This window comes from Canis lupus, chromosome 3 (genome assembly GCF_048164855.1).
Source record: "Canis lupus baileyi chromosome 3, mCanLup2.hap1, whole genome shotgun sequence".
Classification (NCBI taxonomy): Eukaryota; Metazoa; Chordata; class Mammalia; order Carnivora; family Canidae; genus Canis; species Canis lupus.
This window is the reverse complement of record NC_132840.1, coordinates 57,312,947-57,370,698: the sequence shown is the minus strand read 5'-3', so window position 1 is coordinate 57,370,698 and position 57,752 is coordinate 57,312,947. Positions and strand designations below refer to the sequence as shown.

The following is a 57,752-nucleotide window of genomic DNA, read 5'->3' as shown; positions in this document are numbered from 1 at the left end:
GAGTCCACTAGTGCAGTTAATAATATTGGTAGATTTTTCTGTGATAAACCATTTGAATTGGTTAAAAAAAAATGGTCTCAGCAGCACGTAATAGAAAACCAGCAATGCGGGATCCCCGGGTGGTGCAGCGGTTTAGCGCCTGCCTTTGGCCCAGGGCGCGATCCTGGAGACCTGGGATCAAATCCCACGTCGGGCTCCCGGTGCATGGAGCCTGCTTCTCCCTCTGCCTGTGTCTCTGCCTCTCTCTCTCTCTCTGTGACTATCATAAATAAATAAAAATTAAAAAAAAAAAGAAAACCAGCAATGCGTTCTTAAAATCTTTTTTTAATTAATTAATTAATTAATTGAGAGAGAGGCAGAGACACAGGAGGAGGGAGAAGCAGTCTCCATGCCGGGAGTCTGACGTGGGACTTGATCCCGGGACTCCAGGATCGCGCCCTGGGCCAAAGGCAGGCACCAAAGTGCTGAGCCACCCAGGGATCCCCTGCTTTCTTAAAATCTAAGGGCATTATTATTTTTTTTTAATTTATTTATTTAAGTAATCGCTATACTCAATGCGGGGCTCAAACTCACAACCCCAAGGTCAAGAGTGGCAGACACGCTGCTCCACGGATTCAACCAGCCAGTTAACTCCCCAGCCAGCAGTCTGGAGATGGGCCCCTCTCAGGTTGGCCTAGCAGCTTGATAGCGTCATTCAGTAGCAAGGAGCTCATCCTTCTAGCATACCATCTTTGTCCTCTGTCACGGTCACCTCATGGTCACAACATGGCTGCCACCCTCAAATGCATAAATCTGGTGGTGGAAGGGAAGGGGTGAGAGCAGAAGCACAAAACTGCTTTACCATACGTGACTCTCCTTTTACCAGCCGAGGACAACCTTTCCCAGCAGCCCTGTCCCCTGGCTGACTTCTAGTGACATTGGTCAGAGGTGGGTCATGGTGCTTCTGACTGCAAGAGAGGGTTGCCTTCTGAGCGTCTGGAGAAGATAGGCTTCAGTGACTAATCGTGGCCCATCCATTGGGGCTGGGCACAGGCGGCTGCTCTCAGCAAGATGGAGCTCTGTCCAGAGGAAAGAAGAGCAAATCATCCTGGCATTTGTGGGACGGACTTGACTTAATCAGGTTGGATGGTGTCCTTTTCAATAAACCTTTGGATGTGGTTGGCCCATGTTTTATGTAGGATTTTCACATTTATGTTCCTAAGTGAATGAGGCTGGTGTTTTAATTTTCTTGTGGTGTCTTTAGCTGAAGTCAGAACTTCTAAAATGAGATGGCTTGCCTTCTTTTTCTTTTTTATTTATTTGAGAGACAGAGTGCATGAGCAGGGGGAGCGGCAGAGGGAGAGGGAGAAGCAGACTCCCTGCTGAGCAGGGAGCGCAATTCGAGAGGCTCCATCCCAGGACCCCGGGACCATGACCTGAGCTGAAGGCAGACGCTTAACCAACTGAGCCGCCCGGAGTACTTTGCCTTCTTTATCTATTTTGGGGAAGAACTTGTGTAAAATCAGATGATCCATTCCTTGAAAGTTTGATAGATCTCACCTATAAAGTCACTAGGGCGTCCCGGGGTGTTTGTTACCTGGCCATCACTAGCTGATCTTTGTAGCTGCTTCTTTCTGCTTTTACTGATACCGCTTGCTGCTTTTACATATGAAGTGGCACTTATTTTTAGTGATGAACAAATCAAACGAATAAAAAAACCCAGCCTTGGGCTAAAATGAAGAGAATTTCCTGTTTCAGATTCTTGCCCAACAAATCCTCTCCCCGTGTTGATAGGTTGTGGGCTGAAAAAGTCACAAATACTCTGCTCTTAGAACCCACAGAGAAAATCCATTTATTTTTTTTTTAAGATTTTATTTATTTATTCATTCATGAGAGACACAGAGAGAGAGGCAGAGACACAGGTAGAGGGAGAAGCAGGCTTGATGCAGGGAGCCTGATATGGGACTCAATCCTGGGACCCAGGGATCATACCCTGAGCCGAAGGCAGACGCTCAACAGCTGGGCCACCCAGGCATCCCGAGAAAATCAATTTAACTTCGATCATCTCTTCCCTTTAAAAATCAGTTTTACATACGATTACATAGAAAGGGTCAAATGAGGGGGCAGCTGGCTGGCTCAGGCAGTGGAGCAAGTCACTCTTGATCTTGTGGTTATGAGTTCAAGCCCGTGTTGGGTATGGAGATTATTTAAAAATAAAACCCGGGATCCCTGGGTGGCGCAGTGGTTTAGCGCCTGCCTTTGGCCCAGGGCGCGATCCTGGAGACCCGGGATCGAGTTCCATGTTGGGCTCCCGGTGCATGGAGCCTGCTTCTCCCTCTGCCTATGTCTCTGCCTCTTTCTCTCTCTCTCTCTCTCTCTCTCTGTGTGTGTGACTATCATAAAAAAAAAAAAAACCTTAGGGGTGTGTGGGTGGCTCAGTCAGTTAAGTGTCTGACTCTTGATTTCAGTTCAGATCATGATCTGGGGGTCATGGGATCAAGGCCTGCATTGGACTTGGCACCTAGCATGAAGCCTGCTTAAGATTCTCACTCCTTCTCCTATCTCTCTCTCTTAAAAAAAAAAAAAAAAAAAAAAAAACTTATAAAAAGAAAGGATCAAATGATCAGAAAAATAATTTTTTTAAAGATTTTATTTGGGATCCCTGGGTGGCGCAGCGGTTTGGCGCCTGCCTTTGGCCCAGGGCGCGATCCTGGAGACCCGGGATCGAATCCCACATCGGGCTCCCGGTGCATGGAGCCTGCTTCTCTCTCTGCCTGTGTCTCTGCCTCTCTCTCTCTCTGTCTGTGACTTAAATAAATAAATAATAAATAAAATATTAAAAAAAATAAAGATTTTATTTATTTATTCATGAGAGACACACAGAGACACAGGCAGAGGGAGAAGCAGGCTCCCTCTGGGGAGCTCGAGGTGGGACTCGATCCCAGGGTCCCAGGGTCACACCTTAAGCCGAAGGCAGACGCTCAACCACTGAGCCACCCAGGCACCCGTGATCAGAAAAACAAACATCTTCTGTAAAAATTGGTGACATTTAATCAAAATGTGACCTGTCATATAATGTAATTACTATGAGGACGGCTTTCCAGGGCGTGACAGCGTTGTCAGCCCTGACAGGCGTGACTGTATCTGCCTTTGCATTGCTTTGGCTCAAAAGACTAGAAATCAGGGACAGTAAACTGCACACCTGCATGTTGCCATCATCAACGCGGGATGGGGTGTCGGCGGGGGAGGCATTCATGACGAATAGTTCTCTTCTGACGAAGAATATCCAAGGAAAGGTGTTTTTCATGAACTCATCATGGGACTAAGGGGACTTTGGGAAGGAAAATGCGGAGGGGCAGGAGGGTCACGGCAGTTTCACAGAGCATGACCCGTGTTAAAAAGTGTGTCTCCGTGATTATGAGGAAGAGAGGTCAAGGATGCTAACGTGGAAGGAAAGTGGGAATTGTGTTTTGTATTTTATGAATGTCATACTTTAGGAAAATGGACCTGACCATGGAAACATGACCCAGCACATCTGAAAGCAAAGTCTCCTTGGGATTATTTGAAAGGGCCTCTTGAGTGTTAGAACTCCAGGGTCTGGGCTCTGGGTGTGCTCATCAGTGGCACATTGAAACAGAGGGCTTATTTTTATTATTATTATTTTTTAAAGTTTTAGAAATTGAGTAATAGGGCAGCCCTGGTGGCGCAGCGGTTTAGCGCCGCCTGCAGCGCAGGGTGTGATCCTGGAGACCCTGGATCGAGTCCCACATCAGGCTCTCTGTTTGATGCCTGCTTCTCTGCCTCTCTCTCTCTGTCTCTATGAATAAATACAAAAAATCTAAAAAAAAAAAAAAAAAGAATTGAGTAATAATTTATACACAGAGAATTACTCCCAACTTAGGTGTGCTGCCCCATGAGTTCTGACAAACATATCTCCGGTGGAATCACCAAGATGATGGAGATTGAGAACCTTTTTGGGGAGCCTGGGAGCTCCATTGGTGAAACATCAGACTTTGGCTCAGGGCATGACCCCGGGGTTCCTGGGATGGAGTCCCACATCAGGCTCCCTGCAGGGAGCCTGCTTCTCCCTCTGCCTGCGTCTCTGCCTCTCTCTGTGTCTCTCATGAATAAATAAATAAAATCTTAAAAAAAAAAAAAGTTGAGTTCCACTTACTTGCACTATGAAGGGTACATATACTGTGTGTTAACAGGATGAGGCTCACCAGGCGAGGCGAGCTGCCTCTAACCTGTCTCCTTTGAGGATGGCTCCCTCTCAGGGCTGTTGAGGAACTGGAGTTCCCAGTCCTGGTGTCTCTCTGGCTCTGAATCCTCTTCTCCTGGGTTTCCAGAATCATCGGTGGAATCTGTGCGGTAGCACAGAGGCCTTCTCTCTCCGGACCCAGCCCCCAGCGTCCCTGGGATGCGCTGTGTGCTGGGGTGATGCTGGGACCTGCCTCCCTGCGTCTCCTCTGTTCTCAAAGGAGAAGGAGGTTCCAGAGCTCCTTTAAGCAGGTGGCCAGACTGGACTTCCATCTGTCTGTCCTGCATGGGGAAGTCCCAAGGACTTCAGTTTCCTTTTGCAGGCAGGTGAGTGAAGAGGTCCCCTCCTGCGGAGGGTGCCTGCATCCTCCCAGGCCCAGGGGCACCCCTGGCTGTGTCTACAGCCCCAGATCCCCCCTTCCCTTCCCTCTCACCTCTCCCTCTCCTATCTCGGTCCCTCTCATTTCTACTCCTCCCCATTGAGCATTTTTGTTATGAGTCTTTTCATATCTTTCCTGGGGAACCGGCGGCCCTCCTGCTCTGGTCCGTGTTCGCCTCCAACACCAGGACCGCCAGTCCACCCCGTGGTCTCCTCCTGCTCCCCGGCGGTGCTGTGACACGTGGGGAGGCGCCCACCCCCTCCTCAGCCTTGGGTGGCTTTCAGCCAGCTCCTTGGTCAGAGGAGATAAGTGGCGGCTGCAGGCACTTTTACCCCATTTGTCACTTGCTTGCCTTTGGGTTTATGTGTTGTTGTTTTTTTTTTTTTTTAAAGATTTTATGTATTTGGGTGGGGGGGAGCACACAGAGGGTGAGGCAGAAGCAGGCTCCCTGCTGAGCCGGGAGCCCAATGCAGGGCTCCATCCCAGGACCCTGAGATCACGACCTGAGCCAAAACCAAGAGTGGGAAGCTTAACCAACTGAGCCATGCAGGCGTCCCTGGATTTATGTTTTGGATCCTACAGAAATGTCTTGCATTTTTTGTCTTTTTATGGTCCTGGCCTGGAGCTGCAGGGGAGGGAGGCAAGGCCTTCTCCCCCCGAGATAAGGAAGGCCCTGGTGCTGGCTTTACTCCAGGACTTCCTTGCTTTCATTTCACATTCAGAGTATCCGGCTCACTGAGCGGCAGTTGGGAGCTGAGGGGCTGGTGGTTGGTTATTTCAATGATGAGTTTTCTGGGTGCCCTACCGGGATCCATCTGCTTAAGTCATATTTTCTACATTGACGTGCTAGGTTATCTTCTTTTTTTTTTTTTTTTTAAGATTTTATTTATTTATTCATGAGACACAGAGAGAGAGAGAGAGAGAGAGAGAGAGGAAGAGACACCGGCAGAGGGAGAAGCAGGCTCTCGCTGGAGTCTGATGTGGGACTCAATCCCGGGTCTCCAGGATCACCACCTGAGCCAAAGGCAGATGCTCAACCGCTAAGCCACCCAGGCGTTCCAACGTGCTAGGTTATTTTTTTTTTTCGTGCTAGGTTATTTTTGCTGTATGAAGGCTTCTCTCCTATGGGGATGAAGACAGCCCGAGCTTCCTTGTCAGCACATCACAGTGATGGGACAGCAGCTGTCACCTGTTAGTTTGGCAAAAATTTTCAAGCTTGATGCTCTTCTGTCCTTGGGAGGGCGTGAGCAAGACACGCACTCTCGGACTCTGCTGGTGTGATTGGTGTACGCGGTACATGCTTTTTTTTGGAGAAAGGTTTGGCAAAAGGCATCAATGGTTTTGTTTTGGTTTTTGTGTGTATGTTTTTTAAGATTTTATTTATTCATGAGAGACACAGAGAGAGGCAGAGACACAGGCAGGGGGAGAAGCAGGCTCCCTCTGGGGAGCCGGATGTGGGACTGATCCTGGGACCCCGGGGTCACTCCCTGAGCTGAAGGCAGATCTCAACCACTGAGCCACCCAGGTGCCTTCCCCCCTTTTTTAAAAAAGATTTTATTTGGTTGGCATGTTAAATATCTACCCGTCAGGACTGGATCTGTGCACCGGGAGCAGCTCTGGAGAACGAGAGGCCCGGGGGGTGTGGCCAGGCCCCACGACAGACCAGGCCAGATGTTGCAGAAAGTAAACACGGATGCTTCTGTATGCATTAATACTTATGCACATACACACATGTGCTGGACTTTGGTCTAGAAAGATGTACCTTGAACAGAAGATATTGATCTCTGAGGGGAGGGATTGGGAAGAAAGAGAAATGATGTTATTTTATTTATATATTTTTTGGGGGGTTAGACCCCAATGTTACATTAGTTTCAAGAGTACCATCTAGTGATTTAACAAGAAAGGCTTGAGTTTCATTATATCTCTCTGGACTTTTCACTGTTTCTAGGAATAGCATGTGTTACTTTTGTGTTTTTTTTTGTTGTTTGTTTTTTTGAACAGATACATTATTCTTTCGTGACCAAATGTTCAAACACAGGGACAAGTAGGCCATGATGACTGGAAGGGAAACAGAACAACTGCATTTTCAGGATAAGGGTGGTGGTGGGATTCATGTAGGGCAGAGTGGGGGCACGCCAAGGGGCTTCCAGGGACAGGAAGAGGCTGTTTCTTGGCCTGGGCAGTGGGCACCTGAGTGTTTATTTATTTTATTATTGCTTTTTTAGCTGTACGGACGTTCCTATACCTACTCATATGTAAGATACACTTCATGATTTTAACAATAGACACGTGTGGGACGCCTGGGTGGCCCAGAGATTGAGCATCTGCCTTTGGCTTAGGGCGTGACCCTGGGGTCCTGGGATCGAGTCCCACATCGGGCTCCCCACAGGGAGCCTGCTTCTCCCTCTGCCTGTGTCTCTGCCTCTCTCTGTGCGTCTCTCATGAATAAATAAATAAAAATCTTTAAAAAAAGAAAACAATAGGCACGTGTTAGGTGAGGCAGTGGGTCCCCTATGGTTTTAGGTCGGCTTCATCTGAACTTGATGACGTGAATTTGCTCTTCTATTTCAGACCTTCCCTCTCCACTCTTTATGCCTCTTTCTGTTTCTGGATTCCACGGTTTCCTTGCCTCTTCATGACAAGGCCACCCACCTAACAGTTGCCGCCCCTCCCCGGTCCTGCAGGGCAGGAAAACGCCATAGTCTGTGGGCAGAGGGCTCATACCCAGGCAATTACGGAATTAGGAATTAATGCATTGCCTAAGCTCATTCTTATCAAAGTCATGCCTAAGCTGCCTGCTAAGTTCTGGCAGCCAGGCCACTGCTGCCTGGAATAGTCTGGCCAGTGGTGATCAGGGGACAGTGGGTGTCAGGCAAGCGGGGCTACCTGGGGGGGGTTCTCGGTTGGTGGTGGGGCAACAGGTAGAGTGGGTGTTGTGCATTTGTCATCTCTACTTCAGAAGGACAGCATGCATTGATTTTTTATGGTCAGAAGGATTTTTCTGGGTATTGTGTTCGGGGCATTTTTGTTTTCTTTATAACAGTTTACTTTTTTTTTCATGCTACTATTTTTTAAGTATTTTTAAGTCAAAGGGGGATTTATTGAAAAGATGCAGAGGTGCCTCAGTTGAAGGACGTGCTGGGCGCCAGCCTGCAGGAGGCAGTGAGCACAGCCAGCGGGGGCAGGGATGGCCCAGGCCTGCTGTGGTCTCCGCATGTCCTTATGTGGCCCGGGTGGCATCCGGGCTTCTCTGCGTGACCAACAGGCTGCCCCCGGCCCTGTCCTGTGGCAGCTGGGTTCCTATGGGACATTCTCAGGGAGGGCATCCTCCCCTGCGCCCATCAACCCTGGCCCGAGGCCGGGCGTCTCTAAGTACCTGGTGGTCCTCTGGGGTCCCAGGCTGGAGAAGAGAAGGGACGGGCACTGAGAAGACGACCCTTCATCTGCGCTTACTCAGCTCTGTCCTTACCGGGCGCCTCTCGTGCAGGGGCCTGGGCTTCATGCCTTGAACATGTGACACCAGCAAGACCAGAGACTAGAGAACATGGGCTCTCAGAACCACCCGCCAGGGCCACGCTCCCCGTGGGCAGAAGGAAGGGGAGCTTTCTGCGGCGGGCAGAAGGTGCCTTCCTCACACTCCACAGAGGGCTTGGGGTGTCGCCCACTGGGAGGGGACTCATGGCTAAGAAGCCAGACCTGGAGCCCGGGGGCTGCCACTGCTGGAATTGCCGGTTGCCTGGTAGGCTGGGATTTGGGGGTCCAGCCTGGAAGTCAAGGTGTCTGCTGGGACAAAACGGTCGGGTTTATAGGGTGTTATTGTAGAAACACAAAGCCCAGGCCTGAGTCTGGTGCCTGGCCCCACACATGGGGCAGGAAGCTGTGTCCTGGCACCTGCTCTGTCACCAGCATCAGGCACCTGTCCTGTTCTGGGAACCAGCAGAGAGACTGCCCAGGGCTGGGGCGGGAGAGGGAGGGGCCCCTCCTGCTAGAGGCCTGTGTGTGAGCCTCAAGGGCCTGAGCACAACCTCCCCCCCGCCCAGTCACCCCGGGAGCGGCTGGGGTCTCCCAAGCAAAGTGCTCTCCCGGAGAATGCCGGCCATTCGGAGCCAGCGACCGCAGCTGCGCCGCGAGGGCTTGGGCGTCGAGGGGGTATTGGCACCGGCTCCCTCCACCCGCACTCGGCTCTCCATGTGGGCGGGTGTCCCCAGGCGGCTTGGTCCGACACTGCTTCTACCTCTACGGTTTGGGGTTTGGGGCGTGCCTGTGTGTAACATTCCTGCACCATGTGGCGGTGAGGGTCTGTCCCCCCCCCCCAACACTGTGTGCAGAACGGGTGGAAATCCCAGCTGGGCCCTGGGCCCTGGGGCAGAGCCAGTTCCAGGGGCCCCTACCCCAACCACTGTCATCAAGGCTCAGTCCTGCGGGGAAAGGTACCATTTCTCAGCTGTAGCCGAGGAATGGGAAGTGGGCTGGGTGGGTAGGGGGTGGAAGGCTCTGGACGTGTGGTGGCACCCACCACCCATGGGCAGTCATGGGCCAGTCCCCTGCCCCTTCTGCGCCCACACCCACCCTCTGCCTCGGGGCATCAGATAGGGGTGGGGTGAGGGGGTACATAGGAGAGAACAGGCAGGCTGGTTGGGGCCAGAGAATCGGAGAGCAGAGCAGTGGGATGGAAGGAGGGAGCGGTGGGTCCCTGGGTCCCTCTGGGCCTCTGACACAGTCACTCTGTCCCCGTCCATGTGGGTGCCCACAGGACACCTGGGTTGTGGAGCTGATTCTGGTCACATAGGGAAGCTGGTGACAGGGTGCCCTCCCTCCCTCCCCTCGGACCTCAATGCTGTTGCTGTTTGTAGGCCACTCCCTCCTCCTTGCGGCTAGGGTGGTGGCAGCTGGGCCAGTGCAGGGGACCTCGTTCCAAATAAAGCTCTGCATTTGTCAGAATCCCTGGCCCAGGCCCTGAGCAGGGGCCATGGGGTGTAGGCAGCTGCATGAAGCAGGTGAGCTTGGCCCAACAGATCCCAATAGATCCCCTCTGCGGGGCTGCAGCTGAGAACCTGGAACAACAGCCTGTTGGTGGTGGAAGGAGCGGCCTCCAGGACATGTGGGAAATGGACCAGCTACATGGACCCTCTGGTCTTTGGTGTCCTTGAGTGTGACATGGGGGCGAGGAGGAGGGACCTTCTGGGCAGAGTAAGGACCCCCCAAAATGACGGACCCCAAAGTGTTTTGTGAAGTGTACAAGGAACACAGGGGCACAGGATCAGTAAAGCAGACTGTAGAATCTCTGGCTTTCCTCAGTCTCTCTGTGTGAGTGTGCACCTGAGTCCTCTCTCGTCCCTTTGGGACAATGCTAATCGCTTCCCCAGGGTGGACTGAGCCCCAACCCAGTGAGCACACACGGGGAGCTTCTTCCAAGAAAACCCAGATTCCTGGCACCCCATCTCTGGCATCCTCCTAACCCAGGGTTCTTTTTTTTTTTTTTTCTAATTTTATTTATTTATTTATGATAATCACACAGAGAGAGAGAGAGAGAGGCAGACATAGGCAGAGGGAGAAGCAGGCTCCATGCACCGGGAGCCCGACGTGGGATTTGATCCCGGGTCTCCAGGATCGTGCCCTGGGCCAAAGGCAGGCGCCAAACCGCTGCGCCACCCAGGGATCCCTAACCCAGGGTTCTTTAGGGGTGGAACCTAGGAACACAAATCTTCAGTAGGCACCTCAGATGGTCAAGGCGGGTGGCCCAAGAAGACTTTATTTTTAAAGATTTTATTTTTTCATGAGAGAGACAGAGACACAGGCAGAGGGAGAAGCAGGCTCCCCGCGGGGAGCCCGATGCGGGACTTGATGCCAGGACCCCGGGGTCGCTCTTTGAGCCCAAGGCAGGCGTTCAGCCGCTGAGCCACCCAGGCATCCCTCAAGGAGACTAGTGTTAAAACTTGAACCACCAGTTCGAGGGCGCTCAGCTCGAAGGCAGCATCACCACGTTTGGCCACAAGGTGGCAGCAGAGAGGCCAGGAGAACCGGGCGTGGGCGGCAGGTGCGGGAGGTGAGCTCACCTGGGCTCGGCCTGTGGAAGGGGGCGGCCCCCACGCCGCACGGCCTCCTTTGCTAGGTGCCAGTTGTGCCCTGCAGCCGCCTCTCTCAGCCGCAGGCCTTCGTGGAGGAGACTGCCGAAGTCTGTGGGCAGCAGCCGCAGGCCGTGACCTTAGCTGGGCTGGGAGTGGTGATGAGTTCCACGTGAGTGACAGAAGACAAGGGACGTCACTTGCGTGGGGCAGCTCACGCAAAGGAAAACAGCGCAGGTTGGCAGCAGGGGTACCCCACCCGCCCGACAAGCTGGTAGGTCCAGGTGCTCATAAAGGACCCGCACCTGCAGGGTTGGCTCCAGTCCCCAGAGGGTCAGGCCGGGCCGGGGCGACGGCCAGCAGGAGGCAGAGGATGCTGGGACGGGGCAGCTGCCTCCGGGAGCAGCCAGGACGTCTCTGGCTGACACTGCAGGGGGAAGAGGATTAGATGACAGTCCCCTAACCCGGCCCGGAACTAACACCGCCCCCCCCCCAGCCTGTCCCCCTAAAGCTGCCAGAGCTCAGAATAACCCCGAGGACCAGACAGTGGGATGGCAGGGGCTCTGCTTGGTGCCCTGCTCCTCCTGCAGCTCCTGGGTACGCGCGTGCTCGGCCTCCTGCGGGAGGGACACTGACACGCAAGGGATGGGGCAGAGCCAGCAGGACGCAGGGTCTGGCTAGGGGCAGACACACGGAGCAGCGGGAGTCGCCCCCAGCCCCTCCTGGGCAGCGAGCCCACCGCCTCACCCATCAGCAGGTGGAGCTGAGGCCAAGAACGAGGAGCTGCATCTGTACCACCATCTCTTCGACAACTATGACCCAGGAAGCCGGCCCGTGAAGGAGCCTGAAGACACGGTCACCATCACCCTCAAGGTCACCCTGACCAACCTTATCTCCCTGGTAAGATGCCCCCACCCGCACCCACCGTCCTGGGGGCTAGTTCCGACCTCCACCACCCTGACTCCGGCTCGTCTCCAGAACGAGAAGGAGGAGACCCTGACCACCAGCGTCTGGATTGGAATCGTGAGTGAGAGCCGGGGAGCCGAGTGGGGGTCCTGCCCAGGTCTCCCCAACTCCTGCGGGCGCCAGGTGGAGACGCAGGGCACTGCCGGCCATCCCCACCCCTAGGACTGGCAGGATTACCGACTCAACTACAGCAAGGACGACTTCGGGGGCGTGGAGACCTTGCGGGTCCCTTCGGAGCTCGTATGGCTCCCGGAGATTGTGCTGGAGAACAAGTGAGGCCGCGGCCCTGCACCTGGCGGGCGGGGCCGGGGTTGGGCCCGGGCAGACGCCGGCTCTCTCGCGGCGCCCACAGCATTGACGGCCAGTTCGGCGTGGCCTACGACGCCAACGTGCTGATCTACGAGGGCGGCTACGTGAGCTGGCTGCCCCCCGCCATCTACCGCAGCACCTGCGCCGTGGAGGTCACCTACTTCCCCTTCGACTGGCAGAACTGCTCGCTGGTCTTCCGGTGGGACAAGCTGCTCAGGGGCGGGGGGCAGGGAAGGGGCTGGGGGGCGGTGGGCAGGAGGGCAGGGGGCAGGGGGCGGGGCGGGGCCGCCCGGGAATGGGATGTGGGGGTCCCGCCTCCGAGCTCCTGGCGGGGGCGCCGGGCCCTGGCTCCGCAGCTCGCAGACGTACAATGCCGAGGAGGTGGACTTCGTCTTCGCCGTGGACGACGACGGCGAGACCATCAGCAAAATCGACATCGACACCGAGGCCTACACGGGTGAGGCCCCCTCTGCTCCGAAAACCCGCCCCTGCACGGGCCCGGGGTGGGGGTGGGGTACTGGCCAGCTGGGGCGACCGCAGACCGTGGAGAGCAGGGTGGACGCGGCCGCCGCCCTGCTCGAAAGCACTCCCGACCGTCCCGGGCCCCGTCCCTCCCACCCCTTCCCGCCCCGCAGAGAACGGCGAGTGGGCCATCGACTTCTGCCCCGGGCTGATCCGTCGCCCCAACGGAGCCTCCGCTGGGGACCCGGGGGTCGTCGACGTCATCTACACGCTCATCATCCGCCGGAAGCCGCTCTTCTACGTCATCAACATCATCGTGCCCTGCGTGCTCATCTCGGGCCTGGTGCTGCTCGCCTACTTCCTGCCCGCGCAGGGTAAGGGGCCGCGGGACCCTGAGCCCGGCTCGCTGCTGGCGGGGCGGCTCTCACCGGGCGCTCCCTCCAGCCGGCGGCCAGAAGTGCACCGTTTCCATCAACGTCCTACTCGCCCAGACCGTCTTCCTGTTCCTGATCGCTCAGAAAATCCCCGAGACGTCGCTGAGCGTGCCGATGCTGGGCAGGTGACGGCAGAGGGTCCCGGGGCAACCCGGGGAGGGCGCGGGGGCGGGGGCGGGGCCAGGCAAACATGGAGGCGGAGTCAGGAGCACGCGAGGGGAGCCGGGCAGGCGACACCGGGAGCAGCTCGGGGGGGTCCGCGCCCTCCTGGGCTTTATTTGAGCGTGGGGCGGGACTGGGGCGGCGGTGGGTGCTCGGGTCCCCCGTCCTCCGCGCTGCAGCTGGACGCCACCTCGAGGCCTCCTGAGTATCTCTGTTGGGGATGGGCCGGCTCAACCCCTTCCCGCGAGCCCCGCCACCACCCCAGCCCCCCACTCCCCTCCCCCGGCCTCGAACTCCCCGGTGCCCGTGCCCCCATCCCGAACTCACCGGTCCTCCCTCGGTCGCGAGGCCCAGCGGGCGCCGCCGGTGCTGCAGGAAGGAGGAGGACCCCCGCAGGCCCCGCCCGCACAGGCACAGCCACGCCCCCTGCAGCACCAGCCGGGCGCTGGCGCCCACCGCGGCCCCCGCCTGCCGCACCCGGTGCCCCGCGGCCTGGGCTAGCCGGCTCAGCGCTGCGCCCGGGTCCCCCGCGCCCGGGGCTGGGCCCGGACTGCCGGCGCCGCCGTCCAGTCGCCGCGCCTCCTGCTGCAGCCACAGGGCTGAGATCTGCCGTGGGGGGTGCAGGGGTTGGGGGGTGTGGGGGCCTGTGCCCCCGTGCCCCCTCCTTCCGCAGCCCCCCAGCCCCACCTCACACAAGGTGGCGCCGAAGCTCACGACGCTGGCCGCGGCCTCTCTGAGCACCAGCCTCAGGGTGGGCGTCGGGGCGGGCGGCCCCTGCGGCTCCCGGTGGGAATCAAGCTCTTGGAACCTCTGCTCCAGATACTCGTGGGCTGAGGCCACGGCGAGCTCCAGGGAGGACAGCAGCGGGGGCTGCAGGGCCACCTGGACACGGAGCAGGGGGAGCGGGGACAGCGGGGCCGTCGGGGCCGGGGACAGTGCGCGGGGAGCGCGGGGCCGCGGGCGCAGCCTCACCTCCGTAGAGCTGTGGAAGTGGTACACCCACAGCAGGGTTTCCAGGGAGCTGGGGGTCCCCTTCATGGTTGCCGGCGGAAGAGGGAGCACCGAGCCGCGGGCGTCTGGCCCCGCTGGGGAGGAGCAGACTCGCCAGCGAGGCCGGTCGTTTGTGAGGTCACACGCCGCGGGCTCTGCAGGTACCTCATCTTCGTCATGGTGGTTGCCACGATCATCGTCATGAACTGTGTCATCGTGCTCAACGTGTCTCTGCGGACGCCCACCACACACGCCATGTCCCCGCGGTTGCGCCACGTGAGAGCGGCGAGGGGGACGGCTCCGGGGGCGGGGCGATGACCCGGATGGGGCGGGGCCTCGAGCTCGCTTCGCCCCGCCCCCAGGTCCTGCTGGAGCAGCTGCCCAGCCTCCTGGGCTCCAGCGCACCCCCCGAGGCTCCCCGGGCCGCCCCGCCGCCCAGGCGCGCGTCCTCGGTGGGCCTGCTGCTCCGTGCGGAGGAGCTGATCCTGAAAAAGCCGCGGAGCGAGCTCGTATTCGAGGGGCAGAGGCACCGGCACGGGGCCTGGACTGGTGAGCCGAGGGGCGCGGGCGGGCCGGCGGGGGCGCGGGCGGCAGGGGCGTCCCGCAGTGACACTCCCCTCCCTCTCTCCCTCGCTCCTCGGCGCCCCAGCAGCTGCCCTCTGCCAGAGCCTGGGCGCCGCCGCCCCCGAGATCCGCTGCTGCGTGGAGGCTGTGAACTTCGTGGCCGAGAGCACACGGAGCCAGGAGGCCTCCGTCGAGGTGGGGCAGCCGGCGGGGGGGGGGGGGGCGCCTGGAGGCTGCCAGTCTCTGGCTCCGCGGGACACGCAGCTTTGTGTCCGCCCCTCCCCTCCCCAGGAGGTGTCCGACTGGGTGCGCATGGGGAAGGCCCTGGATCACCTCTGCTTCTGGGCCGCCTTGGTGCTGTTCGGCGTGGGGTCCAGCGTCATTTTCCTTGGGGGCTACTTCAACCAAGTGCCTGAGCTGCCCTACCCACCGTGCATGTAGCCGGCTTCCCCACCCGGTTCCCGGGGCGGGGTGGGGTGGGGGGCTGCTGTACGGTGATCCTTTACCGACCTCACTTTTATCGACCGCCCGACCGCCCCTAATAAATCGGAGCTTTGCCAACCTCACAAGAGGAGTTGCGTGTGCGTGCGGCATGTAGGTCTGGCCACCGCGGGGTCCGGAGCCGAGGGTTCTCGGATGCCGGCCCTCCGGAAACCACTCGGTATCCCTCCTCAAGCCCTGCTGACCCCTCTAGCCCCAGGAGCTGTTATCGTCATCAGCGGATCGCCAAACTTAAAGGTCCCCTCCAGCCCACAGGGTAAGGCTGAAGGCACCCCTCCCCCTCCAGTCTTTCTTCCGGGTTTCTGGACCCAGCACCACCCCCTCCCTCCCAGTTCTGCTGGCTTACCCTGGCTGGTATCCAAGACTGGGAAAGAAAATGGAAAAAAACAGGGCGAGCTGGTGGGAGCTGGTTGAATTGTCTTTATTAACAAACGGAAGATCCAAGGCCACTACATTGGGAGGGGGCGGGGCTACTTGCTGCTCACACTATATACAGAGGCAAGCAAGGGGGTGGGGGTGGGGGTGGGGGGACAGAGCTCCCTGTTCCCTCCCTCCACCAGGGAAGGTCCGAGGCTAGAAAGAACTGGGGCTGGAAAGGGGGAAATGTTTTGGCTGGCGGGGTCCCCCCTCCATTCCCTGGGGTTTGGGGAGAGGGGAATCATTAAAGTGCTTTCAGAAAATGAGGAAATGGTCCCTGCCCCTGGAGTGGCAGGCGACACCCCCCCCCTGACACCTAGGGCCCAGTGACCCCCCCCAGGGTCTGGTACATTCAAGGGGGGAGCCGGCTCCCCTGACGTGCAAATGAAGGGGCCCAGGGCCCTGCCCGGTCAGCAGCAGTGGGGTACGGGGTGCATGCCCCGAGCACTCTCCTCAAGTGGAGAAAAGGGAGTGGGGCTCAGTCCACTTGGTTCCTGTAAGGGGAAGCTGTGCCTCTCCCCAGAACCGGGACAGGCACAGTTTTGGGGGGAGAAGTATTGGGGGGAGGGAAATAGGATGGTCACGTGATCACAAAAGCATCAGGGGTCAGAGGTCACGTTCCCAGCAGGCTCCAGTGAATCAAACCAGTCGAAAGCAAAAGCCCAGGGAGGGGAAAGGAGGGCGGCCTGGGGAGTCTGGCTGTGGGGCGAGCTGGCCCTGTCACCAGTTCATGATGCAGTTTCGGTTCAGCGTCATGAAGTAAACTTGGCTGCTGCCCCCAGAGCGGACGGAGGCGAAAAACACCTGGGCGGGGAGGAGAAGGGATTGGGGAAAGAGTCTCAGTTAACTGGAGAGAGAGAAGCTCCAGGATTTAGTCTCTTAGGGCACCCCCCACCCTGGAGGCAGAGGTAAGGGGAGAGTGCGGCATGTAGGTCTGGCCACCGCGGGGAGAGAGCAGCTGGCAGACACTACATGAAGGAGTCAGAAACTGCAGGTGACAAAAGGCAGGCAGGGACCCCAGGACCCCTTCCCAGGAAGACCCCACGGCCATCCCCTCTGCCAGGGGGCTGAGGGGCATAGGGGAAGGGGACCCCACCTTGTCATTCCGCTCGCACAGGAACTTGAGCCTCTGGGCTCGTTTGTGCATGAAGACACCGTCCAGGTGGCCTGTCTCCACGGAGCGGATCTCAATGGCTTTCTCACCCCAGCCCATGATCTGGTTGGAGCAGATGTAGGCTGAGGGGAAGGGGAGGAGGGGCTGTGAGTGGGGGCCAGGCAGGTAGCTGGGGGCAGGGGGCGCTCCAGGTGGGCCCCTCACTCACCTACAGAGGTGGGCATCTCTCCCCACTGCAGCACCACGTCCTTAATGATCCGCCCATATGTGTTGACGTAGACGCCTTCGTCCTCGTAGCACAGCAGCATCTCCATGCCGTCAGTGTTGGGGAGGAAGATGATGGCATGGGGCGTGATCTGGCTCTGGATCTGGGGATGAGAGGATGGACTGCAGGCAGTGCACCCTGAGCCGGGGCTTGTGGCTGCGCTCTACCCAAAGCCCTGCCGAGCTTACATGCACAGGGATGTAGATGTCATAGCTGTTCCCCGAGTCCACGTCCACAGCATGGAAGCCGGCACTGGAGCCATAGATGACCTTGAGCCGCTGACCCTCCTCCACAGTCAGGTCAACCAGCAGAGGACGGTGAGGGAGATCTGCGAAGGACTGAGGAGGGGAGGGGACTCAGGGGGGATGGCCAGGGACTCAGGGGGGGGGTGCAGAGGGGAGAAGGGGCTCAGGGGGCATGTCTAGGGCAGTGGGGGGTACGGGGGCAGAGGGGGGCCCCTGAGGCTACCTTGAAGGCCATGAACTTGTGGTAGGGTTTGGGGGCCCAGGCGTACACCTCCACGGAGCTCTTCAGCGCGATGACCAGGAACTTAATGCGCTCGTACTTCACTGGGGGGCAGGCAAGCAAGGGGAGGGGTGTCATCCAGGAAGCCCAGACCCCGATCCCTCTTCTTGGAAACATGCCCCTGGCACCCCACGGTGCCCTCCTCACCCACGCGGTAGTGCCCGCAGCCCTCCATGTCGCCCACGGTGGTCCAGCCCTGCTTCTTCTCCACGTCCGGGTCATTGTGCAGAATCTTGTTCCGGAGCCAGGACAGGTAGTACACCCGCAGTTTATTCCTTTTCCCTAAGGAGGACATGTGGCCCCTCACCAGAGGTCAGCGGGGCAGAGTGGGGCGGGGTGGGGTGCACCCCACAGGGGTTGGGGACGCGAGGCCACCCTCTTGGCCCTCCTCCCAGGCTACAGGCAGCGGACGGAGCATCTGGGGTCCCCAGCCTGTGCCCCGCGCACCTGAGATGGTGATGAGCAAGTTGAGCCCTTCTAGGACATCCATTTGCTGGAAGCGCCGCCGCCCGATGAGCCCATACACCTTGCCCTGCCCGCTCCGGTCCAGTAGCATCAGGCCATTCTCTGTGCCCACCAGCAGGTTGACACCTGCAGCGGGAGCCCCTGGGCGGGTCACTGGTGGCCAGCCCTCGCCCGACTGGGGGCCCAGGGGTGCCAGCAGACCCTGCTCTCCCTCCCTGGCCCTGGCTCACCCCAAAGAGCTGCACAGAGGATCTCTGAATTAAACCGCTTCTTGTACTTGCGAATCTCGGGGGTCTCGCTGTGGGCGCGGGTGTTGGTAGGGTTCACGTTGACCACGGAGCCTTTACGCACGTCGTACTGGAGCTGATCTAGCCGGCCGCCCTCTCCCCCCACCAAGGCTGCCAGAAAGAGGAGAGGGAGAAGGGGAGGAGGGCTGCAGCCCCCCTCCCCTCACCCCTGCACTGGGCAGGGGGTGAGGGGGTGGGGAGGGTGGGCAGGCCTCCTCTTAATCCTCAGGGGGACAGGGGAAAGGTGGAGAAAGGAGAAGGTGCAGGGGGCATGGAAATGGGGCGCAAGGCCTGGCAAAATCCTCCTGTCACTCAAGGGCCTCAGGGCCGGTCTCAGGCCCAAGAAGAGGCCGCGACCCTTGGTAAGGCTGTGTCCCAGAGACCCCCTGTGCCCTTCCCCAGGCCCCATGGCACCCTGTCCTCCTGTCCTCACCTGTGATGGGGATGGTATCCCCACTGCCTCCAGGCTGGTAGATCCCTAGGTCCACAAACATCGTGAATGAGCTCTTGCCAGGGGCCTTTACCAGCCCACGAGACTGGTACTGTGGGGGTGGGGCAGCAGTCAGGCAAACCCCGAGACCCAGCCGCGGGCTGCCCACTCCTCCCCAAACCCTGGCCGTCTCGACCCTGCTGTGCGCCCCCCAGCGCCCCTGCCCGCTGCCCCACACATCAGGGTCTGCACTGTCTACTTACATCACTACCTCCATCCTTAGATGGGGGGCTTTGACCTTTGCCGCTCTCGGTGGGTGAGTGGCTGGGCTGGACGACATCTGGCAGGTTTGTGTAGCCATTGCTGTCTGCATGCAGCAGGCTGCGCTCCTCTTCAGGAGTCTAAGGGAACAGAGGGAGGGGAGCCAGTGCCGGGCAAGGAGGGGGCACAGCAGGTGCTTGGAAGAAGGTGGGGGCACTCACGCGCTGGACTACCATGGTGCCACCCCCATAGGGGGTCTGGGTCCCAGCTATCTCTTCCACGTCGTGGACCACCATGGTGCTGACGCTGTCCGTGTCCCCGTCGCTGCCACGGGAGAGGGGGGGGCCGTCAGTCTCAAGCCCTGCTTGTCAGCCCTTGGCAGACACAGGGAGGACCAGTGCTCTCCCCTCCACTCGGCACAGGCCCCTCTAGCTGACAAGGCCGTGGGAGACAGATGGGGCCACCAGCCCAGACCCCCTTCTCTAAAGAAGGGGAAGGGAAACCGACCAACAGCAATAGCCAAGGACCCCAGCCTAGAAGAGGGGGAGCCCTGCCCATCCCCAGGCACCCCCATACCGGGCCCCAGGGGGGTCTCTGCTCCCCTCTGAGGGCTCGCCGTTGCTTTCATCCTCATCTTCACTGCTCTCCACCTCCTCACTGGAGGACGAGTAATCCATGGCCTTCTTGGGTGGCCGTGGGGCATCGTCCAGGGCTCGCTCCTTCAACAGCACGAAATCCTGTGGGGAGGGGGTGGGGAGGGAGGCGTGAGAAAGGGGGAAGGGAAGGAGGAGCAAGTATGATGGGTGCCAGAGGAGAAAGGGCAAGCGACAGGGGGCTCCCAGGCAGGCCTTCTCACTGACCTCACCGATGGCACGCTTATAGCTCTGGGAGGGGCCGCAAGGGTGGAAGGGCAGCCAAGAGAAGCAGGAAAGAGGTGAAGAAAGGTCAGTAGCCCAAAAGTGCAGCCCGCAACCCCTTCGCACAAGGATGGAGGGGGCCCTCCCAGCACCGCCCTGGGCTCCTGGGGGCTCTGAGGCCCCAAGCCCCCACCCAGGGGCAGGCAGGGCCAAAGCTGCCACCGATGACTTACTGCGGGCCGGCCTGGCCGTGAGCGGTGGTCATCAGGCTTGGCTTTGTTCCCAGGGGAGAGCACTGGGGAACTATCCAGTTTGGAGGAGGCTGGATCGGGGAGGGTGGGAGAAGGGGGGTCATTGAGTCCCAGTCACCACTGTGAGCCCCAGCCAGCTGCCCCCAGGGAAGGGTCCATCGACTGGGATAGGGCTGGAGACCAGCTGAGCAGTCTGTGGCATACCTCCTACACGGTTCCGCTCCAGCGAGCCAGCCTGGGGCAGGTGCCCGTGAGCGGGGAGGGCACCTTCCGGCCGCTCCCAGCTGGGGTCGCTCCTCCTGAGATCCGGGTTGCTGCAGGAGAGCAGAGGCAGGTCAGAACAGGGGCTCCTGTCGGGGCCTGAGCCGCACTGCAGAGGGGGACACCACCAGGGGCAGCAGGTGGCAGTAGTGAGGGTGGGCGTGAGTGGTGGGCAACTCCATTACCTACAGGCGTTGGGCGGGCCAGGGGGCTGAGCGGGGGGCCCTGGAGACTTGGGGGTGCCCCGCTCTGCCCGCCTTTGCAGATAGATTTGCCAGGCGGAGTTGCTGCGAGGTCTGTGGAGGGAGCACAGGGGTGCCGGGGGGGCGGGGCAGGGGGCACTGAGGTGATGGGTGTGGGGCTGGCCCACCCCTAAGCGGGTATACCTGGCGACCTCCCCTGTGCACCCCCGCCCCCCACCCCAGGGCCACCGTGCAGCTCCACCCGGGCACTACCTGGCGCGGACAGCCTGAGTGGGCCGGGCCCCTCCGGCCCCACTGGTGTTGAGCGCGGCAGCAATGGAGGAGGTCCTCTGAGGCACCTGTGGGGGGAGGAGGGGTCAGCGCCGCCCTCCCTGGGCGCTCCTCACATGTGCGCATCCTGGCCTCCACCCTGGCAAGTATTTTCCTGGCTCTCTCAGACAAGCAGACTGAAGTTAGGGGAGCTCACGAGTTTTCCAGAGTCATGAAGCTGGGATGCCAACCCAACAAGTCTGGGGCTTCCAACACCTGGCCGCATCTGCTCCCTCCCTTGCCCCCAACAGCAGGGACAAGGTCCCAGGGCAGGCAGCCCACCCTCCCGCCCTCCCACCAGAGTGGAGGCAGAACAGGGCCCAGGGCAGAACAGGGCCTCCCCCCCCATCTCCACCTTTTCCTTCCCACTTCTCACCTCTCTCCTGGTTCTGCACAGGGCCCTTACCTTGGGGGGGGCCTCAGTATCCGGCCGGACCCAGGCTGGGGGGTTTGGGCCGGGGCCAGGCCCTTCGGAGGTGGGATCTGAATTCTGGCGGATGACGGCTCCTCGGGCGCTGGGCGTGGTGGTGGGCGTGGGGACAGCAGGGTCAGGCTCATGGGAGGCTGGGAAGGCAGCCAGGTTTCGGGTGGGCTGGTCCTGCAGGGACTGGGATCGGGGTACAGGCGCTGCATATGGCTTCAGTGGGACCCGGTGTGCCACCAGGCTCTGCAGGGAAAGACCAGGGAGGGTGGGCTGCCTGCTTTGTGGCACATCCCCACCCGCGAGCGGGGGCCTGGCTGGGAGGAAGGGGCAAGGGAGGCCTCTGGCTTCCAACTGTCTATCAGGAAGGGGCTCTGGCAGCCTGAGTACAGGTGAGACCTCACCAGATACATGCAGCAGCCGGCAGGTGCTATCTGCCCCCGTACCCCGAGATCCACGATTCCCAGCTAAGAGATGCACGTGCGCGCGTATATACAGCCATGCTGCAGCCATGCAGAGAGAAGCTCCCGCATCAGTGTGTTAACACGGGAACGGGGAGAGGCTCACCTTGTGCGGTCCCTCCTGGGGCTCCACCGGCCTCTGCATAGGCGGAGTTTGGGAAAGGGGGCCCGGAGGCCCGGGGGCGGCCTGGGGAAGGGGGGGCTCAGGCCCTGTGCTGCTTGGCTTGGTCTTGGCCAAGGGGGAGTTCTGCTGCTTGTTCATCCTCGTCCTCTCCTCAACCTGTGGCATGACAGGGTGCCCAACAGGCCAGCTGTGCTTCCCCATGCTCAGAGCATGCCTCCCCCATCCTGCACGCTCTGCCCATGGCCCATGCCAGGTCCCCCCTTCCCGGGTCTGCCAGGGCTCCATGCCCCCCCATCCTGCACGCTCTGCCCTCAGGCCCATGGCCCATGCCAGGTTCCCCCTTCCTGGTCCTGGTCCCGAGAGGAAGGGAGGAGCCAGGGAGGAGCCAACCTACCTCTCGTGCCCAAGCAGGCTTGTCAGCGGGACTGCTGCCCCGGCCGTAGTGGTATAGCGGCTTCCTATCGGTGGGCAAGCCCGGTTGCTGCTGCTTCTGCTGCTGCTGCTGCTGCTGCTGCTGCTGCAGGGACTTGAGGTAGGCGTGCTCCTGCTGCAGCTGCCTCTGGAGCCGCTCGGACTGCCGCTGCTCCTCCAGCTGCTTCCGCTTGTACTCCTGGGCCCAAGGGTAGGGAGAGCGGGCTCAGCGGAGCCCAGAGCCGGAGCAGGAGGGCCCTCTGTCCAGCTGCCCGTGGCATAGGGCTCTGCCCCAGACGCCTGGCCGGACCCCCTTCCCACTCCAGCACAGAGGCTCTGAATCCGCTTCTTCCCAGAGGAGGTCGGGGACCCCGTTACCAGCAGCAGGGCCTGTTCCTGGAGCAGCTGTTGCTGGAGGATCTCGAGCTGCCGCTGCTCCTCCTCTAGCCTGTGACGAATATACTCCTGGGGGGCAGGGGGGGCAGAGGGCAGGGGGAGAGGCGGGCAGGGGGGGATGCGGCGGCATGGGCAGGACAGGAGCAGTTGGGCGAGGATGAAGAGGAGAGCGGGGAGAATCAGAGAGGACAGGTGGGGTGGGATGAGCCCCCAGAGGGCAAGTGATGAGGGGGCCAAGGTGCAGGGCCCGAGAGGGAAGGGGCGGGCAGAGGAGTCAAGGCCAGGCAGAGAGATGGGGAATGAAGGCACAGAGACAGGAGGGTAGGAGCCAGGGTGGGGGTGAGGGTGGGAAAAAACAGAGAGAGAGTGAAGCTGGAAAGATAGGAGGAATCTCGGGGAAGGGAAGACGGGGAAGGGCGTGGGGTGCAGGAGAGGCAGGCGGCAGGAGCAGAGGGGAGGCGGGCTGGGAAGGGGTGAGCCCGGTGAGTGCTGGGGGCGCTGTACCTGCTCCCGCTCGGCCTGCCGCCTCTCCTCCTCCCGCCGCAGGGCCTGCCGGTCCTCCAGGCGCTGCTGCTCCTTCTCCTGCAGCTTCCGCTGCTCCCGCTCCCGCCGCTGTTGCTGTCGGGGAGAAGACCGCTCCCTCTCAGCGCCAACGCCAGCACAGCCGGCCTCTGGCGCCAGCGGTGAGGGGAGCCCTACTGGACAGCGCGGGCGGCCCCTCCCACTACAGCGGCTCTCCCTGACCCGCGGCAGCTGTGCACGGGACCCCCGCCTGGGGCCCCTGCTGCCCCTGGGGGGCCACCTCGAAGCCTCCCGTCCATCAGCTCCTCCACCAAGCAAGCGACCCAGGCCGCCACGGGGCGCACAGCGGGCCGCAGGGACGCCGTCCGGCCACAAGAGGGCAGCAGGCGCCCGCATAGAAGCCATCCAGGCCGGGCCTGGTCAGAGTGTACCGACCGAGAGGGGTAGAGAGGGGTGAAGGGCGATAGGGACAGGGGGCTGGCTCACGGAGCCCTGCCTGTCCCCGCGAGGAGGGCAGGGCAGGCCTGCTCCCCGGGACACGGTGGCACATGGCCTCTGTGCCTGGCTCTTGGGCAGGGCAGCCTCGGCTCTGCAGGGAGTACGGGGCTGCCTGGAGGGCAGCACACCGGGATCTCCAGTGCCTGAGCCAATTTTCTTTACCTTTTTAAGATTTTATTCACTCATGAGAGACACTGAGAGAGAGGCAGAGACACAGGCAGAGGGAGAAGCAGGCTCCTTGCAAGGAGTCCGACGGGGACTCCATCATCACGCCCTGAGCTGAAGGCAGATGCTCAACTGCTGAGCCACTCTGGCATCCCTGAGCAATTTGAAGTCTGGCTCTCCTTGAACTTTGAAATCATGTCATTGTTTCAACAAAAGCCCCAACATTTAAGGCCATTTTCATACCCTCTCCTCCCTCACCATGTCCCTCCTGAGGAACAAATGCATCTCAGTACCTATGGATACAGATGCATGCTTTCTACAGTGGTGATTTAGTTAACAACCCTGGTATTTAAAAGATTCTCTATTATTTGAAAGGTACTTCTCCCACCCACCTCTAATTGGGCCAGGGACCAGACTATTTTCCAGCTAATCTATGCCCAAACCACTGGAAATAAAAGCAGGATCTTTAGAAGGAGCTTCCCGATGGGACCAGACTGCTGCTGGGAGCAAAAGCATGGGGCTCTGGAGTGTGTGCGGAGCCCTAGCTCCCTGACCCCTGAGGTAACTGCCTACAGGACAGACAGGAGTGGGGGGCTCCGTGCAGGGCAGGGACCATCCTCTATGTGGGGAAGGCGGCCCCTGTGTGGAGGGCTGACACCACCCACACAAGGTTGGCCAGAGGTCTGAGAGGCTGGGGAGCCTGCGCATGCTCCCTCTGTTTGGGCGGCCAAGGGAACCAATGACAGAGCCAGGACAGGGTGGTGAGAGGGCGAGTGGCCCAGGCCCCCCCAAGGCGACCCCACCTCCTCCACGCGCCGCCGCTCCTCCTTCTGCTCCTCAATGCGGCGCTGGCGCTGGTGCAGGAGATGCTTGATGTGTGCCTCAGGGTCTCGTTGCTGCTGCTGCTGCAGCTGCTGCTGCTGCTTCAAAGCCTCAGAGTTGCTCTTGTTCTCCTGCTGCAGCCGCAGGAACTCCCGGCGCAGTGTGGATTCCCCCGGCACGTTCATGATAGAGCTGTGCCCAGTGGGCAGCACAACACAGGGCGGGTCAAGGCCTGGTCCACCCCTGCAGGTCTGCCCCACCACCACCACCGGGCACTCGGGGGTGGTTCTGCACAGCCCTGTGCCCACCACCCAGCCCCAGGGCCCACCTGGGCTCGCCCTCCTCTCCATGGCTGTCATCCTCCTCCTCACTGCCGCTGTACTCGTACTCCGTCTCCTCTGTAGGGGGAGGTCACTGCTGTTCCTCCCCCAGTGCACCAGAGCCCACCCGGGCTAGGGAAGCTTCCATGTGGATAAACCACCCAGCCTGGCCCCTCCACCCTTGGAACATGGGCTGAGACAACCAGGGGCCAGACCCCACAGCGGGCAAGGCGTGGCAGACCACGCACAAGCACTACACCGGGCCCCCGGCTCACCATGGAGCTTGTCAGGAGGGAAGGGGGGGACCTTCACTGGACAGGCTGCCTGGGATGGTGGGGGAGTGGAGGGGAAGCAGCCCCGGAGCCAAGGCAGGTGGGGGGTGGGGGAAGGAGCCGGGCAGAGGTACCACCTCAGAGCCCTGCCACCTTGCTCTGGCTCCTGCTTCTGCTCCGCACCAACCTTTCTCGCCTCGCTTCTTGCGGGAGCGGTCGATGTGGTCCTTGAGCTGGATGCGGACCTGCCGCTCTGTGGGCTGGTCCCGGATGAAGGGGAACTTGAGCAGCTGCTCTGTAGGTGGGCGGCTCAAGTAGGTCTTGATAAGACACGTGTCAATGAAGTCAGTGAACTTCTTAGACCTGGAAGTGAAGGGGGCTCACGCTGGGAGGGTCCGGGGGGGGGGGGGGCAGGGTCATAGGCGCTAGACAGGGATCACCCATCTGAGAGCCATCTCCACGTCCCACCACCGGCCAGCCCCCACCCCTCGGTGGCACAGACCGTTGGACACAGGGGTTAAGGTGGGAGGCCTGGTCCGAAGACCTTCCTTTCTAGACATGAAACCCCCAGAGACCTACCATTTCTTGGACTTGAGTCTGGGGGGTGGGTTCCGTGGGATGAGGAAGAGGGCTCGCATGGGGTGCATGTCACACAGAGCTGGCACACGGGAGGGACACCATGAGTCCCTCTCACAGCCACAGAGTCTGAAGGAGCCCTGCCCACTGTGACCTCCCCAGACCCATGCCCGCCCCCCACAGCCCCTCTGGGGCTCCCTCCATGCCCAGACTCCTCACTTACGGGGGGCCCCCTCTGCCATCTCGATGGCTGTGATTCCTAGAGACCAAATGTCACTCTGCAGAGGGGGGGGGGGGAGGAGGGACAGGGGCATGTTCATGACAGCCCTCCTCACCCCACCCCCTGGGCTTCTTCAGGGATGCCCCCCCACCCCACCCCACCCCATCCCTCACTCCGTACCCTGTAGTCATAGGTGGCATCGGGGTTCTCATCACAGGCGATGACCTCTGGGGCCATCCAGTAGGGGGTCCCGATGAAAGTGTTCCGCCTGCCCACAGTGCGGTCCAGCTGAGCACTCACCCCAAAGTCCACTGGGAAGACACAGAGGGAGGGGTCCTAACAGAGGGCCGCATCTGTTCTATCCTGGCCCCCACCTGCATGTGCCCCAAGGGCAGCACCCAGACTTTCCCTGGCACCCCTTCCACCCCATCAGCATCCCGAAGAGCCTCACCTAATCTCCCTGTGTCTTGGGGGAAAACCAATGGGCGAGGGCCAAGGGACAGGCAGGAGGAGCCGAAACGTCCCACCTCCCCAGAGGTATCTGGGTCATGCAGGGAGCAAAGGAAACTTCTGGAGTGATTTCCAGCAAGGGGCAAGGCCTCTCAGGGCAGGAGCAAGACTCCCAGCCTCCAGGCAGGTGACATGAGCCAGCAGGGGGAATGAGGGGCCTCACACTAAGTCCTGGAGGTCAGAGGCCCCACGTGCGTACCTAGCTTGACCTCGGCGTTCTCTGTCAGCAGCACGTTCTGCCCTTTGATGTCTCGATGGATCACCTTGTGGGCATGGAGATGGGCCAGACCCTGGGGCAGGAGGGCACGGGAGTGTGTGGACGTGAGCCGCGAAGAGGGGCCGACCAGGCTGGGCCGAAGAGGCGGCCCCTCCCCATCCAGGAGCCCAGGCACAGGCTGCATCCAAGGGGACTGTCCTGAGAGCAGCAGTCCCTGGAGGTCTCCTTGTGCCGGCAGGGCAGCTGTGAGGCAGCGGAGGCGCCATGATGGTTCTCCAGAGCTGGGACTCCGTGTCTACCCTACCCGCCCAGCGCCGCTGATGCCTGCGAAGACGACACGGCTGCGGCCTCCCTCCGCGGCCTCCCTCCCGCAGGCAGGCCTGGCCTGGAGCAGGGGGAAGTGGGCGCTCACCCGGAGAATCTCCCTGCAAATGTAGGCGATACAGTCCTCCTTCAGGGCATTCCCCTTTGTGTTCTTCACTAGGTCTGTCACGGAGCCAGCCCCACAGAACTCCATCACCAGCTACGGCACCAGGGAAAGAAAGGGGAGCATCCATCAGGCAGGGCCTTCCGCCCCTGCCAGCCACCCCACCCCCCCAGAGGAGGGCACAAATGGTGTGCAGACCAGGGGACACTCCTTGTGGAAGCCAAGGAGCTCCCTGAGCCAGGGAGAGGAGGCCATGCAGCGGCAACAGGGCAGGCAGGGCCGACGGATCCCAAGAAGGCGCCCTGGGAACCCTGGAAACTGTAGCCAGAATGATGGGCATGCACGCATTTCCCTCGGGGGGGGGGACATGCTTTTGTCAGGTCCCCCTGGGCACCCTTCACCCTGAAACAAGAACTGCTGCCCTGGAGTGTGGGTTGGCAAACTTTGGCCAGGGAACTAATAAATGTGTTTTTTACATTTTTAAATGGTTGAAAAAAATCAAAATATGGATCATAAAAATTTCAAGTCTCAGAGTCCTAAACAAAGGCTTCTGGGACACAGTGACATTCCTATCTCCGTTCATGTATGCAGGGCGTATATGGCTGCTCTCATGGCTCAGCAGCCAGGGTGAGGAGCTGTGGCAGAGACTATAGGGTCTACAGACCCCCGACACCTACCACCAGGCCCTTCACAGCAAAGAAGTTGGCCAAGGCCTAGCCCAGAGGCAAGAAAGAGACTAAGAACCTGCAACTCTCCAGGCCTGCTGTAGGCAAAGCAGCGCGCCTGGCCAGGGGGCTACAGGAGGGAACCTGTGGAGATCCCAGTGGGACCTGCAGAGGCCGTGGCCACGTCAGCGCCCCGGGGATTGGGAGGCCCGTCCAGGTGTTTCACTGCACAAAAGCCACATCTGATGCAGAAAAAGGCTGGAGGGGATGTGTGTACATTCAACAAGTGATATGGAGACTGCCTGTTGTGCATCTATGCCCAGGGCTCTCCCTCCAACAAGCCCAGGAGAGGGGGTGGAGGGAAGGACAGGTGCCCAGTCAAGCAGCTAGCCTCTGGTCCCCGTGATCGCCCACTCACACACAGCTGGCAGGTAGACCCCAGTGGAGTGTTGCCCCCCTTGCTTTGGGTATAGTGTGTTTGAATGCCTTGGAAGCAGGGTACACAGAAGGCACTCAGTAAGTACCTGTCTGGCAACTGGTAGGAGGGAAGACCTAGAATGAGCCCCAAGCCCACCACCACGGCCACCACGCACCCTAAGCTCTCTTCCTGGGGGCTGGGGGCTGGGCCGTGTAGCAGAAGGGGCGAGGCTGGGAACGAGCCCAGGCCTGGGAGGGCAAGGTCTCTCAGGAATGTTCTGGGCCAGGAGAGAATCTGGTGGAGGCCCAAAGGAGCCACAGCGAGTTTGGGTTAGACAGATTATCTGGAAGGGTGTGCACTCCACCAGGAGCCTCCGAGCCCTGCCACACCATGCACAGGGATTTGGGGACATGGCTCCCCCGCGGTTTTGCGTGAAGGCAGGACCAACGGGCTCACTACCTTTCCCAGCACGTGCGAGGGTTATGCTGTCACTCACTGTGTGTCACGCACAGTGTAAGCTCCTGGTCAGGACAGAGGCGTAGGCAAAGCCCAGGCCACCTTGGCCACCCAAACAGAGGCCACAGCATGTGGGCACTCCACGTGAGTCACGAGGCGCTGTGCATCCAGAGGCAGGGGACTTGTGAGGGAGCCTGGACACAGGGAAGTGGGGACCACTCACCCAGAGCTGGTCGTCATTCCCGGGGGGGCTCTTCTTTATGAAGGCCCCATAGTAGGTGGCGATGTTACGGTGGTGAGAATATTTCTTCAACATGTTGATCTCCTGTTTGATCTCTTCCTCCTCATCCTGGGGACATGGGAGGAGTGAGCCCAAGAGCCCCCAGCCCTCCTCAGGGCCCTGCCCCGCCCTCTGCCCTCATTGCTCCCTACCTCCGTGACATCCATGACCTTGATGGCAGCCAGCTGCCCAGTCTTGACGTGCCGACCCTGCAAGACAGAGAGCCAGGTGTGGAGGGTCTGAGTCTACAACCAGGGACGGCTTGATTCTGAGGCAGGACACACCTTCTGGCTCTTCTCTGTCTTAGAAAGTGTCCCTGTGGCGACTGGACACTTCACTTATGGGTCAGGCACAGGGACGGGCACAGGCTTCCAAGAACAACTATAGAGCCTGGAGTCCAAGTGCTAAGCTGAATAAAGATGAAGGGTTTCTGGGATGCCTGGGTGGCTCAGTAGTTGAGCATCTGCCTTCAGCTCAGGGCGTGACCCCAGGATCCTGGGATAGAGTCCTGCATTGGGTTCCCCGCAGGAAGCCTGCTTCTCTCTCTGCCTGTATCTCTGTCTCTCATGAATAAATAAATAAAATACTAAAAAAAAAAAAAAAAAAAAGATGAAGGGTCTCCTCCCCTAAAACAGCTTAGGGACACACGGCAGAGTCACTTCTGTTCTGGACTTCCCACAGTTTGGAAGCTGAGAAGGAAGTAAAGGAGATCCTTCCCCACTGGAGGGAGCTGGGAGCAGCTGGAGGAGGGGCTCTGCCTCTCTGGCACCTTCTATGCCAGACAAACTGCCTCCTGCATTCCGGCCCCGGCCTGCCCCAGTCAGGAAGCCTTTCCCAGAACTGTCCCCCTCCAAGGCTTGCTTGCTTGCTTTCTTTCTTTCTTTTTTTTTTTATTATTTTTTTATTTTTTTATTTTTTATTTTTTATTTTTAATTTTTATTTATTTATGATAGTCACAGAGAGAGAGAGAGAGAGAGGCAGAGACACAGGCAGAGGGAGAAGCAGGCTCCATGCACCAGGAGCCTGACGTGGGATTTGATCCCGGGTCTCCAGGATCGCGCCCTGGGCCAAAGGCAGGCGCTAAACCACTGCGCCACCCAGGGATCCCTCTTTTTTTTTTTTTTTAATTTATGATAGTCACACAGAGAGAGAGAGAGAGGCAGAGACATAGACAGAGGGAGAAGCAGGCTCCATGCACTGGGAGCCCGACGTGGGATTCGATCCGGGGTCTCCAGGATCGCGCCCTGGGCCAAAGGCAAGCGCTAAACCGCTGCACCACCCAGGGATCCCCCTCCAAGGCTTTCTATTATCATTGGCAGGACAGAATAAAGATAGAGTTGGGATTTTAGGGACCTCTGGGAAACACAGAAGGCTGACTGGCCTGGCAATGCCCCATCCCCGGTGCTAACGGGAAGTAACTTCTAGGGTACATCCCTGGCATCCCTCATCCACCCCCTATCCTTCTGACATTCCTCCAGGAACCATCCCAGCCCTGGTCAAGGAAGTCCAGGCTTCCTGGGGGAGAGGGAAGCAGAGAAGGGGAGCAGAGATCCCAGATCATTATCCTCAGCAGTCACTTGAGACCCCAAGCCCAGAGAAACAGGAGAACAGAGCTACTATTTCCATGGCAACGACCAGGCTGGTGATGGGTGAATGGGGGAGGGGATGCCTGTCCCCCAGAGCTTACATGGGGGTCCCAGTGACCCAGGAAGCAGCCCCTGAGATTGCAGAGACTTATGGAAAACCTTAGCATCAAGTTGGGAGACCAAGAGGGCAGGTGTGCCCTGGGGCCCTCCAGCTCTGGGGCAGCATGTACTTGGAACATCTCTCTGCCCCCTCTCTGCCCAGCTGCCTCCCTCTCCACATGTGACCTGTGGTCGGGCTGGGCTGGCCAGGGTACAGAGACAAGCATTGGGGAAGTGCTCCTGTGGGGAGGAGAGGGGTAGCCCCCAGAGCAAGGCCTGCTGGAGGCCAGCAGTGGGAGTTCTAGAAAACCACTTCCCTTCTGCAAGAGGTCCTGGGACTCCACCAACCTGAGGCTGGGTCTCACTGTGGTCTTGGAAGGAGCCAAAGCTGAACCGGGGCCTGAGCTCTGCTCTGAACTCTCAGGTGAGCCCCAACACATGCACATAAACATGCATACACACACACACACACACACACACACACACACACACACACACAGACACACCACCGCCCCCTGCGCTCCTCCCCACATCCACCAGGCCCCAGGCCTACACCTGCTGCACTCAGGACTCATTGAGACTCAGCACACAGGCCAGCAAGAACACCCCACTTCTTGGGCCTTCTTCCTGCATTGCTTTTACCCTCCCTCCTCCTCTCCCAGCACCCCTCAAAGTCCCCAGACCTAGGGCCCACTACCCGCCACCCATGTCCTAAGGGACCCCATGGAGGAGCGCCACGCTCCTGCACCATTAGCGCCTCACCTTGTACACCTGTCCGTAAGTTCCATTGCCGACCACTTCCACCAGCTCGAAGATTCCAGCAGGGTCCTGCGGGGAGGGAAGGGGCAGGAGGTAGAAAGAACAAGGTGTCAGGGCTGGAGAACAGGACAATGTGACCAGGGAGCGGAGAGAGGGATTCAGTCAGATGAGTGAGCACAGGTGTATCACAAGGGGGCTGCAGGGAACCAGACGGCCAGCTGTGCTTCTGGAGAAGTCAGAAGAAGGGGAAGAGATGACAGCGGCCAGAGCCTAGCTGGCCTTCCACACTTGCCCCTGATCCCATATGCCGAACCCTGAGCAGCTGCACCCTCATCTGCAAAATGTGGGTGTCCAGTGCATGCCTCTGGAGCTGGGGTCAACTGTAAATGACGCGATAGCCATAATGAGCTCCAGGCGGTGCCTGGCATAGAGAGTGTGTAATAAAAGATAATCATCACTGTGATGGTTTTTTAAAAGCACGGGTGAGGAAAGCTAGCAGGAGGTTAGAAATCCAGAAGCGCCCTCCACCTGGCCCTTTCCTGCTTCTTCCCCAATCCTCCTGAGACCCAGGGCAGGAGAGCAGGGGACAGAGAGAGGGCCTCTGGGGGTGGGGGTGGAGCCCTTGTAAGTGCCTGCTCTCTGGAGCCAGGAGGTGCCAGGAAGAGACTTGAAGGAGCAGACAAAGCCTCCACAGAGGCTCACTGCCTGCTGGACCGAGGGCAGGGCAGCAGGTGCAGCTGCGGGAGGCCACCCACACTCTCTGGGCAGGCCTTCCTTCAGCCACCTGCAGGCTGGACATGTGGGACCCATAGTGAGGACGTCACCAAAAACAATTCTGGGCCAATCATCTGAGAAGTACCTAAACTGAAACTCCTTTCTCCCCGGTTCTGAAAACCAGGATAGGATTTCTGGAAAACAGAAGAACCCTTCTCCACTCCTCGGCCACCACCAGCGAAGGGAAGCTGCCGTGAACGTGGTGGATGGTGGGGAGACAGTGGCGAGGCCTCTGAAGACGGTATCTATGCCCACTTCTCAGCAAGGGAAATGAAGGCCGGACCACACCCCGCTCCCTGCACAGCCCCCTGGGCACGTGTTACTGCGAACCCCAACTGGGCACTTGGGTGGGTGTCAGCTCCCAGAGGGACGGGGCCGAGCCTCCTGGTGCTGGGCTCGCTCACTCAGTTCCGGCTGAGGCTGCCCCCAAACCGAAACATGATGACATAACCACCTTACCCGGGGGCTGAGAACACAGCAGGCCCCACGGGAAAGGGAGAAACTGTCACTGCAGGGGGACGGCATGACCAGGGGCCTGCACAGGCTCTCATCTGCCCCCTGCAGAAGGGCTCATCTGCTTGGGGAGCCTCTGAACTCAGCCTGTTGGGAAGTCCCTCCTTATATCTACTGAGCTTTCCCAGGGGGTCGGAGACAGAACGGGACTCATGGCGGGGATTTCTGCCCAAATGGGGAAGCAGGATGGACTGGAGAGGCCTAACCTCGCACATGGGCGGGCCTAGTTCTGTGACCTCACACCCAATCGATCAGGCCTCTTCCTCAGAGGCTAGGGGAGAGCCTCGAGGAGTGCCGGGCAAAGCAGGCCTCGGGTCAGACTCCATTTCCGGGGCAGCTCTGTGGTGGCGCCAAGCCGGTTTCCTGACCCACAAACCAGTGCCTCCGGGGAAGGGCCTCCAGGGAAGGGCGATGGGGGGGACAAAGCCGCAAACCCTCAGGCAAACCTGTGACGGCATCGTGGGGCTCAGCCCCTGGCACAGAGCAGCTCCAGAGGGCTCCCCACCCTGGGCCAATGCAGGACCTGCTCCCCACCTATCGCTACCCCTCCTCCCCTCCAAACATCCCCGTTCCTGCTATCTTCCTCTAAATGCTGGGCAGCCCCTCCTCAGTCCTCACCCCTCTTCAGTCCTCACCACTCTTCCTTCTCACTCCTCCTCGTTGTCCTCATCCCTCCTCATCCTCACCCCCCCTAGATCCTCGCCCCTCCTCTGTCTGTGGCCCAGGTTCACCCTCCTGCCCTTCCTCCTGTGTGCAAGCCGGCAGGGCCCTGTGGCTCTCAGAAGAGACCCAACACCTCAGTGTCTGGTATTCAAAGTTGCCTCATCATTAACCACCCAATAAATACTTTCTGAGTGAGTGTCTACACCCACCCAGGGCCAGCCTAGGCCCTAATCAGGGGAGATCTGTCAGGCAACTTTCTCTTCCTTCATTAACTGTTAAACATTTATTGAGCACCAGCTGGGTGACAACTCCCCAATTAGGCGCAAAGGGAGCTCAGTGACACACGAGAAACACGGAAGGTCCGGGATAGACCTTGAGACTTACAGGCCAAGTACCCCAATGAGGACAGGCAGCCGTCAAGGATTTTGTGCCAGAGCAGGCAAGCACCAGGAGGCTGCCCGGCAGAGCCTAGGGGGTCTTGGGCATCAGCTGTGTCCTGAGTGAACAGCTAACTGCCTGGGGCCTTTTTGGTGCACAGAGCGGGGGCTGCACTGGGTGAGGGGTCCCTTGCACAGCTTCAGGGACAGAACTAAAACCGGGCAGGGCACGTAAGGCCAGCTCCTGGAGAAGACAGTGCAGGATGGAGGGGCGCTCTGGAGGCTGCGTCCAAGGTCAGCTGGCCACAGGAAAGTGAGAGCTTGTGTGTGTGTGTTGCGGGGGGGAGCGATAAGCTGGGTGGGGCTAGGCCAGGGACAACACTGTGGTCTGGTCGCTGACTTTGCAATGTTGGGAGACATCAGGAGGTTAGAAACGAGAGTCTAGAGACAAAGACAGAGAGTGGACAACCAGGCTGAGCTATAGGGACGGATAAACAGAAGAGCCCAGTGCTCAACAATGGATGGCAGGACAGATGGGCACACAGGCCCGAGGAAAGCCCTGCCGGCCCCCAGCTTGGGGCAGCACTGGGAACCGATGTGGGAACCACAGCTGGGGGCCAGGGGGCAGAAGGCCAGCGACTAGGGTGGGCAGGGGGGGGTACAGGCGAGGAGGAAGGGGAGCCTATGGGCACAGTACCCTGTGCCGAAGCCTGGCCAGGTGCAACGGGAAACAGATGACATGGCAGCAGGGTCGGACAAAGGGTTTTCAAAACGGGAAGCTCTCTCATGCCTGTGGAAGGGAAGAAGAGACGACAAGGACCGGGGAAGCTTGCCGGATGGATTTCTTGGCCTCAAGTGTACACATGTGCATACGTCCCCCGCGGGGTTTCCAGCCGTGCTGCTGCTGCTACGGTCCCGGTTGGGTTTCTCCCCTACAGGCCTGAGCATTCACAGGGCCTGATTCAGGTGGGATTTGTGCACGGATCTGGCTTCACATGTCCGTGAGCTCGGCCATTCTCTTACCAGGGGTGTGCAGGCGCCTCTGGAGGCAGTCCTGGCTCCCCTGACCCACCCTGCATGCAGGCCCAGCTCCTTGATCATGCTGCAGAAGTGGTCTCCAGCTCTTCCTCTGGGTGCTCAAACTCTGTTGTCAGCAGCTCGGTTCTTGTCCAGCCAGATGCTGGGAGGTGGGGAGGGCCAGGGACAAGGGTACAGATAACTAACAAGAGGAGGGAAAGAGGAAAGGAGGAGTTGAACATGAACACTGTTGGAATAAGTTAAAGACCCAAGTAAACAAAGATTTCCCATGTTCATGGATCAGAAGGCTTAATACTGCTAAAAGCTACAGATTTGCACTTCTATCAAAATCCCAGCATTTTTACAGAAGTTAACAAGTTTATCCTAATGTCATATGGAAATGCAAGGGATCCCACAGAGACAGTCTTGAAAAAGAAGAACAAAGTTGGAGGATTCACACTTTCTGACGTCAAACTTACAACAAAGCTACAGTCATCAAGATAGATACAGCGTAATGACAGACACACAGATCAATGGACTAAAATTGAGAATCTAAAATTTAACTCTTAAACTTGTGGTCAAGTGATTTTCAACAAGACTATCAAGGCACTCAATAATCTTTTCTTTTCTTCTTTATTTTTTTAAGACTTTATTTATTTGAAAGAGAGAGAGAGAGAAGAGAGAACATGAGCAGGGTGAGAGAGAAACATACTACCTGCCAAGCAGGGAGTCCCATGTGGGGCTCAATCCCAGGACCCTGAGATCATGACCTGAGCCCAAGGCAGACACTTCACTGACTGAGCCACCAACATGCCCTGCAATAGTCTTTTCAACAAATGGTGCTGGGACAACTTGAGCATCCACATGCAAAAGAATGAAGCTGGATTCCTACCTGATACCATAAAAATTTTAACTTAAAATGAATCACAGACCTAAAAATGTAAGCTCTAAAATCATAGAAATATTTTTTCTCCTGCCCCCTAAAGCCATGGAAATCTTAAAACACAGGAGTAAATCTTCACTACCTTGGATCAGGCAGGCAATGGTTTCTTTCTTTCTTTTTTTTTTAAGATTTTACCCATTTATTCATGACAGACACAGATTGAGAGAGAGAGAGAGGCAGAGACACAGGCAGAGGGAGAAGCAGGCTCCATGCAGGGACCCGATGATGTGGATCTTGATCCCGGGTCTCCAGGGTCACGCCCCAGGCTGAAGGCGGCGCTAAACCACTGGGCCACCAGTGCTGCCCCAGGCAATGGTTTCTTAACAAATAACACCAAAAGCATACACCAAAAAAGAAAAAAAACACATAAGTTGGATTTCCTAAAAATTTAAAACTTTTGTGCTTCGGAGGACACCAGCAGGAAAGTGAAAAGGTCACATAATGAGAAAAAATATTTTATGTTATATCAGATAAGGGAGTTATATCTGGAAAGGGACTTGTATCCAGAATATAAAAAGGACTCCCTAAGAATAACGATAAAAGGACAAATAAGCCAATTAAAAAATGGGCAAAGGATCTGAATAGACATTTCTCCAAGGATATATAGTGCCCAAGAAGCACACGAAAAGACTGACTTCAGTCACAAGAGACATTCGAACCCAAACCACACAAGATAGCACTTCACAGCTGCTGAGACGGCTATGATCACAAGGACAGACAACAACAGGTACTGGCAGGGACATGGAACCCTCATACGCTGCTGGTGGGAATGTAAAATGGTGCAGCCACTCTGGGAAACAGCGTGGCAGTTCCTCAAAATGTAAACAAAGAGTTATCACACGACCCCACAAGTACACGACCGGAAGGACTGAAAGCACATGTGCACAAAAGAAATCCGTACATGCAGCATTCACAGCAGCTTTACTCACGACAGCTGGAGTAGCAGTAACCCCAACGTCCACCAACTGATGGACGGATAAATGTGATGTATCCATATGACAGTATTATTTGGCAATGAAAGAATAGGGAGCACTGATACTCACTACAACACGGATGAACCTGGAAAACATGGGAAGTGAAAGAAGCTGATCAAAAGGCCACATGGGGATGCCTGGGTGGCTCTGCGGGTGACTGTGCGCCTTGGGCTCAGGTCGTGATCCTGGAATCGAGTATCGCACTGGGATCCCTGCAGGGAGCCTGCTTCTCCCTCTGCCTGTGTCTCTGCCTCTCTGTGTGTGTCTCATGAATAAACAAAATCTTTCAAATAAATAAATAAATTTTAAAAATTTAAAATCCAGAAAAATGTAAAAAAGAAAAATAAGCCTAAGAGAACTTCCCACAGCACTTAATAAATTACTCTGATTAGTGACAGTCTCCGTGCTAGGCAAGCGACCCTAGGAACATGGAAGGGAACCCTCAGAGTGCTTTCGGTCTATTAACACATTTGAAAGAGTCCTGAACCAAACACAGAAAATTATAAAATATAACACTTGAGTGATTAAGAGTTAGGGAACTTGGATTCCATCTCCTGGCTCTGTGGTTAACAGGCTGTGTGTTTGGGAACGAGTCACTTAATTTCTCCGGATTCCCTTTCAACAAGGTAAGAAAACCTCCCCAGCACTCACCCCATGCCTGCAAATGCTGCAGGCCACGCCCTAGGCAGCTGCCACCTAAGGGCCGTGTGCTCCCACCCCACGTTATGCCAGGGGCCGTGAAGCTCAGGACACGGCAGTGAATCACAGTGTAGGAATGCAGCCGCCCCTCTGCTTGTGCTCCGGGGGTGTGCAGTCAGTGGCTGCTGCAGCTAGGCTCTCTGGGAGGAGTTGCCTGCAGGCTTCTGACCGGGTGGGGCACGCGTGCCCCCAACACCGTGGTGGTTAAGGGTCAACTGTACTTTTGTGGTGCAGGGAAAGGGACAGTCCGTACTGCTGTGTCACTCCCGAGAGCCTCTGTACCTAAGCACTTCTCACGCCCCCATTCCCCATACATTCCAACCTCAGAGTTTTCAGTGCACAGGGAAGCAGCGGAGGGCGTCATACAAGCGCTAGAATCTGTGACTGATGCACAGGATGGGAGATAGGCACCCGAAGCCTTGGGGAGGTCGCTGCCTCAGGGAGGTCACTGTGGCACAGCCAGGGTATGGGGTGCTGTGCCCCGCCCCCGCCACTTCATGGGGGCTGCACGCAGGCACTGCTGCCACCTGCACACTCGGGACACCACTCCCCAGGGACCACAGCCCCTTGACCTGTTTCCTTCCAGCACCAGGCCCACGTGAGTGCATGGGAGAGACTTGGATGCTGGTGACCTAACGCGTGACCGGCAGGCCAGATGCAGCAAGGGAAGCTTCATGCCAGAGGCCCAGGGATAAAGGGCTGGAGGCAGAAGAGGCAGCAGCCCGGCCAGGAGGCACCCAAGGGCACAGAACTGAGGGAGCAGTCCCATCACACTCTCTTCCTCTGTCTTAAAACCTGGCTTTTCTTTTTTTTTTTTTCCTTGAAAGAGAGAGCACCTACAGCAGGGGTGTAGGGGGCAGAGGGAGAGAGAGAGATTCTCCAGCAGAGTACCCACTGAGTGTGGAGCAGGACCCAAGGCTCCATCCAGGACCTTGACATCATGACCTGAGCCGAAATCAAGAGTCCAATGCTCAAATGACAGAGCCACCCAGGTGTCCCTTACATCCCCCTTTAAAGAGGTCACCGGAGTCAGTGACCCCAGCAAGGCCCCACATGCCCTGGAAGCACTGCCTTTGGCTCTAGGACCCTCCCACCTTCACCCCCCCGCCGCCCAGCACTGGGCACAGGCCGGGGGCCCGACAAACATCAGTAAGCTACAGTGGAGCCCGGTGCCTGGATCCTTCTCAGGGTACCCACTCATCCCTTTGTACCCACTCAGTTGGCCAGGACAGACCTGGGTGCACACTGGCCTTGGCTCCTTGTCCCCTGCGCTGTGGGCTCTCCAGGCGCACCCCAGGCTCGCCCAAGCTCCTAAATCGGGACCGAATGGAACTCTGATAACCAGCAAGGCCACCAGTCGGGGCCTGGGGGCCCAGCGCCAGCTGGCACTTTCCTTCCTGTCCCCCAGAACCTAGAGCCGTTTCATGCAGCGGTGGGACAAACGTTAGGTTCTGTACGTATGAAGGCTGGGACCACCTCCCAAAAGAAACACACTGGCGGGGTTCACCATCCGGCCCAGAGACTGCGGTGTGGTAGGGGGCAGGGGCAGTCACGGAAGACTGGGTTCAAGGAACAGAGGGCCAGGGTGGGGGTAAGTGACAGGGGCAGGGACCTACAAACAGACAGGAGGGCTCCAGAGTCCCAGAGTGGTCTAGGGGAAGAGGGGCAGGTGACCGAACAGGCAAAGGGCTGCCAGCACCCTAGGGTGGGAGTGACAATTCTTGTAAGAGGCCCAGACCTGGCACGGTTGATGCTGGTGTCCGGGCCTGTCCTCCAGTGGCCTTCAGATCGCCGTGCCCACAGGTGGACGCCACTTCCTCGGCATCCACTCTGCCTGCAGATAAAACCCGCGAGCCGTAGGGGGTCCATGAAGGGCTTTAAGGACACACAGTTGCTAACAATATTAGCCACAGCTGTTTTAAGTGCCTGTCAAACAATGCCTCTCTAAACCTGGCTCTGCCTTCTAGGAGCTTCTAAGTTAGACACCAACACGGAGAGGAGAGAACGAACATGTGGACGAGTCACCTGTGCTGCAACGTGAGGCATCAGTGAGGCATCAGGCCGCGGCGGGACAAGAAGGCAGGACGGGACAACACACCCCCTCCTCTTCTGCTGACCCGTGGGTCTTTTTTAAGATTTTACTTTTTAAAAGTAAGCTCTATGCCCAACATGAGGCTTCAACTCATAACCTCAGATCAAGAGCCACATGCTCCTCCAACTGAGCCAAAGCAGGAAGGGTCCATCCACTCAGAATTCCCAAGCAACTCTAGGAGGCTTTCCAGCGGCAGAAATAAAGAGAACAGTAAGGCCTGGCGAAGGGCCGCAAGTCCCTGGGAAAGAGATGGGGGAGGGCTGGTCTGTCCTGCGCGGCAGGCCCAGCCCTGATTATTCACTGGGATGTGTCCTGGCAGGTCCCTCGGCCATAACCTGGGCTCAGATGTGCCCTCCAGCCCTGGACAGGAGGCGGGGCCTTGGGGGTGAGGGGGCCACGTCCCCACTGCCAGGAGACAGGTTCACCAGGGAACCTGTGGGAGACACACAGACAGGGAAGGGGCTCTAGGCGCAGAGGGAGGACCTCTGGTCCACAGAGGGACCCAATGAGAGCTGCACACCTCTCGGGCCAGGAAGAGCAGGCTGCCAGGGCCCAGGGAGCCTCTGTTCACCTGGGGCTGAGACTGGGCCAGGTCCTGCGGCCTCCCAGAGAAAGACAAGAGGCCTGTTAGCCCGAGCTCATCCTGTGACTCCACAGGCCCACCCAGAGAGGAAGAGGGGCAAAGGCCCTGTGGCACCAGGACCCAGGCTGGGGAGGAGCCCTCACTCCCAGGAACTGGGCAATGGTCACAGAGCCACCCCCACAGCCCTGGCACCTAAGTGCTAAAACAGAGGCACGTGCAGCTTCAGATCTGCCCTCAGCCCCAGTGCCAACCCCAGGACTACAGGGAGACCAGAGCAGTGGAAAGGGCTGTGGGGTGGGGCTGCCCACAGGGACACAGGGCACCTTGGTGCCAGCAGAGCCATGGAGAGGGCAGTCCTCCGACAGAGGCATGCCACCCCATCCTCCACTGAGCTGGGAGCAGGAGCAGGCCAACGCCATGTGCATGTGCAAGCACAAGAGAAGCATGGGGGTGGGGTGGGGGTGGGGTATCTGTGGGAAAGAGTGAGTGTGCGTGAGGAAGATGGGAGTGCATGTGGGCTGGTGGGTGGCAGGAGTCTCCACACATCACCTCCTCCTCCCAGCCCAGCAGAGACTAGATGCCCTCCCAGGGAAGCCAGTCTGGGGGGAGGCATCTCTAGTTCCTATCCCAGGAAGCAGGCTCAAAGCCAAAGCCCATAACAGAGAGACAGGGGACAGGCTCCCAGTGGGGAAGGAAGCCCACCCAGGAGAGGAGTCAGCAAAACCTGAGGGAGAAGGAAGGAAAAGAGGTGAGGCCCTCACCACCCCCTCGGCTGCCCCACCCAGTAGTAAACAAAACCTGCACAAACTCCCTCCTCATATTCACCACCCTCCAAGACCAACCCTCCATCCCTAGTCTCTGTTCCCCAGGGAGGCTGAGCCCTCAGTTCTCTGAACCGGACAACCCGGATGGTTTCTGTGGTGGGGGGCGGGAGCTTCGAGTCCCTCCTCCTGGGTCTCTGCTACAGAAGCATGCTCACGTGACCTGGACCTGCACGCATACCGAGGCAGACACAGGTCCTGACACGACGCATGCACAAGCACAGACACCACTACTGGGGAGGCAGCGAGGGAAGCAAGGAGGTGGAAGCAGCTCCCTGCCGCCTGCATGCCCAGCTCCCATGGACACAGGGTAGCCTCGGTGGTGGCCTCGAGGGAGCAGAGGGGAGGCCCCCAGGAGCTGGAGGGCAGTGCAGGGGAAGTCAGGGAGGGCGGGAGGGGTCAGAATGCCAGCAGTGATGCCAGTTCTAAAATGGCCACAGGCAAGGCAGGGGACAGATGGTCCCTTTCTGCCGTGGCACTGGAGAAGAGGGGAAAGGGAAAAGAAAAAATAAATATCATCACAGTCAGAAATTTAAAAATAGACCCCAAACCCTAAACGATGAACAGCTTGCTTCTGAGGTTCCACCTGCCTCCAGAGCATTCTGGGGAGAGGGAGGGGTGAGGCCTGGAGGGCACCCCCTGCCCAGAGCCGCCTCCCCAGCCTTCCCTCTGGGCCCCCGCTACCGGGGCACCTTGACCTTGGCCCTGCCACAGAAGCGCTTTTGTCCGTGACCAGCAGAACCCCTTCTGTCACCTCATACCCGGGGGCAGCGCAGCCACCACCCCAACCTCTGGCACCCCACAGTCACCATGTCAGGTACACCTCAGACCTGCAGGGGGCCAGGCACGACTATCACCCCATTTCACAGACGAGAAAACCAAGGGTCCAAGGACTTTCATATTTGCTGCAGTGCAGCTGGTGGCAAATCCAAGGGGGCATCTTGCGGCCAAGTTGCACTACCCCGGTCCCCAGGGATCTGTCAGCCCCCCAGATGACACACGCCGTGGGCGGGCCAAAGAGGCTCTTCCTCAGGCTCAGATCTGACCGCCTAAGGCCAATCTCCCAGGCATGGCTCATCTGGAGCCTCGCCAACCCCACTTCAACTCCACCTTGGGGTCACTGTTTCCTGCTGGTGTGGGGGCAAGGCAGAGGGGCAGGCACCCTGCACACCTCAGGACTTCTCTGGGTTCTTCTATACCGCCGCGCCCTTGTTCACTGCTCACTCCCTTAAGCACAGCACTTCGCCCTGCCCTGCAGCTGCGTGCCCTGCCCATCCTCCAGGATGCTTCCCACTGACCACCTGCTTCCACGGGGCCCTGTGGTGCCACCAATTATATTCTTGTGATTACGTTTCTGTCTGTCTCCTGTGCTAGGCCCTTCTTAGGAGTCAGGGCCACATTCAAAACCTGCCTGTTAAATGAATATAGAAATAAAAGAAAGCTGGTGTTCCCTAGAAAGGCCTTCCTTCCTCCTTAGAGCAATGGTTTCTAACACTAGTGTTGGGTTTATCTCCATTCTTCCAAAACTAATCCATGAATATTCACTTAAAAGCAATGCACTAGGACAGCTGCTAAAAGCAAATCTCTTTTTGTCATGGGGATCAGCACCCTATAATTTATATGAATAAAGACGTGTCACTAGAAAGTAGACTTTCTTAAAACAACAAACTCCTATATAGCTGGCAAAACCCAAACAAGAACATGATTCTTTTTTTTTTAAGTAGGCTCTGTCCCCAACATGGGGCTTGAACGCGTCATCTTGACATTAAGAGCTGCACGCTCGCTCTAGCGACTGACCCAGCCAGGCACCCCTGAACAAGAACATGAGTAAGGATCCAAAGACTGTGTATGGCCACTAGGCAAGGAGAGTTCAAGGGGAAGCATCCTGGAGGAGAAAGAGGCAGGCAGAGGCTGGGTTGGGTGAGAGGGGCCAAGGTCCTCCCCACCCAGAAGACAGCTCCTGGATCCAGGGAGGGTCAGAGGTGCAGGAGGGTGGGGGGTGGGGGGCCGCAGCCCCAGGGAGTAGCACAGCAGGCAAAGGAGTAAGCACAGCAGGCAGTGTGTAAACCAGAGGCCTGGCCCGGGTTCTGATGCCACCATGAAACAGGGCGTCCAGGAACTCACCTCCAAGAGCCTCTCCTTGTCTACCTAGTTCTAACACACAAGAATTTTTGGATGTGAGGACATTCTGAAATCCACCAAGCGCTACACATTTGCACAGAACCGTTCTGAAGAGACTGCGCCCAGAGAACCAGGGGAAACTGGGTCAAAAGTAACACTGTCGGTGGCCCCAGGATATAGGGTGAAGAGCAGCAGCGCAGAATAGAACCCTGATAAAAAGCAGAACTGAGCCTAGGACAGTTAAGGGGGGGGGGGAGGCAGATCCATGACCCTGGAGGGAGGGCTGACCAGGTGGGCCAACAGGAGGAGGGTCATCTCTATGGAGGGGGGAGGGGAAGGAAGAAGAAGAGGAGGGGGAGGGGAGATGGGGAAGAAGGGGGAGGAAGAAGAAAGGGGAGGAGAAGGGGGAGGGGAAGAAGAAGGAAAGGAGGGAAAGGAGAATGGGGGAGAGGAGGAGGAGGGGGAGGAGGCGATGGCAGAGGGCTGGCAGGGGCGGGAGGGGACCACACGCCCATTCCCCATTCCCAGTGGGAGCCAAGTGGTGGAGGGGGGCTGACAGAGAAGGACCTCAGCAACCTGGCCGGGGTAATAAGGCTTCTCACTGTAGCACAAACAAATCATTATCCTTCACTGCCAACCTCCTCCTGAGGGAATCAGGTGTCTGCATGCCTCTGAGGGAAGGGACAAGGAAACCTGCGGCCTATCTGGGGGGGAGGGGGGGTGCTGGCTGGCTGAGCAGCAGGGCCACTCTTGAATCTCAGGGTCGTGAGTTCGGGCCCCAGGTGCGCAGAGATGACTTTAAAACATAATAAATAAATAAGTAAGTAAGTAAGTAAATAAAAATGGTTGTAGACAGGAGGCCAACCAGGTGTGGTGAGGGCCCTGGGGATAGAACCACCAGGACTCAGGAGGAAGGGCAGGAAGGGTGGGAAGAGCAGGAAGGGAGGGAAGGGCAGAGGATGGGATGCTGAGTCAGGTAGCACAGCAGGTGCAGGGTGAGGTAGGCAGGGAGGGGAGGAGGGTGGCCTGAATCAGCCCAGGAGGACCAGGGCTATCCTACCAAGGGTGGAGACCAGCCTCTCCCCGGCCCCACCAAGGGCCAGCTCACAGTGGATTACAGCCCAGGGACATGGAGAAGGCAGCAGGACTTCCTGACCAGCAGGATGGAGCCCACATGTCCCTACCTCTCCCACCTGCTCAGCACCTTCCCTGGCCAACTTCCCACCAGGCCAGGCATTCCTGGGCCTAGACAACCCAGACAACCAGAGACCAAAGCCCCACGGTGAATGGACCAGAGTGCTGCCCTCCTTGGTGGGACGTGCCTGCACAGTACCCCTGCAGGCACCGAGCCGAAGCCCCGGTGGCCTGGAGCAGGGAGACCCTCTGTCTCCAGGCCCTGGGAACCTAGCAGCCCCAGCCCCCAGCCTGCAATCTACAGACGAGCCTTTCAATAAGCACTTTGCTCCCTTCTGTACTGGGGGCCTGGGTCTCAGACCCTAACAGAGCCAAGCATCCCCCTCAGGGCACCCGGGTGACACCTAGGCTCCCCCCACATGCCCAGTGCTTCTTCTAGGTGGCCAGGAGCTTCTGTGCAGAGGGCAGAGGGCAGGCCTTTGGCTCAGGGGAAGGACAGACAGGAGTTTCAAGTTCAGATCGTGGATCCTGAAGCTGTTCTGTCTTCCAGGGGAGCGGGAGGACTCTCGGGGCTTGGTGGAGGGCTCCAGGGCAGGGAAAAGGCAGCCAGCTGCGCTCCCACCTGGGGGGCCCGGTGACTCAGCCACCCACAGCTAAGGACAACAGGCATGTCCACAGACCCCAGGAGATATCCTTGCTGAGCCTTTCTTTCATAAGAGTGACCAGGTGGCTCCAACCTCCAGCGAACAGTCACCCACACGTCAGCCACACTTCTGTTTCACCATCATAGCGGCCCCATGAGGGGGTCTGGCCACCCTCATGTGACAGATGACAAAAATGAGGCAAAGGAGTAAAGACGGCCTTGACAACAGTCACCCCGTCAGTGATGAAGCAGGGTGTGAATTCAACTCTGTCTCCAGGGCCCGGGCTCTAGTCCAGACCCTTCCCGTGCCCCAGGTCAGTCCTCACTGGTGTGGCCGCTCTGCCCTGGGTGCCAGCAGGCTCGAGGACTAGTCCCTAGAGTGTGTGGGCCCTGAGGTCTGCTTCGGACAGGCCTGGAGACCTGCTGAACCCTCCTCTAGCATCTGCTGTGTCCTTCCCAGATATGCAGCCCAAGCCCACACCCCAACCTCACCCCCAGGGGTCTCTGCAGTAGGTGCTGGTATCCCCCAGACGAGCTGGGCTGTCATCCTGGGCTATCCCACCCTGGCCTCTCTCTCAGCTCCCTCTTACCCAGCTTCACACACACAACAGCGTGGGGTGAGCATGCCTTGCGTGTTTACAGTGCCGAGAACAAAGAGCACACCACCTAGGCAGCACTCCCAGACTTCCAGGAAGAAAGAGGGAAGTAGGGAGGGGGAGCCCAGATCTGGAGGACCCCGGGGAACACCTGGTCCAGCAGGCCTGGGAGCCCACTTGCATCAGATTACCTGGGTGAACACACCCGGGCTCTGTGGGGTGCAGGGGCTGCCCCAGGGGCAGGGCCTGGGCACTTGAAGGATAAAAACATTTCCCAGGTGACTCTGACCACCTGATTAGACCCCCTGCTCTCATCCTCTCGTTCTGTGAGCAAGGAAACCATATCCCAAAGAGATGACACTCACCCTGGAAACGAGAAACAGACCTGAAACCAGAACCAGGGCTCCTGGCTCCTGAGGCCGCTTTCACTCTGGGTGTCATGCTGCCCATGGCCTTGCAGGGCAGCTCTCTGGAGACGTCAGCTCGGCCCCATCTGAGAAGGTCGTGAGGCCAGGGCAGGGGCTGGGATGGCAGCAGGAATGTCATTGCCCCCTTGTGAGACACACGTGACCTGCTCAGAACATACCCTCGACCCTAGGCTGCCCAAACACCCAGGAGCCTGTAGGTCCTCCTGCGGCCATGCCGCACAGCAGGGTGCTGGGCATGCGAGTCCTGGCAGTCGGGTTGGACAGGCTCCACAGCGGACCTCCACCGGCACCTTGGAGATGTACCCAGCCCTCACAAGCTCACTCCACACAGGCACCACAGCCGTGTCCCCCTTTCCTTAGGGAGCAGTGGCGCTGACCACACCCAGGCAGTAGGTGAGGCCCCCAGGGACAGCGCGAGGCCCCCCCCCCCCCCCCCCGAGGACAGCAGGGCTCCTAGGGCTGAGTGAGCACCAGCCAAGGAGAACCACAGTTCCTGATTCACACCTGGCTCAATGTGAGGAAAAAGCAGAGATGGCCCTGAGCAGGGCTGAGGGGAGAAGAGCCTGGAAGCCCCAGCGAATATGTGCAGCCCCCTCCAGGCTGTGCACACGAGGCAGAGGAAAAGTCCTCGGGTTTGGGAGCCAGCACACAGACTGGTGACCCAGGGACAAAGCCTCAAGAGCGTACTCTAAGTCCCAGTGCCCACGCCACGAGCTGTGGCCCTGAGGCCTAGACTCTGACCTGTAAGGCAGGCCCCCTGCAGCGCCAGCTCTCCTGCCCTCTCCTCTTTCCCCTTGAAGGTCAATGAAGAAACTGCAAATGGGGTGGACAGAGGAGAGCCAAGAGGCGGGACAGGCCACTGCACCAGCCACCTCTAGTCTAAGAAACCCAACACGACTGTGGGTCATGCTGGGGATCTGCCCGGGGCTTGGGCCCCAGGGAGGGACGCAGCCTGACCAGCTCCAAACCACACAGGCCTGGAGGTAAGAGGGGCATGAGAGGGGCCTGCAGGGCTATGCAATTGCCCCAAAACACCTTCAGCAGGGAGCCACCCCTCCCCCAAGTATGTCACCCCCAGGAGAGCTGCAGCGCCCTGCATGACCCAACCCTAAACATCTCCCTCCTGCACAGGATGTTATCCAGGTCTGAGTTTCCAGCACCCAGAAGGGTTCCCATCAAAACACAAGCGTGCACTAATGGAGCACAGCTTCCAGCCAGAGATGTGCCCCGCACCCTTGGGGAAAGGTGGGACCAGGAGGGACAGAGCTCTGGACCGGTCCACGGCACTCATCACAGGTGGTTTCCTTCCCTTCCTGGACAAACTCCCATCGACGTGGGTGCCCCTCACATGCAAGTGCAGACAGGCTGCTGCACTTGGTTACCCTCGCCCCTCAAGTGACCTTTCCAACCCCCTCCAGCGGACCCCTGGACCCCCAGGATGAGACGTCAGAGCGGAGACAAGCATGGTGTTGCAAGCAGGCACAAGAGAACCAGAGACAGGAGGGGGCTGGAGGTCCTGACCATGGAAGAGAAGCCCCAACTTCTTCTGCTGCAGGGTCTGCTTGTGGTTCCCGCAGCCATAGCCCCTTCATTTAACCCTCCTTGGGCTGCAGGCTCTGGGGCAGGGGCGGCTTGGGGGCTGGCTGAAGACATGCCAACATCTGGGAACTCCCAGGAACCTCTGCAACGATGTCACCTCAGCCCACTCCACAGGTGTTAAGCACCTGCTGTGTCAGGCCCTCCCCTCAACTCCATGGGGAGTGGGCTAGGGCTGGGAGGGAGGACGGGCGTGCAGCCTCATCCACGGAGCTGCAGCTGGAATGACAAACAGGCTGTGGGCTGGGTCATGCACCGGCATGAGGGTTTTCAGTGCCTCCACATCGCACTCTTAACGTGGCTAAGACCCTCAGATTTTAGGTATCTATAACTGCAGTAAAAAACGCTGTTTCCAAGGGAGGAAGGAGACTGTCTTCCTTTCTTCCTGCTGAAGAATAGGCCTCTTTTCTGCATCATTCAGCTCTTGCTTCTAAACTAAATCTTCCAGATTCTTTTTAACATTGATAGAAAGAGAGAGAGAGCATGTGCACACAAACAGGGCACAGAGGAAGGGCAGAGGCAGAGAGGGAACCCCAAGCAGACTCCAAGCTCACTGTGGAGTCCGACCTGGGGTTCCATCTCATGACCCCGAGATCACAACCTGAACTGAATGAAACCAAGAGTCGATGCCTGACCACCCGAGCCACCCAGGGGCTCCAGCCTCCTAGATACTTGTGTGCAGCTTTCCCTCCTGTCACAGTGCCCAGTCGGCAGCCCATCACCACAACATCTTTTAGTCCCAGGCTGGCCCCCTGAGCTTCTGTGTTCCTGGCATGTGCCCACCACCGCAACCCACCTGCAGTCCCCAGAGAATCAGGCTAATGTCTCACACCCGCTTCCCAAACATGTTCCATGTTTGTGAACAAAGTCTGTCCCCTACCCAGGCAGATTGGGACAGCGGGCTCCTCGAGGGCAGCAGCCTCCGTCATACAGGCTGTGTCAGTCCATAAGACAGGCCTCAGTCCTGAAGGCCCTAGACAATGTGACCATGGGAACATGGACAGTGCTCCATCCCCACACAAGCCCACAAGGCCTGCCCACCACGGGCACACATGTGCAACGAAAGCAAGGGGCGGACGGCACTGCTCACAGCCCATGGTGTAGGATGGGGGGCCCGCGGTGCCGTCTCCTCACAGGCGCCCGCGCACGCCTTGCCCCTGGGAGTAGGCCGGCCATACAGGCGCCAACACGCTCAGGCTCTGCACTGAGTCACACCTGAGTCTGACTCAGGCGCTGCCACTTGCTGGCTGTCCAACCCTCCATGAGGGCCTAGGGCTCCCCAAGTGCTGGGGGCCTTGGTGTCTCCACCCTGAACATGAAGAGACCGCTCACTCTGCAGGGCTGGCAGGAGGGCTGGCGGGAGGACATGAGGACAGAACCTATCACATGGTTGTGACCTCAGGACCCCTTGTGCGGTGAAGCCACATGAAATCAAAAATAACCCGGGTCAGAGCAATCTTTGCTCTGGACCGAAAGGAGACAAAGGGGTCACCGGGAGTCTCACAGCAGAAGAACTGATAAACAGCAGAGCCACATGCTGCCTGTCCCCCAGCTGGGTACTGTTGCCCCTGCTCCACCCTGTTCCAAGGTGCTTTCCAGAGGGAAGAGGGGCCTTGTTCAGGCAGACTCTGAGCCCTGGCAAGCCGAGACCAGGAGCCCGCCCAGCTCTGTGCTCCTCAGCCAGGTTCAGGGGCATGGCAAGTGGACAGCAGCACCATCTCTGGGCCCCACCCACCTGTCCCCACTGTGGCCCTGACCCCCGCCCCTCGCCACCCCTAGAGCGCACCCTAGGCAGGATGCCTGCCTCTCCATGCAATCTGAGTCATGCTGCCCGCTCGCCACACCTGTCTCCCAGGGGACACCCTGACAGTGAAAAGCCTAGGAGCAGCAGAGCGCACTCACCTCATCCTGGGTGCGCCCTCCACTCCTGCCTGTTTTCCCAAAGACTCTTACCCGAGCCACTCCAAGCTAAGGACCAAGTACTACACGCTTCAGCCACCTTCTCAAAAATGTGCCTTGAAAGAAAGAGTGGGTGGGTGGTAAAGAGGGAACATGAAAATTTCCTTCCCTCCAGCCTGGCTTGGAGTCAGCCCATTGCACCTTCCGAGGTGTGCCGGCAACGCATGAAAGCTGTTGGGAAAGACAGGAGCTGCGCAGAGTCACTTCCGGCCCACATTCCTCTGCGCACCCAGAGAGCAGTAACAGGGGACTTCATGGGCAATCCTGCCCCAGCCTTCCCCCGGCCTCCCCAAGTTGACACTGAGTTCGCAACAGGCACCGCTGGCATCCCAGGTGGAAAAACAATTCTTCGACCAGCTGCCAACACTTGGAGCGGGTAACAACCCTGGTCCCCACATACTGAAAGCCATCAGTGCTTCCCAGACACAGGACACCTAGGGCTTCCTCCCCAGCATCTCCAGACGCCCCAGGAGTGCCCCTGGAGTGCCGTGTCGCCGGGCTGAGGACCACCGGGTAGGAACGTGTGCTGGGCTGCACCGCTCAGGGCCCAGGACATGTGAGGAGTGCTTTGCTGCTTGTGGATCAAACAGAGGGAAAGGACAAGTTACGGGAATAGTGGAGCAGAGTCTCCAAAAGTGAGTGATTACTGAACCCCAACTCTGAGCTCAGCTTTCTCATGGGCACCATGAGGGGTCAGCAGGATGTGAGGATCACAGTCCCTGGACAGGAGAACACGGTGGGGAAAATGAGGCCATAAAGCGACATACGGTACAGAGTTATAAGTGTTCAAGGACTGAATTATGGGGTCTGTGAGGAGGAGGAGGTGACCGGCAAGGGCGGGTGTGGTCAGGAGAGGCTTCAGGGGCAGATCACAAGTGGAGGTGGCTTGGAGAAGGAGCCCTTCCTGCCTCAGCCCTGCTGGTCCTCCATCTGTCCCTGCAAGGCCCGCTGGTCAGGGAAACTTCTCCAAACCTGGCTTCCAGGAGCAGTCAGCAAGGCAAGCCCTTCCAATCTTCTCCTCAAACGGTTCCTGGAGAAAAAGGGTGCGAAGATCCCCTCTCTCCCCAAGAACACCAGCTCGGCCCAGGCCTGCGTTGAGGAGGCCTTCTCAGCCCACAGGCCAGGAGGTACAGCTGCTCCCCTGCAGTCCAGACTCCAGGATACTGGGTGCTCTGGGTGCTCCAGGGTGCTGGGTGCTCTGGGTGCTGGGGCTTTGGATGAGGGGGCTCTGGGTGCTTTGGGTGCTGGGGCTCTGGGTGCTCCAGAGTGCTGGGTGCTCCAGGTTGCTGGAGGCTCTGGATAATGGGGCTCTGGGTACTCTAGGGTGCTGGTGCTCTGGGTGCTGGGACTTTGGGTGCTGGGGCTCTGGGTGCTAGGTGATCTGAATGCTGGGGCTCTGGGTGTTCCCAGGTGTTGGGTGTTCCAGGGTGCTGGCGGCTCTGGGGTAGGCCTGCAGACTCTCCTGCTGGGGGAACGCCCTTTCCAGCTGAGTCTGAGGTTTAACCACCTCCACTGTCCAAGGCCTCTGGCTTCCTCCCTGCCCCCCCAACCCCAGCCACCCCCTACTTCCTCAGAGAGTCCCCTCCTTGTCCCTCCTCATTCATCCCTCTGGGGCCACTATTGGTTCCTCCCACAGGCTGTGCCACCAACAGCTCTATAGCCTTCTACCAGCTTCTGTGCTGCCACCCTCCCGAACCAAAGCTTTTCCTGGAGTCTGGCTCCTCCAAGAAGCCCAAGACTGTGGCTTCCCCAGCCCTGCTTCATTTCAAACATGCAAAATCAGGAGCAGTCCCCCTGCACACCCCACTCATCCCTTACTGGCACACAACATAAATTGAGACTCTCATTTATTTATACACGGCATCTACCTAAACGTTGGTTAGAATCCCACTTTGCACAGACCGTGCGAACAGGCACAAGGCCCAGGGCTGGGCCCACTTGTGCTTATTTCTGGGAGACTTATCTACCTTCCAACCCCAGGCACCACTCAGGCACACAGCACCCCCACCACCACCCACACACAGGTGCCTACGTGAGCAGATGGGAATGTGCATTTGCTGGACCATAGCGATCACTGCGCTGTGTACACGGACATCCAAACGTCGTGTCATACACCTTCCATACACACGCCTTTCTTACAAATCTAAAATAACACATCAAGTGATGAACTTCTCCCTCATATACCTGCTCTCGACGAGAAGCACAGTCACCCACCCTCTGCAGGGCGACACGTAGTTCATGCAGACCCAGTACCGAGACCCTCCCCCCAACAAGCAAAAATGAGGGTCCTTGGAGTCACACGCCCTTCCCACATACACATGCCCTACCCTCCAACACAAACTTTTTTTTTCCTCCCACAGGAAGGTTCAGAAGACATCATTCTGGACCGTTAAGCCTGGGGCTTCCACCCAATCCCCAGGCCTTGGTTGTTGACCTAATGTTCCACCTAAGAATGGCCCCATTCTAGGGTCTCCCAGTTGCAGCCATCACCAGAGTCTCCCTGCTGGTTTGCCTCTCCTGCTCTTTCTGTGCCAATGACAGCCTGGGTTTCCGGCCTGTAAGCTGTTTCTCTCTATCGATCAAGCAAATATTTTTGTCTTATAAAAAGTAAGAAGGATCCTTTTTACACACTCTCATGGCACACTGAGGGCTGCCGTGGTCTGTACCTGGCCTGCGGTTACGTGTGTACCTATAGGATTATTTTGCCAGCGTCCCTCTGCAGTCCGGGCTACAGGAACACCAAGTCTATCTTGTTCATCAATGTGCCCCTCGGTGCCTAGTTCCAGAACTTTCCTCAAACAAACAGGAAGCCTAGCCACAATTAACAAGTACTTCCTCAGGCCATCTGGCCACTCGAATGGAATCTCAAGGGCTCCTGGGTCATTGTAGTTCCATCCCCTTCTTCTCCCCTCCTTGTACCATCCCCTCCCCTGAGAAAGAACAAAAAGCCTCAAGCACCTTCTCAACTAGCCTCTAGAGGAGCTTCCTGTGGATGGAAGAACCCCAGACTCCAGTCAAGGCCTGGCTGGTGAGGAGACTGGCAGGAAGAACAGGAGCAGGGAGAAGGAACGTGGGTGTGGCCCCAGCCCACATCTGCTAGCAAGTAAGGGCTATATCTCCCTCTCTTCTGTGGGCACTCAGGAAACATTCTGAAAGTTGACTTATTAACCTGATTACTTTTTGTTCTATTTCCAACCCAGGAAAGACAGAGGATGCTCGGGGAGGAGAAAGGACTGGGCATCAGATTTCGAGATGACTGAAGACAGGGCAATAGAAAACCAGTATTATTCATGGGAATCAGACTGAATGAAACCTTCCCAACCCTGAGGAGCCCAGGGGATTGAGGAGAGCGGCAACAGTTAGGGAAGGGGGAGCCGGAGCAGTGGAAGCATGTCTTAGGTGAATGCCCCCAGGTCCTGGTTCCAGCCTAGTGCAGGACTGAGCCCAACGTGACACCCAGAGCCTGCCCACAGCCCACAGCCCCCAGGGCCTGGTTCCACGAACCACAGCCCCCAGGGCCTGGTTCCAGCCTAGTGCAAGACCAAGTCCGACATGATACCCCGGGCCTACCCATGGCCCACAGCCCCCAAGGGCCTGGTATGCACACAGCCGCCTGCCCGTGCCTGGCGCTGATGCAGGAAGGGATGTCTCTGAAAACCTCGTCTGGCACTGATGCAGGAAGGGATGTCTCTGAAAACCTCGTCCAGTAGGACTTGTCTAGAGCCAGCAAGGTCTATGGGGCTGACTCCTGGACGGCTTCTGGAGACGCTGCCTGGCCCCAGGACTATCTCTAGGTTGAGAGGCTACCTCCACAGTCCTCATGTCTAGACCGAGGCCCGAGTTCGAGCTTGTAAAGAGCAGCCACGCACTTCCTGCCATCCTGTCCCCACACCAGTAGGAGGGGACGCTACGTGTCCAAGCCGTGTCAGCTGCCCTGTCGGAGGCACCAGGAGGCACCAGAGCCAAAACCAAGAGGAACGGAGGCCAGGCCTGAAATGGGGAAATCTGCAGGGCACAGTGGTAACAGCTCTGCGGGCAAGTGTGACAGGTGGGCCAGCTGGCTCCCTTGCTGACCCTTCTTCCTGTCATCTTAACTGTCAAAACTTCATCTTCCCACAGACCTTCCCCTCCACGAATCACCAAGGGCCATGGCAATCTGTCCTGCCCGGCGGTGGCCAGGACGGCATCATCGCTCCCCTCGTTTGGCAGGGAATGGCTGAACACCTGGCTCTGGGGAAGTTCTCTAGCACCTTCCTTCCATCATTGTGCTGGAGCAGGCCTGCACTTCACTGCCCCCAGTGCCCCAAACAGCCCCAGCTTCCCTCTGCAGCTGTCTAGGGGAAAGTCACTTCCAGGCACCGCTCCTCCTGCAGCAGGAGACCCGGCTTCCCACCGCCCTGCCTGAAGCATCTGCCACCAGTATCTGGACAGCTAGCGCACCAGAACCTGATGTTCGGCAGCCCAGAACCACCAGCTTTCCGGGGGATGCTGGGCCCGTAGCCTCGTGCAGAGAGAAGAAGGGGGAAGAGGTTTCTCTAAAGCAGACACAACAACACAAATTCATTTGACAAGGAGCACCTGTCAGTACCACCGCCTAGCAACAAGTCCCTCCTGCTTGGGCACCACGGTACGACTTGAACATAGTGACACTGAGCCTCTAGCTCCACAGTTTCAAGGACACTGCAGTCTGAAACTTCCAACTGCTCAGACAGTAGGGAGAAGCGGTTTGATCTATGAAGTGGGTCAACCAAAAAGGAGCGACGCAAAAGGAAAGAGGTCAGCCTGGGGTCTGCTCCCACCTCATCCCATCCATTTTGCTGATCCTTATTCCTTTGTGGGAAGCCAAGAGCCACAAGCCAGAAGACTCTTCTGGAACATCACCAAGCTTGGACGCAGAGAAGGTCTGAAACAAGAGGCCCTATTTTCTCTTGGATGACCCTAAGTTTACTTCAAGTGCATCACACTCAGATGAAGGTTTCCAGAACTCTGTTTACCACCAGACGAGGTCAGATTCCAAAAACAACTCAGAAAAGATATTCTTAATTGTGTGTCCGTAAAAGAGGGGCAAAAGCAAGCCCAACAAACATGACATTTACTGAGTGCCTTCTCTGAGCAAGCATTGTGCTGAGAGCTCTCCCTTGTTCTGATATGCATTTATTCAACAAACACTCCCCATAATGTGCAAAACACTGATGAAGGCACTGGTGTGCAGAACAGTCAGAGCCCTAGCTTCCCCAGACCTTACATTTTAGTCGAGGTGGCTAAAAACAAAAACCTCTGTCGGATGGTGATAAATACCATGAAGTAAAATAAAGCAGACTAAGGGAATGCTATATAAAAGTGACATAAAAATAACGCAGGGGAAGCAGCACTTTTTCAGATACAGCTGTGCTGGAAGGCTTCTCTGATTGCCATCCAATGACAGGAGCAGCAATAAGCCTCTACATGCCAGGCCCGGGGCTGAGGACTCAACAGGCAAGACTTGGGGAGTCCATGGCAGCTCTGAGTTGGGCACCACTGCTCTCCCCACACCGAGCTGGGAGGAAAGGCTCTCGGTAGCATCTGGCAAGGCTGCACGGTGACAGAGCCAGGACTTGAACTCAGGAAGACAGCCCCGTCCCCATGCCACTCTGCGGGGGGAAACAGAGTCTCAGGGGTCAAGTGTGCCCCTGGTGGCAAAGCGGCAGGTCCACCGGCCTTGCCACGCAGGGCTGGGGTTCAGTGCCATTCAATCTGGCCCCTGTCAGACTGTTCCTCTCATCACTGGCTGAAAACCAAACCTTATCTTGAAACAAGAGGAGAAAGACAATGTAGGCTCTCCCAGGCCGGCTACTAAGTGAACATGTTCCCCGCTCTCTGCCCCCAGCACAAAACACGGACGAAAGGGAAACGGGCTTCGCTGCTAATTCTGTAGGCTGCCGTTTCCAACTGAAAGACAGGGACAAAAGAGATGAGCCAGCCTGCTGCTCACAGGACCACAGCAGCTCCGGAGGTAGAGCAAGGGGACAGGCACTAAGGAAAGGTCAGCAGCAAGGAGGAAGGAGCCCTCTCTCCCTTTGGCCCTCCAGGAGTGGGGTGGCGGTAGAGGCAGTGGTGGCAGGATGAGGAGCAGGGGGGATAGAAACCCTGGGGTCAGGTCCAAGGCCTCTCCTGAGGGGAATGAGAGGAAAAGGAGGCAGGAGGCTAACAGTGCTTCTGGCTTAGAAGTCCAGAAAGGAAATGCCACAGCCAAGGTCAGAGGGCATTTGCAGGATGGCTGCAAACCCCAGGTAGCGGGGGTCAGGGCAAAAGTGGAGGTTTATAGGAACAGAGAAGCCCTAGCAGAGTTCCACAGGGTTTCAACCACAGGTCATAGTTTAGACGCTCCCGTTTATTGTATGTAACCCTGTAGCCAGAGTTAATCAACAACCAAGATGGGAAGGGAAGATGGGGTTCATCCCAGAGCACATTAAGGGCAGCTGGGAATTCCATCGTATGATACCCCAACAGGCCCTGCCCTGCAACACACGCGAGCACACACGGAATGAAAGCCAATGCTTAGTCTCCCTCCTCAGCAACTTATCACCTTGTCTCCAGCAAGGCAGGTCTCCTGGCCCAACACTGCACCAAACAAATTGTGACCTGAATGGCAAGAAAAACTGTGTCACCTAGAGAAACCCAATTAACAACATGACTCTGCTCTCCTCAATTCCCCTCTCCCCTCCAGGCATATCCGGGGCACCTGCGTGGCTGACCGCCTTTTCCCACCACTGGCCACGTTCCCTGGCTAACAACAGCCAGACGGGTTTGAACGAGGGGCCTCCAGAGAAGCCAACCCTGACTCGACTGGGGAAATTCTGCTGCCCCCTACACCGTGGCCTGGTAGAGGAAGGACGAAGGACACAGGATAAACGCAGCCCCTGCGTGGACAGTCTGGAGTGTTCACCTTGAAACCACTAAGTTGCTTCTTAAGTGCGCGCTTCTGGCTGAAGAGGGACACAAATGCTCCTGAGAGCTCCCAAATGGGGGCGTGCACGTGCCCCCAAAGGGACAATAAACAGGTATTTCTAAGAAATTCCTGCTGTGGTTGACTCCTGTAATCCCTTTCCACCAGAGGCCCTGCCCTGCGACGCCCCCATCATCTTCCCGCTGCCTGCCCACCGACCCCATGCAGCACGTCCACACACATAAACATCCTCCCGCCGGCCCTGCCTGCCACTGCCACGAGCCAGGGCTTCTGGAGAGAAGCAGCGCCCCCCCCACCTCCCCCCCCCAGCACTGGTCTCGGCTCCGGCGCGGGGCCGTAGCTGCAGAGTTGGTAATGCAATAGGCAGGGACCCCGAGACCGGATATGCCTGGTTCTGGACTGCTGTACTTGAAACAGGAGAGGAGGCAGAGGGAGCGAGCACACGAGGACCAGGGGGACGAGGGCGTCTGCGGGGTGCAGACGGGAAGGCCGAAATTCCGGCCGGGAGGGAGAGCTAGGCCATCCAGGGGGTGGGCGAGGCGGCGGTGTGTGGGGGGGGTGCTGCTGTCAAGGCAGTGACAAAGTCAAAATTCGAGGCGCCGAGCGAGGGTTGGAGGAAAAGGAGGAGGTGGAGGAGGAGGAAGGAGACACAAGTAAGGGCACGGCTGGAAAGAGGCCAGGGAGGGGGCCGGCCGGCAGGACCGTGCAGGTGACAGGGCTGGGGCTGCGGGAAGCGCGGGGGTGGGGCGGGGGACGGGGGTCAGCGGCGCCGGCAGAGGGGGCAGGGGTGTGGGGGCGGGGCAGCGCAGGGCGGGGACCGACCTGGCTCCGGGAAGCTGCAGCGCGTGCCCCGAGAAGGGGAGCCGAGGGCGAGGGTGAGGGCGAGGGCGAGGGGCCCACAGCGGGTGGCAGGGGGCACCCGGGGGACAGCGGGCACGTGAGGCGGGCGGCCGCGCCGCTGCCCCGCGGCGGCGGCGGGGCAGGAGCCGGGGCGAGGCTGGGGGCGGCGCGCTCACCCGCAGGGCGGACAGGTCGATGTCGTCCAGGCTGCGGGCGGGGGCTGGGTCGCCCATGGCCTCCGCGGGCAGCCGGGCCCCGGGGCCGCTCACGCTCCGGCTCGGTTATTCCGCTGCCGCCGTCGCCGCTTCTCCCCCATCGGGGGATCCCGGGGGCGGACTCCGCCGCGCCTCCCCCGGAGGAGCGCGGAGGGGGAGGGCCGGCGGGAGGACCGACCCACCGACTGACAGGAGCAGGCGCCCGGAGCCCGCACCCCGAGTCTCCCGCCTCTCCTGCGCAGGCGCCGAGTGACCGCGCGCCGGGAGGGAGGGCGAGGAACGTGACGCGAGCGCGCCGGGCGCCCCTCCCCCTAGGCGCCGACACCTGCGCGCAGGCGCAGGAGAGAGCGCGAGCGCGAACAGCGCGCGCTAGGACCCACAGAAGTGGGCGGTGGCCGGGCGGCTGCGGAGCGCGCCCACCGGCCGGCGCGCCTGCGCACTCGCGCTTCCTCCCCTCCGCCTGCGTTTTGCCCTCT

General features: G+C 58.6%; 2 protein-coding genes across 33 annotated transcripts; one reads left to right on the top strand and one right to left on the bottom strand.

Annotated features, from left to right (window-relative positions):
- The first annotated feature begins 4,175 nt into the window (after window positions 1-4,175).
- Window positions 4,176-18,142, top strand: CHRNE (cholinergic receptor nicotinic epsilon subunit). Of its 22 annotated transcripts, none has more exons than XM_072821512.1 (15): window positions 4,220-4,566; window positions 5,713-5,810; window positions 11,439-11,584; window positions 11,663-11,707; window positions 11,813-11,922; window positions 12,003-12,158; window positions 12,316-12,416; window positions 12,595-12,795; window positions 12,866-12,980; window positions 14,169-14,283; window positions 14,370-14,556; window positions 14,657-14,766; window positions 14,863-15,328; window positions 16,843-17,646; window positions 17,789-18,142. In XM_072821512.1, the coding sequence occupies exons 1-13, from the start codon at window positions 4,526-4,528 to the stop codon at window positions 15,010-15,012; spliced, it is 1,575 nt and encodes a 524-aa protein (XP_072677613.1). In that variant the 5' UTR covers window positions 4,220-4,525; the 3' UTR covers window positions 15,013-15,328; window positions 16,843-17,646; window positions 17,789-18,142. The 22 variants fall into 22 exon arrangements, with proteins under 22 accessions (XP_072677600.1, XP_072677596.1, XP_072677598.1 ...); XM_072821513.1 differs by having other exon boundaries at window positions 4,225-4,566; window positions 14,660-14,766; XM_072821506.1 differs by having other exon boundaries at window positions 4,213-4,566; window positions 11,439-11,707; window positions 12,595-12,980; window positions 16,843-17,185; window positions 17,449-17,646.
- Window positions 15,473-57,526, bottom strand: MINK1 (misshapen like kinase 1). 11 transcript variants are annotated; one of them, XM_072821490.1, is made up of 35 exons: window positions 57,238-57,523; window positions 34,367-34,459; window positions 31,346-31,411; window positions 29,051-29,107; window positions 28,842-28,967; window positions 27,065-27,175; window positions 26,635-26,725; window positions 26,106-26,236; window positions 25,929-25,983; window positions 25,709-25,787; window positions 25,317-25,492; window positions 24,866-24,935; window positions 24,519-24,729; window positions 23,035-23,148; window positions 22,513-22,599; window positions 22,118-22,333; window positions 21,706-21,879; window positions 21,124-21,384; window positions 20,661-20,746; window positions 20,391-20,501; window positions 20,149-20,258; window positions 19,927-20,015; window positions 19,697-19,720; window positions 19,413-19,573; window positions 19,058-19,160; window positions 18,839-18,976; window positions 18,579-18,687; window positions 18,089-18,256; window positions 17,841-17,984; window positions 17,541-17,675; window positions 17,337-17,437; window positions 17,057-17,206; window positions 16,812-16,971; window positions 16,586-16,725; window positions 15,473-16,293 (listed from the first exon to the last, which is right to left on the bottom strand). In XM_072821490.1, the coding sequence occupies exons 4-35, from the start codon at window positions 29,063-29,065 to the stop codon at window positions 16,210-16,212; spliced, it is 3,930 nt and encodes a 1,309-aa protein (XP_072677591.1). In that variant the 5' UTR covers window positions 29,066-29,107; window positions 31,346-31,411; window positions 34,367-34,459; window positions 57,238-57,523; the 3' UTR covers window positions 15,473-16,209. The 11 variants fall into 11 exon arrangements, with proteins under 11 accessions (XP_072677591.1, XP_072677584.1, XP_072677585.1 ...); XM_072821483.1 differs by lacking the exon at window positions 34,367-34,459 and having other exon boundaries at window positions 57,238-57,526; XM_072821484.1 differs by lacking the exon at window positions 34,367-34,459 and having other exon boundaries at window positions 19,070-19,160; window positions 57,238-57,526.
- Between the last annotated feature and the right edge of the window lie 226 nt (window positions 57,527-57,752).

Bases quoted from the DNA above. Each gene is read 5' to 3' on its own strand.
- CHRNE (XM_072821494.1), top strand. From the start codon at position 4,526: ATGGGGAAGTCCCAAGGACTTCAGTTTCCTTTTGCAGGCAG. The intron at 4,567-5,712 runs GTGAGTGAAGAG...TTTTCGTGCTAG, and splicing joins CAGTTTCCTTTTGCAGGCAG to GTTATTTTTGCTGTATGAAG. The intron at 12,159-12,315 runs GTGGGACAAGCT...CTGGCTCCGCAG, and splicing joins AACTGCTCGCTGGTCTTCCG to CTCGCAGACGTACAATGCCG.
- MINK1 (XM_072821483.1), bottom strand. From the start codon at position 57,294: ATGGGCGACCCAGCCCCCGCCCGCAGCCTGGACGACATCGACCTGTCC. The intron at 23,149-24,518 runs GTGGGGTCGCCT...TCTCCCCGACAG, and splicing joins AGCGGCGGCGCGTGGAGGAG to CAACAGCGGCGGGAGCGGGA. The intron at 22,600-23,034 runs GTACAGCGCCCC...CCTGCCCCCCAG, and splicing joins GGCAGGCCGAGCGGGAGCAG to GAGTATATTCGTCACAGGCT.